Source organism: Malania oleifera, chromosome 2, assembly GCF_029873635.1.
Source record: "Malania oleifera isolate guangnan ecotype guangnan chromosome 2, ASM2987363v1, whole genome shotgun sequence".
NCBI lineage: Eukaryota > Viridiplantae > Streptophyta > Magnoliopsida > Santalales > Ximeniaceae > Malania > Malania oleifera.
The window spans coordinates 48,314,133-48,386,221 of NC_080418.1; the positions used below are offsets into that span (position 1 = coordinate 48,314,133).

General features: G+C 36.3%; 1 protein-coding gene and 1 long non-coding RNA gene across 2 annotated transcripts; one reads left to right on the top strand and one right to left on the bottom strand.

Annotated features, from left to right (window-relative positions):
* Positions 1-29,648: 29,648 nt before the first annotated feature.
* LOC131148519 (xyloglucan endotransglucosylase protein 6) lies at positions 29,649-31,794 on the top strand. Its single transcript, XM_058098265.1, has 4 exons — positions 29,649-29,909; positions 30,154-30,254; positions 30,856-31,049; positions 31,127-31,794. The coding sequence occupies exons 1-4, from the start codon at positions 29,726-29,728 to the stop codon at positions 31,587-31,589; spliced, it is 942 nt and encodes a 313-aa protein (XP_057954248.1). The 5' UTR covers positions 29,649-29,725; the 3' UTR covers positions 31,590-31,794.
* Positions 31,795-50,679: 18,885 nt separating this feature from the next.
* LOC131148520 (uncharacterized) lies at positions 50,680-57,526 on the bottom strand. The gene is made up of 2 exons (XR_009134997.1): positions 57,285-57,526; positions 50,680-51,616 (listed from the first exon to the last, which is right to left on the bottom strand). It is a non-coding gene; the product is annotated as an uncharacterized LOC131148520 (long non-coding RNA).
* Between the last annotated feature and the right edge of the window lie 14,563 nt (positions 57,527-72,089).

The window sequence follows — 72,089 nt, forward strand, 5'->3', positions numbered from 1 at the left end:
CTCCGATTCTGTAGTAGATAAAGCAACGAGTTACTGCATCATAGACCTCTAACAAATAGGTCCTCCCACAATGGATGTATCTTGTGGTAGACCTCCTGTCATCCAAGTCACCTACGTAGTCAACATCCACATAACCTGCCACTAAAGGATCACCATATTGTCTACTGAACATAATGTCATATCCGGTTGTACCCCTCAAGTATATGAGAATCCACATGACTGGAGTCCAATGTTGTCGACTCGAATTCGAAAAGAATTTGCTCATCACGCTGACAACTTGTGCCAGGTCCAGCCTTGTACATATCATAGTATACATCAGATACCCCAATACACAAGCATAGTGGACCTTTGACATGTCACAAACGTCATCATCCATCTTTGGGCACTAGGTGGTAGACAACCTAAAACGATTCACTAAATGTGTACTCACCGATTTAGCATTAGTCATGCTAAACCTCTCCAACACCTTCTCCACATAGCTACCCTAAGATAACCACAATCTACCTGTAGCTCTATCCTTGCGAATCTCTATCCCAAGAATCTTCTTGGTCACACCCAAGTTGTTAACTTTGGTGTAATCCCAAGAGGGAGGGGTGATTTGGAAATTTAAACATTTTCCTAGGTTTAACCTAAACAGCAGCAGTATATCCACAACTTAGGGTCAGTCTATGTAGTTCCAAATGCGTAGATGAAAATAATATGCGAAAAATAAATCTTGCGCGGCATTCACAATAAAACATACATGTGCAGTAAATAAATTTATGAAAAAGTAAATTGCACATACGATATGTTATCGAGGTTCGGCCAATACTGCCTACGTCCCCGCCTCTAACTCGCAAGCCCAAGGATTCAACTAATGCTCACTTAACGGGTGGAGCGGTACCGGTTAGAATCAAGTCAATTCGCAGGGTTGACCTCAACCTACACCTTACCAAGATGGTATACCTAACTTTCCTAACTGGATCTAAGCCAATCCGAGACTATTCAATAAGACTAATCTCCCTCTTTAGGCCCACATCTGGAATACAATAGATAAAAAAATATGTGTACAAACAAACGCTTCTTACATAAGAAGATATGTACCACTACGCACAATATAATTAATGCATATCAATGATGTAAGAACTATAAGCTCGGTGTTCTATGTGTGCAAACAACACTCAAGGTTATGTCTATAAACAATCAAGCACAAGAGTGTATTAATAAGCTAATCTTTGAAACTTTGTATAAAAAAATTTCTCAATAACAAACTAGAGTTTCAAAGATTTTTAGCAAGTATAATCAAACAATCTCAACTAATATTTTCTCAAAATGCTAGCACAAAAGATGTTTGAAAATAAACTTGTGAAAATATTTTTGCACACAAAAATATAAGCTCAATGAGTCTTACAATATCAATGTAAAGACTCACTTAACTATAAGATTTTTTCCACACCCAGATTTATTAAATGAAATCGGGGGAAAAATCTTTGTTTTACTCTCACTTTGAAAATCAAACAACAATGAATATGCTTAGAGAATCTAGCAATAACAAACAATAAATGAACACTTACAAAATAAGATTTCTCAAAGGAATGAAAGTATTTGAGTGTTATGGGGTTGGAATAAACAAATAGGGTTTAGGAAATTTGAGAGAATTTTTTGCTAATCCTATTTGCTAATCACCACTAATTTTTGCAAATGAGCTCCTATATATAGAGAGAATGGGTAAATTATAACCGTTGGGGACACATAGGGTATTATTAGATTTGTTTTAAAACCAATTAAGAAAATTAACTCAATTTACTTAATTTTAATCCCGATAAAAAATAAGCAATCCGAGAGGCTTCGAGTGGCTGAACCTTAGTTCGGTTGCTCGAATAAACTTAACTTAAAAAGTTATTTTTAAACGTTCGGTCGCACAAGTATAGGTTCGGTTGGCTGAACCAAGACAATTTACACACTGTCCACACTTCGGCCGCACAGTCTAAGATTCGGTTAACCGAACCTCAGTGTTCGGTCGCCCGAGGCCATTTAGAACGCAAAGGTTCGGTCGCCCGAGTTGGCGAAAAGTACCTTGACATAGGTTGCCCGAAACCTGGTCAACTTGCTGAATTCTCAGTGGTTCGGGTGCCCAAGGTGTTTTGAACACTTGGGATTCGGTCGCCCAACCTCTCACAATGTTTTTCATTTTAAGTCAAATCCTCAATTAATTCCCCTGATATGATAAGTGATGTTGGGGACTATGTACACTAAGTGTTGGGACCTAGGGTCTTTTCTAAGGTCTTTTCACCTTACCGAAAAGATTCGGCGTTGGTCGACCAAAGGGTGTTCCCTAAGGTCAAACTATGGTATTGAGCTTTAGTTCCTACATGCATACCATGCATTAATTATTACATACCGTTCTTATATTACTATTACAGACCCAATATTAAACTTATAAAATTATAACAATGAATCTTCTGGGTCTTCTTTTACTTCAAGCCATTGTATGCCGCATGCCATCAATATAATCCAGTTAGTATGATCCTGCACACAAACTTGAAAGTTATAAAATACAAAAAATATTTGTCATTATCAAAACCGGAAATGACCTATAAGGTCAACAATCTCCCCCTTTTTAATGATGACAAATACCTGCCTACTTCTCCCCCTTTTGGCAATAACAAAAAAAACCTAGATAAATCATTTAAGTATATAAGCAAATAAAAGATAATTATGAGTCAAATAAAAATATAGTTTTGGGAAATCTTTAAAAATTTCAGCAGCATGCCATTTGAAAATAGAACATTTCCCAAAAGAATATTTATATAAAAATGACCTGATTGAATTCAAATGTACAATTTATCCTTAACAATCAACTCCAATAGTTCATTATGATAAAAAATAATAAACAAGAGTATAACTATCAACATGCAAAAGATATGATAGTCATGCATTGCAAACCATAAACAAATTCACAAAACATGAAATATAGCAATGAAACACACAAACTATATAACTGGTCATTAAAAGGTTCAAATGACATAACAAACATGATTAGACCATAATTATCCACAAAACATAGAAATTTAAATCATATCATAAGACTCATAAAAGATTTGATTTTAAAACATACGGCATATGATACCAAATAAAACGTTTGAGTATAAAAACAATCTAACTAATTTACATGCATTTCTTGTAATGAACTAGTTATGCAATACAACACCCTTAGTAAATTTTTTTAAACAAAAAAAAAATTATAACTTCATGAGTTAAAATTTTAATACAAAGAAAGCACAAGTTATGAAGGCATTTAAGCACACAAGTAAGGCATAAAATATATTCTATATAAGTTCAATTCTTACTTTCATAAATGTATATATATAAATATATATAGATATCCCCTTAAAATTTTAAATAAATACTGGGGCATATGCTTGCTGAAAAAAAAACTTTAATTCAAAACAAGCAAGCATAAATTTTCTGGTTTGTCAATGAAGCACATGCTACAATATAACCAAAAAACCACAACCATAATGATCCTAAAAAAAATTTAACAATCACATGGAAGATCATATGGCAAATCAAATGACTATGGCAAATCAACATGTTTTAAATTACGATTTTCAATAAAACATTTCATTCAATCACATGTCACATATGATTTCAAAAAACAAATCTAAGCAAAACGTATTGGAGAACATAACAGAATGGGATTTAACTTTGGATGCTCCCCCTATTGATTTGAATTCATGCTTAGATACAATAAGCTGCTTATACTAGATAGAGAATTATTTTATTATGTCTAGTAGTATAAGCCATCATTTGGAAACTTCTAAACCAACCATATTGATTATTAATTAACTATATTTATCCCTATCAGTATAGTTGTCCCTATAAACCATAAATGCATCAAAGAATATATATTAAGACATGTTATGTAGTTCATGACCCAAGAACATTCCATATCAAATCATAGAACTTCAAGTGCAAGATATAATGTTCAAGGATTTTCAAAAAAGCCTCAATATTTCAAAAAGTGAATTGATGCATATAAGTCAAATTATTCACTTTCTATAGGGATGGAGGTGAACTCCCCTAATCATTGGATGATTATGTAAGGATGAAGTTTAATATTCAATTAGTTTTCACTCATCATTTCAAAAAATATTTGAACATTAATTTACACACTGTCTGCACTGCGGTCGCCCAGTCTAAAGATTCGGTTAACCGAACTTCAATGTTTGGTCACTCGAGGCCATTTAGAATGCAAAGTTTCGGTCACCCAGGTTGGTGAAAAATACCCTGACACAGGTTCGATTGCCCGAGGGCGATACATTCATTTTAGGTTTGGTCGTCCGAAACCTGGTCAACCCCCTGACTTCCCAACAGTTTGGGCACCCAAGGTGTTTTAAACACCTTGGGTTTGGTCGCCCGACCTCTTATAGTGTTTTTCCTTTTAAGTCCAATTTTGCCTCAATTAATTCCCCTGATATGATAAGTAATGTTGGGGACTATGTGCACTAAGTGTTGGGACCTAGGGTCTTTTCTAAGGTCTTTTTACCCTACTGAAAAAATCCGGCGTCAGTTGACCGAAGGGTGTTCACTAAGGTCAAACTACGTTATTGAGCTTTAGTTCCTACATGCTTGTCATGCATTAATTATTACATACCGTTCCTATATTACTATTATAGACTCAATATTAAACTTATAAAATTACAATAATGAATCTTCTGGGTCTTCTTTTGCTTTAAGCCACTGTGTGCCACATGCCATCAATATGATCCAATTAGTATGATCCTACACACAAACTTGAAAGCCAGCAAATACAAAGAGTATTTGTCATTATCAAAACCGGGAATGACCTATAAGGTCAACACAAGTCTTTCATGTCAAACTCTTTATTCAACAGGGTCTTTAACTAATTAACTCAGTTATATTCCTTGCAGCAATCAACATTTTTGTAACGCCCCAGCCCTTTATACGACTCCAGAGTGCTACTACACATGTATAAAACACCTTTCTCTGATAATCATACATATACAACCCGCCCTGAATAGGGACATACGGGTATTCCATACTGATTTGTAATCTCATGCATAGCAGAAAACATAAACATCCATATAGAAATCTAAAAGACATACTAGAGTTTCTAATTGTATCCTCAAATATATACAATCATGCTTAAAACATAACCTGTTTTTACAAATCCCAAAAAAGTTCTGAACTAAGTCTGTTACATATACAAAGCACTTACGTAAGCTAAACACAATATGACCCTCCAAGTCCCTCTATCAACTAGGACCGACGTCCTACAGGACCCGAAAGAAAGGTTGTATGTTGGGGTGAGACACTTCTCAGTAAGGTGGAAGATATTACATCAGTGTGTGATAGTGCATATTCAAACTAGTAGAAAGCAGTTACATATATAACATATTCTCAATACTGTAATATAGGAGATATATATGTGTGTGTGTGTGTGTATATATATATCCTGCAATAGATAATAGCATCGTTGCAAGTGAGAGTTCCCAAGGTTAGGGTAGGGTACAGGCTCATACACTATACAATCCCTCCGCCCGGTACTCAAACCTGTGACTTTACCTATTTTAGTTTTTAAATCATGTATATGCATATTTAGAACACCGTCTAGCTTAGAAACTTCATAACAAATGCCATCACTACCCCATGGCGCAGGTTATGCGATGATAAAGCACTGCTCAAGCCCTACCTTGCACAGGCACCTGTCAGCCTTCACCGTTAGTATAATTCGACTAAACCTCCTCCCCCTAGTCCATTAATTCACCAGTGGCCCTTCTTACCCAGCCGACTATCTTGATACCCACACTGAAAACATATGTGTTGTTGCACTGTATCTGAATATAGCAATGGAACCGCGCTTAAGCTTTTGTAAGGCTTCATATAACATTGAGCTTCTTTCAGCTCTTTTAGTAATAAGCTGCAGTCCCAATATCATATATACAATTTATAATAAAATGAATTAACTTGTTTCAAATTCACAAATCACCTGTACAATTCCAATATTTTCACAAACTCATTTATTCGTACTGTGGTATAAACTGGCACCCACACTCTCGGTTTAACCCTTTTCACATACAAAGCTCGATATATAACCAGCACCTTTTTTCCACATTTTCAGATAGAAATATGGAACTTTAGTTCCCATAGTTCATATACACGTATAACAGTTCAGTATATTCCCTTCCATATCATATGTCACACTCATTTGATCAGAAATCCGCTATATATAGTACATAACTCGAAAAGTAGCATTTAAACGGAAAACGAGGGGTTCAAGCATCTCCTACGTCAGGTTTAATGGAAATAAAGAGTTTTTGAAAAGTTTGGACATACGCCAAAACCCTCATTTTTACCAAAATCATAAAATCGTAAAACCGGCATTTTTACCAAGTGAAACTTCATAAATAAGCAGCTAATGCGTGCATATAAACATAAGCTAACTTTTTAGCGGTTTAGTTTTCTAAAAAGACTGATGTAAACAAATCCCCTTACCTTTTTCCTGAACTCCGAAATACAAACTATACGGCTCCTTAACAACGAACTGAGTTCTCAAAACCTAAAAACCAAAGAACAATACTTTAATACAATTCTATTTACTACAGATCTATCGAACCAAAAATGAACTTAGACCCTTACCTCGATTTCGGGATAAAATTCGAAAATCCTTAAAATGAAGATCCGATCTACCACAATCATAGAAGTTTTCCCCTTGATCTATGTAGTAACGTTGGATCATGGATTCGAGTGATGAACAGCAAAGGATCAAAGAGAGAGAGAGAGAGAGAGAGAGTTCTCTGGTCGGTTCCTTACAACCTCCCCTCCTTCTAATAATTTTGTCGTCGAAATTTGTTAATTGTTTCTAAGCACAACCTTACCTTATAACTCAGTTCTACAGAAGAGTCGGCGGCCACTAACATAGCGGCTCTAGCCTAATTTAGTACATACCCTCACATATGGCGGAGGAATACCGTGGTTATAACATAATGCTTCGGGAGATTACAATATACGTACAAAACTCTCCTGAAGACCATATCTAAAATAACCTGAACCACCTATTCTACTATACATACATACAATCTTACTTACCTGTCTAACTCTAACTATCTCTAAATAACTGAGGTTACTTCTGGCGTATCTCTGATTCTAATTCCCATTAAGCTTCCTCCACTACATGATTATGTCATAATACCTTTACTAACGGTATCTCCTTAGTTTGTAACTTCTGCACTTTCTGATCTAATATCTATACCAGAACCTCTTCGTATGCTAATGCATCACTGATCTCTAGAGGCTCATAATTTAGCATATGCAAAGGATCGGGCACGTACTTCCTCAACACTAATACGTGAAACACTTTGTGAACTCTGGATAGTGCTGGGGGTAATTCCACTCAATAAGCAAATGGACCTACCCTTTCCTGAATCTCGAAGGGTCCAATGTACCAAGGGCTTAGTTTCCTCTTCTTCCCAAACCTCATTACTCCCTTTTTATCGGCGAGTATCAGCATAAATCTTCTTCCAACTCTAAGTTGCCCTAATTCTCTCTCTAATCAACTCGATTTTTGCAGAGGCCTGGTGAATCAGTTTCGGTCCTAGTATCTGCCGCTCGCCTACTTGATCCTAGTACAATGGAGACCGACACCGACGACCATACAATGTCTCATATGGTGTCATCTCTATACTGGCTTGGTAGCTATTGTTATATGCAATTCCACAAGCGGTAGATACCGTATCCAACTATCCCAGAAATCTAGTACGCATGCCCACAACATATCCTCTAATGTCTTAATAGTCCTCTCAGACTGTCCATCTGTCTACAGGTGAAATGACGTACTGAATGTAAGCTGTGATCCCAAGGCATCCTGTAGACTCTTTCAGAATTAAGAAGTAAAACATGGGTCTCAATCTGAAACAATAGAAACTGGGCTACCATGGAGTCGTACAATCTCCTGCACATATAGCTATGCCAACCTATTAAGAGGATAGTTGACTCTAATTGGAATGAAATGTGCAGTCTTTGTCAGCCGATCAACCACAACCTATATAGCATTCTGCCTATACACCGACATAGGTAACCCCGATACAAAATCCATCGAGATATGCTCCCATTTCCACTTGGGAATTTCAAGTGGCTGAAGGGGTCCTACTAGCCTCTGATGCTCTACCTTGACCTACTAATATGTTAGACACTGCTCTACGAAACGGACAGTCTCTTTTTTCATGTTCAACCACCAGAAAGATTCTCTAAGATTTCTATACATCTTTGTACTTCCAGGATGTACAGTGTAGAGCGAATGATGTGCCTCCTCCAAAATGACCCGATTAATCTCGACGTCACTCGATACACAAACCCTGCTGTGGAATTTCAATATCCCATCATCAGAGATATTGAAATTTGGCTTTAAACCACTTTGTACACGTTCCATAACTTCTACCAGCTTTCATTCTCCTTCTGAGCAGTTCGGATCCTCTCCTATAAGGTCGGCTGTATCACCAAGCTAACAAGAAGAGCCTGGTGATTTCCTTCCACAACCTCTAAGCCCAACCTTTCCAAGTCCATACAGATCTGATGTTGAACTTCCACTATTGAGACTGACACATCAAGTGACTTCCGACTCAAAGTATTAGCTATCACATTTGTTTTTCCTAGATGATAGTTAATGGTATAGTCGTAGTCCTTTATCAACTCAAGTCATTTACTCACCCTCATATTCAGCTCCTTTTAGGTGAAAATGTACTTAAGGTTTTTATGGTTGGTAAAAATCTCGCACCTTTCACTATACAGGTAGTGCCTCCAGATTTTCAATGCAAACACTACCGCTACTAATTCCATATCATGTGTCGAGTAGTTCTTCTCGTACTCTTTGAGTTGACGAGAAACATAAGCAATCACCCTTCTCTGCTACATTAGAACATAGCCGAGACCTTTCTTAGAGGCATCACTGTAGATAACAAATCCACCATCCTCATATGGAATGGTCAGCACTGGAGCAGAAACCAACAGCTGTTTCGACTCTTGGAAACTCAATTTGCACTCATCCATCCAATTATACTTCACGTTCTTTCTCATGAGTTGAGTTAATGAACCAAATAAACGCGAGAACCCTTCTACAAACAGTCAATAGTATCCTACAAGATTCAGAAAACTTCTGACCTCCTGAACATTCTTTGGTCTCGCTCAGTCCACTACCACTTCTATTTTACTCGGATCCACTAATACCCCTTCTTTGGACACTACATGCCCTAGAAACGCAATCTGTTCTAACCAGGACTCGCATTTCTCCAGTTTAGCATATAACCTATTTTCCCTAAGCATTTGCAGTACCAATCTTAGATGAACTTGATGTTCTGCAGCACTTCTAGAATACACTAGGATGTCATCTATAAATACCACAACAAACTAGTCTAAGTATTCGTGAAAGACTCTATTCATTAGATCCATAAATGTCGTAGGTGCATTCGTCAAACCGAAAGGCATAACCATAAATTCGTAATGGCCATACCGGGTTTGGAAAGCTGTCTTCGAAACATCCTTGTTGACCTTATAGGTCACGCCTGATTTTGATAATGACAAATACCTATTGTATTTCATGGGTGTTTGAGGTTATGTGCAGGTATTCAAATTGACAAATCATAATGATAACACAAAAAGAGATTGAAGCTAAAGACCCAATACATATATGTTGTATTGTATTTCATTTCATTATTATTTAAAGGGTCTATAATAGTAAATAGGACTTGGTTTGTACTAATCACACACACATCACCTACATGATCTGATGAGTAAGCTCAAACCAAGAATAACTAAAAAGGACCTAGAAAGAACCCTAAGACACTCACTTATACATACACATGTGTCAGTCATTTGAATAGGGTGATTGTTGGATGAAACATTACCGAAATGCATAAAATGTGCACACTCGATCGACCGACACTTCATGTGCAAATTGCCCCCAGTCGACTGACCAAGGACCGGATCAACAAGTTGACCATAGCCTGGTCTACCGAACTATTACAGTTTATTTGGCCCCAATCGACCGAACTCCCCTGAAGTCAATTTTATTGACTTCTCGGTTGACCAAGAATAAATTACATTGCAACGCCCTGGTAGAACGAGTTCCCACATGCGGGAACTCAGCGGTTTAGTCAACTGACCGACTCAGTTCAAAAAGGTCTCGGTCCACCGAACCTCGCAAAAATGGGAAAATCACCTTTGGACATACAAGTTCGGTCAACCAAACTCACAATTCATTTAACGCCCGGTCGATCGAACCCCAAGAACTTCGGTCAACCGAACTTGTCCTAGTCAACCGGTGCTCTCCGTTTGGTCCAAATTTTTTACCACGATTAACTCGTTTAAACAGGGTTAATTTAATTAAATAATATTAAAATATTTCTAATAATTCTACTTGTGTCTTTAACGGTTATAATCCAGGGGAAGTCTATATATATCCCTTCATTTGGAATAATTAGTAATAAGATTAGCAAACCTAATTAAAAATTCTCTCTCAATTTCAAAATCCATACTACTCATTTCTAAGTTCCATACACTCATTCTTACCTTACTTTATTGCCGAAAATCCTTTGTAAGTTTGATTTGACTGTTGTTTGCTCTATAGGTTTGCTCTCCTAAGGTGTGTGATTGATTGATACGATTTTTGTTGAGATTAAAACCTTAAGTATTCTTAGGGGACTTTGTTAATAAGTCTCCCCTAAGAAGACTTCTATTGAACTTCTGAGTATTGCATATTTATTGCAACATCTTGAGAAGTTCGTATTTGATCTTGGTTGCAAAATCTTTTCAAAACATTTTCAAATATCTTGTGTGTTTAATCTTGACAAACTTTTGATGAGATATTTGTTTATGTGATAAAAATCTTTGTTGCAATATTCATTGATTTATATCATTTGTTGAATACAAAGATTAAACTCCTTTTGTAAACCAAACATATACTTTGCTTGAGCATCATATCATTGAGAAAACTTGTTGGTTGAAATATATGATATTTGATTGATATCTTTGTTTGAGCACTTTGATTGAATATATCTTGTGATACAAAGATTATACTGATTGCACTCTCACGCACTAATTACATCGATAGCAAATATTTATTTGAGAGCATATATTAAACCACATTGAACTTACTCATTATATCATATTGGTGGTGAATGTGATTGCACGTAACTGAGTATATATCTGCTTTACATAAAAGCATAATTACTGTACTAATATTCATTGTTGTAAAATCTGAGTGTTTTAGGCGTGACCTGAGGGGGCGGTAATCCAGGCCAGTAAGGATTGTTTGTAAAGGTTGAGGTCAGCACTATCCTAATTGACCTGATTTGTTTAGGTGCCGCTCCACCCGTTTAAGTGAGCAATTATAGTGGTAATCCTTGTGTTTGTTAGCCAAGGTGGGGACGTAGGCAATTGGCCGAATCTTGATAACATTTCTGCGTGTCACTCTTCCTTTACTGCTTCCTTGTACTCGTGTTGTTAATTAGACTACTTTATTTAATTACTGGTACATATTACAACTGAATTACATTACTTGCACTAGATTGACCATAAGGTTGTGAATATACAGTTGTTAAGAGATTTACCCAAGGTTTAAATTTTAAAAAGTACCTTATCACCCCCCCTCTTGGGATCACAGTCAAGCTAACAATCCTTTGCTTTCACCTTCAGCTGGTGATACCCAGATCGTAGATCGATCTTAGAGAAGATCTGCGTGCCCTAAAGCTGGTCAAACAAATCATCAATCCTGGGTAATGGGTATCTATTCTTTATCGTCACCTTGTTAAGCTCTCTATAGTCGATGCACATCCTCATCGACCCATCTTTCTTCTTTACAAATAACACTGGTACTCCCCAAGGAGAAACACTCGGTCAGATGTACCCCTTATCTAGTAGCTCCTGAAGCTACTCCTTCAACTCTCTCAATTCTGCTTGAGCCATACGATACAAAACTTTTGATATTGGCGTCGTACCTAGAACAACCTCTATAACAAACTCCACCTCTCGATATGGAGGTAATCCCAACAAGTCCTCTAGAAACACGTCTGGGAACTTGCACGTTACAGGAATCCCCTCCAGTTTGCGTTCTTCTTCCGGTGTGTCTTTCACAAACGCCAGGTACCCTTGGCATCCCTTTATGAGTAATCTCCTAACCTACATAGCTGAAAGGATTCATGGTGCTGAACACACACATGACCCTAAGACCTTGAATTCTTGCTCCCCTAGCGGCCTAAACACCACCTCTCTCATGTGGCAATCAATACTAGCAAAGCTGGGAGATAACCAGCCCATCCCTAGGATGATATCGAAGCCATGCATGTCAAATACAATAAGGTTGACTGGTAGTACCATCTCCTGAATTTCTACTGAAATGACATGGATCACTTTACTACATACGACTACCAACCCTAATGGCATAGCCACTACAAGTTCATAATCTAATTGTTGAACCTTTAACCCACATAGTTTAACGAATCCTCGGGAGACAAAGGAATGTGTTGCCTCTGAATCGAATAATATAACAGCTTTATGAGAAAGCATGTAAATGATACCTATGACTACATCACCAGCATCCTCTGCGTCGCCTGGAGTCAGGGAATACACCCCTACCTGCGCCTATGTACCTCCTTCGTATAGCTATTGTGGGGCTTTGCTGTTCTCCTGCATGTGACAATCTTTCACCTGATTTCCCTGCTTACCATACTACCAATAAGCCCCTGTAGTCCTCCGACATTGCCCAGAGTGCCTCTTACCACACGTAGGGCAATCACGATAGGATGTGGAGTTCTAAGATGTACCACTACTGTTCTTCTTCCAGTTGCCCTGCCTTGCATCAGAAGAAGAACTGGGAGGCTTTGGCCTCTTCTTTGGGACCTAGACCTTTGCGTCCTCCAGCAGACTCTCCTATACTACAGTGGCTTTGTCTACTAGAGTAGCAAAGTCCTACAACTGCAAAATCGTCGTCTATTTACGGATCTCCTTTCTCAGACCCCTCTGAAACTTCTAGGAATTTATTACCTCATTCGATATCATGAATGGAGCAAATCGGGATAGATCTTGGAATCTGGCAGCATATTGCTGAACTATCAGTTGCCCCTATGTCAAACTCATGAATTCCTCCATCTTTGCATTTTTTACCGTGGTCGGAAAGTACCATTCAAAAAATAATTCCCTGAAACGGGTCCACGTCATCGCTACTGGTATCAATCGGTGCTCCTTCATTATCTTTACCGACACCCACCATCTCTCTGCCTCCCCTAACAACTTGAATGTTTCAAAGGTTACTTTCTGCTTCTCAGTGCACTTCAGAACATCTAGGATCTTCTCGATCTCCTAGATCCAATTCTCAGCTCGAATTGAGTCTACACTTTATATGAAAAAATAAGGTTTCAGTCTAGTGATCTGGTCAATGGAGAATCCCATCTTAGCCGTGGAACGGTCCTGCCCCCTATTCATTCGCACCACCTCAACCATAAGCTGCCGTGCAAAATCCTGCAATACACTCGTGGTGTCACTGCCAGCCTCAAAGCCGACTCCCTCGCTACTATTCCCTCCAATGTTGGCAGTAATATCCCTTGACTCCATCCTGAAGAATCAATTAAGAAAATTAATTAGAAGCTTAATAACCTAAGTATCAACTAGTACTATAATACTATAGACTCATTTCCTTAAATTCACATTCCTAATATTAACGTACTCCAATGATTTAACATTCTCATTCTAACTTAAATTCTGCCCCTCCACTCAGAAACAAAACAGTTGATGGATTGCCATGATTTTCCAAACCTTTCGATTGATCTAGAAAAACACAAAAGTTTGTCAATGGATTTCTATCTCCAAGTCTACTAAGCCAAACTCAAATGTCTTATCCACATCTTAAACTCTGGTATAGTCTAATCTACAAAACCTAGCAACCAAAGTTCCGAGCATTTCCATAACCAGGCAATGTGAACCATATCGCACTTCTAGCTAGCTAAGGCTCTGATACCAACTATAACCCAACCCTTTATACGACCCTAGAGTGCTACTACACCTGTATAATACACTTGTCTCTGATAATCATACATATACAACCCGCCCTGAATAGGGACATACGAGTATTCCATACTAATCTATAATCTTATGCATAGCAGAAAACATAAACATCCATATGAAAATCTAAAAGACATACCAGAGTTTCTAACTGTATCCTCAAATACATACAATTGTACTTAAAACATAACATGTTCTTACAAATCCCAAAAACGTTCTGAACTAAGTCAGTTACATATACAAAACACTTACGTAAGCTAAACACAATATGACCCTCCAAGTCCCTCTATCAACTAGGACCGACGTCCTTTAGGACCTAAAAAAAAGGTTGTATGTTGGGGTGAGACACTTCTCTGTAAGGTGGAAGATATTACATCAGTGTGTGACAGTACATATTCAAACTAGTAGAAAGCAATTACATATATAGCATATTCTCAGTAAGGTGGAAGATATATATATATATATATATATATATATATTTCCTGTAATAGATAATTAAGCATCATTGTAAGTGAGAGTTCTCGAGGTTAGGTAGGGTACAGGCTCATACACTGTACAATCCCTCCGCCCGGTACTCAAACCTGTGACTTTGCCTATTTTAGTTTTTAAATCATGTATATGCATATTTAGAACACCGTCTAGCTTAGAAACTTCATAAAAAATGTCATCACTACCCCATGGCACGGGTTATGCGATGATAAAGCATTGCTCAAGCCCTACCTTGTGCAGGTACCTGTCAGCCTTCACCGTTATTATAGTCCGACTGAACCTCCTCCACCTAGTCCATTAATTTACCAGTGACCCTTCTTACTCAACCGACTATCTTGATACCCACACTGAAAACAGATGTATGGTTGCACTATATCTAAATATAGCAACGGAACCGCGCTTAAGCTTTTTTAAGGCTTCATATAACATTGACCTTCTTTCAGCTCTCTTAGTAACAAATTGTGGTCCCAATATCATATATACAATTTATAATAAAACGAATTAACTCTTTTCAAATTCACAAATCACCTGTATAGTTCCATTATCTTCACAAACTCATTCATTCATACTGTGGTATAAATTGGCACCCACACTCTCGGTTTAACCCTTTTCACATGCAAAGCTCGGTATATAACTGACACTTTTTTTCCACTTTTTCAAATAGTAAGATGGAACTCTAGTTCCCATAGTTTATATACGTGTATAACAGTTCAGTATATTTCATTCCATATCATATGCCACACTCATTTGATTAGAAATCTGCTATATTAGTATATAACTCAAAAAGTAACATTTAAATGGAAAACAAGGGGTTCAAGCATCTCCTACGTTAGGTTTAATGTAAATAAAGAGGTTTTGAAAAGTTTGGAGATCATACACCAAAACCCTTATTTTTACCAAAATCGTAAAATCGTAAAACCGATATTTTTACCCAATGAAACTTCGCAAATAAGCAATCAATACGTGCATATAAACCTAAACTAACTTTTTAGCGGTTTAGTTTTCTAAAAAGTCTGATGTAAACAAATCCCCTTGCCTTTTTCCTGAACTCCAAAATATGAACTATACGACTCCTAAACAGCGAACCGAGTTCTCAAAACCTAAAAACCAAAGAACAATACTTTAATACAATCCTATTTACTATAGATCTATCAAACCAAAAATGAACTTAGACCCTTACCTCGATTTCGGGATAAAACTCAGAAATCCTCAAAATCAACGACTTACTTAACTTACCAAATAATAAGCTTATTTAAATATATGATCAAACCAACCCATGGGCAATGGGGATAGACCAGTCATAAACAGCGGAAATCTAAACAGCAGTAAGTATAAAATTACAACCATCCAACCATAAAACATAATACCAGAGTCTACTTACACCAAAATAACATACATATATGTTTAGTCTCCTATAACATTCCAAATACAATTAGGATCTTACAACAAAATAATCCTGATCCTAGTACAAAATCTTACCCTCTTAGTAGGGTAACTTCACAAACTCAACGGCGGCCATGACCCGCTGGTCTTTCAGGGTCTCTTGAAAATTTAATTAACTTCGAGGGTGAGACACTTCTCAGTAAGGGAAAATAAACTAAATACAGTTGTGTAGCAACATAAACATTTAATGCAGTTATACATATACAATACATTTTATATATCTGTAAACATTCATCATATCGTACTAAATAATCATATACTATCATATTTGCTAATAAATCATATTGCTCATAAAACGTCTGTTATAACTGATAATACTAAAAATATACCCAGGATGAATAGTTAGTTGGTGTCATATATTATCCCCCATGACGAGTTGTGCAGCCCGAAGGCGGGACCCAACAATGGCTGGTTGACCACTACCGAGTCAAAAATGTCTGCAAGTACGATAAGCCCGCCACACCCTGATCCGGACTGTCAGGTGGACGTCTACACTCTACAATGAAAGTCACATCAACTATCCATCTCCTACCCCCTCGTGGGGTAGTTATCACCAATCTGATCATAGATATCCGATCTATAAGTTACGGTACCAAGCTCTTGAAACTGAACTAAACTAATATCCGGGTTCTGATAACATATAATACATGATATTGCAGCATTTTTCATAATTTCATAAATACGGCGTCGCGCTGAAAATCATTTCATAAATACGGCCTCGCGCCGAACATCATTTCATAAATACGGCCTCGCGCCGAACATCATTTCATAACTACGGTCTTGTGCCAAACATCATTTCATAAATACAGCCTGGCGTCGAACATTTCATAAATACGGCCTCATATCGAAATCATTTCGTATATATATACGGCCTCGTGCCGAAATCATTTCATGCATATCATTCTGAAAATAATCAATATCATGTACTTGTCAAAATCATCATATTACGTTGTATCTTTTCATAATTCCTGAAATCATGTTTTACTCGTTAAATTTATCATATCATTACCTTTCATGAAAACTAACGTTCATGCCACACAAAGTTAAGTAATTCCGTACATTTCATTCTATAATCACATTTTCCGTATAATAGCAGTATTTTCCCAATAACATACATTTTCTCAATAATATTCAAATATCATGCATGCTTCCCTGAAAATTAATTTGCTGATAAATAATAATAATACGCATGGAAAATAACTGTTTTAGTTTATTCCCTTACTTGGCAACTAAAAAGCCCTTATGTATTCCTGGACTCACACCCATAGGATTTCCTGATCAATACCCTGAAAATGAAAACTTTCAGTACTAAATTTCAGTATTTTCACGTGAATATCATTTCCTATAACTATGAAAAGACCTAATTCGGCATAAAAAGTCTTTGATTCGGGGACGAATTTCAACTTGCTCCCACCAACGATCCACTCCGGTAAAAATAGAGAGAACTTCTCCAAGAGCGTCGTGGTGGTTTCAGATCGTCAAACCGGCACAAATCCGACCCGAAAGTGAAGAGAGAAGGGGAGGGAGCCAAAGGGAGAGAAAAAGAGGGTTTCTGCGCTGATTTTCCATCAAAAATTCGAGTTTTATACTATTTATACTAGTGGCTTCGTCGATGAGCCACATCACCTCGTCGACGAGTTCAATAGTAATTCTGTCGATGAGCTCTTTCCTTCGTCAACAAAATTCAGAGTCACCCCAAAAACCTCTCAGTATTTTCTCGCTGATGAAACTTGTCTTCGTCGACGGGGCCCTCTTGTACCCTCGTTGACAAGTCCCCTACTTTCATCAACGAGGACCTGATAATTTTCTAGGTCCTTTATATCCCAAAATGCAACGTCGTCGACGAAAGTCGGCTGCCTCCTTTTGTTACTGTTTCTATTTTCCTTCATCTTTATTATTTAAATACCATAATTTCTCCGGGTCATTACATTCTCCCCTCCTTATAAAATTTCGTCCTCGAAATTTATTATTCATACAACTCATCGTCTCTTGAAGAAAAAATAGTCTACTTATTTTATTACTTACCCTCACTTATGATAGAGGAATACAGTGGTTGCATTTCAAGTCCTGGAAGATTACATATACAAAAATAAAATTTCCCCCAAAACTATATAACCACTTACTAACTAAAATATTACATGTACCTGCAAAAGAAATACTACATATTTATTTACATTTCCTAATTACATCCGAACTTCCTAGAATAGTTGTGGGTATTTTTGTCTGATCTGCTTCATGAGTTCCCAAGAAGCCTCTTCTATTGCATAATTCCTCCATAGAACTTTTACCAAATGAATCTTCTTATTACGCAGTTTGTTAACCTTATAGGTCAGACCCAATTTTGATAATGACAAATACTCCTGTATTTAATAAATATCTAGTTCATGTGCAGGTTTATATTAGCAGATACATTGATGACACGTGAAAGCTCAAAGCTTGAATACAAATTTATGTTCTCAATTGTAATATTCAGTAGTGAAATTTGTCTGTAATAGTAAATATGGTATTTGGTTTGTAATAAGCACACACATCACATGCATGGTTTATTTTGTAAGCTCAAACCAGATGCGAACTAAAAGTAACCGCAGAAAGATCTTAGGGTTTACCCTTCGGTCGACCAACACCGGACTTTGTCGGTGTCTTCAAATTGGACTCCAAGTGACCCTAGGACACATACATTTACACATATGTTTGTTAGACACTTGAATAGGGTTTGTATGTCTCAAAATGGGACCGAAATGCACACTTGGTGCACTTTCAGTCGACCGAACCAGGCAGTTCATTCTGCCCTGGTCGACCGAACCAGGCCTGCGTCAACAATTGACCAAAGCCCTGGTTGATCGAACCAGGCCTAGGTCAACAGTTGACTAAGGCCCTGGTCGACCGAGACAAAAAAGAACTCCAACTACCTGGTCGACTGAAGGTCCTCGGGAGAAATCCCAGCAGTCTGGTCGACCGAACCAGTTAGTTCAAAATGGCCTGATTGACCGAACCTCAGAAAATTGAGAAATCGCCATCTCTTGGTTGACCGAGCCCTCAGTTCAAAAGTCCTCTAGTCGACCGAACCATATGAAACTTGGTCGACCAAACTTGTTCTGGTTAACCAGACCTCTCGGGTTGCACCTAATTTTTTACCACAGTTAAAATTTTTAAACACGGTTAAAATGGGTTAAATGTCATTAAATTTTTCTAACAATCCCTAATAGGTCCCCAACAGTCAAAAATCCTGGTATGTCTATATATATTCTTTCATTTGGGAGAATTAAGCATCGATTAGCAAATAGATTCAAAAATTCTCTCTCAAGCTAAATACATCCTACTTCGCATACTCTTGCCAAATCCACTCAAACTTACTTTCTTCATCTCTCTGTATCATTTGTAAGTGTATTGAGTGTTATTGTTTAGAGGTTTGCTCTCATTGTTTGAAGCACTTTGAATCGATTTTTCTATGGAGAGCATAACCTAAGTATTCTTAGAAGGATCTTCTAATAAGCCTATCCTAAGAAGACTTGCTAAACTTCCGAGTGTTGCATTCTCATTGTAATATCTTAGGAAGTATGTATTTGTTTTTGACTTGCAAAAATATTTTCAAACGTACTCAAATATCTTGTGGTATTCATATTGATATATTTGTGAAAAGATATTTGTGTGTGTTATATTAATCTTTGTGGCAATATCCATTCAGGTCTATATCATTTGCTGAAATACAAAGAGTACATATATCTTGCAAACCAAGCATATACACTATTCACGTGTTTGACATATTCTGTTATTTGGGATATTTGAATCTTGCATGATATATTTGTTTGAGCACCTTGATTGAGAACATCTTGAAATACAAAGATTACTTGTTGACACTCTCACGTACGTACTACACTGATAGAAAAGACCTTTAAGAGTTAAACTATCTAATATCACACTGAACTTACATTTTAAATCATCTGTGGTGTTTGTGATTGTGCGCATTTGTGATACAAATTTGCTTTACGTGAAAGCACCCCTATATTGTACCTTTTGATTGTGTATCTGAGAGATTCCAAGCGTGGCTTGAGGGGACGGTAATCCAGCCCGATAAGGATTGGTATAAAGGTTGAGGTCAGTCTTGTGTTAATTTGACCTGGTTTGTATAGATGTCACTCCACTCGCTTAAGTGAGCAAGTTATTGTGATAATTCTTGTTCTTGTTAGTCAATGTGGGGACATAGGCAGTTGGCCAAACCTCGATAACATATCTGTGTGTCACTATTCTTTTTACTACTTTTTGGTGCTTGTGTAATTGATTAAACTGCTTTATTTAATTTCTAATATTACTTACACTAGATTGACCATAAGATTGTGAACACACTGCTGTTAAGAGGAATACCTAGGGGATAGATTTTAAAAAATACCAATTCACCCCCCTCTTGGGATCACCATGAAGCTAACACAATTCTTGTTCATTTCTGTCCAGAATCTGCACCGATACCTCCTCATAAACTAGTGAATCACTGAACTCTAATTCACCATAGCTGATAATATGAGAAGGGTCTTAGACGTATTTTCTCAACATAGATACGTGGAATACGTTGTGCATCCTGGATAGTGTAGGTGGTAATGCTAGTTTATAGGCCACCGGCCTCACTTTCTCTAAAATTTCAAACGAACCGATGAACCTGGGATTAAGTTTACCCTTTCTACCAAACCTCATAACCCCTTTCAGTGGAGCTATCTTCAAAAATACATGATCACCCACATCGAACTCCAGATTCTTGCGACGATTATCATCATAACTCTTCTATCGACTCTGAGTTGTATTGATTCGAACTTTATCGTACGTCTGCTGTACTAGCTCTGGTCCCACAACTCGCCGCTCATCCATCTCGTCCCAAAATAAAGGAGATCAACATTTCCTACCATATAAAACCTTAAACGATGTCATGCCAATGTTGGCCTGAAAACTATTATTATACGCGAATTCCACCAGTGGCATGAACTGAGTCCAACTACCCCCAAAATCTAATACACATGCTCAGAACATATCTTCTAGTATCTGTATCGTCCTCTCAATCTGCCCATCTGACTGAGAATGGAATATCGTGCTAAATGATAGCTAAAACCCTAAAACTTCTTGCAAACTTTTCCAGAACCGTGAAGTGAAACGCGGGTCTCAATCTGACACAATAGATACAAGCACTCCATGAGAATGAACTATCTCCTGAACGTAAATCTCCGCTAAACGGTTAAGGGAATAGCTTATCTTGATAGGGAGGAAATGGGCGGTCTTAGTCAACCGGTCTACTATCACCCAAATCGCATTTTGGCCATGCAATATCGATGGCAGCCCTGACACGAAATCCATGGATATATGATCTCACTTCCACTATGGGATAAATAACAGTTGTAATTGACCCGCTGGCCTCTAGTGCTCAGCTTTTACCTGCAGGCACATCAAGCACTAGGCTACATACTTGGCAATTTCTCTCTTCATGTCACTCCACCAATAAAACTCTCGCAGATCCCTGTACATTTTCGTACTGCCGAGAAGGACTGTATACAAAGATCTGTGAGTTTCCTCTAAAATAGTCTTCCTAATGTCAATATCGGCAGGAACACATAATCTGGGAGGGAACCACAATGCTCTGTCGTCTGTAATACTAAATTCCTCCCCCTTACCACTTTGCACTATATACATTACCTCTACTAATTCTAAGTCTTCTTTCTGGGTAGCTTTAATTCTTTCCTGCAAAGTAGGCTGTACCACTAGACTGACAATATATACATGCGGGTCACTCTTAACCAACTCGATGCTCAGTCTCTCCAGATCCATCATGATCGAATGCTGGATCTCCATAGCCCTCAACGCTGATTCCCCAGATTTCCTGCTCAATGCATCAGCTATCACATTTGCTTTCCCTGTGTGGTAGCTGATAGTACAGTCAAAATCCGTAATTAACTCTAACCACCTTCTCTACCTCATATTCAATTCCTTCTAGGTGAAAAAATAATTTAAGCTTTTGTGGTCGAAGAAAATCTCACACTACTCGTCGTATAGGTAATGCCTCCAAATCTTCAATGCATGTACCACTACCGCCAATTCAAGATCATGGGTAGGGTAGTTCTTCTTATATTTTTTTAACTTTTTAGACGCATACGCTACCACCCTGTCATGCTGCATCAATACACAGCCAAGTCCCTTCAAGGACGTGTCACTATAGATAGTATAACCCTCACCCCCTAACGGGATGATCAGTACTGGTGCTGTGACTAGCCTCTGCTTCAATTCCTGAAAACTCTGCTCACAGCTATCGTCCCATTCAAATCTGACATTCTTCCTAGTCAGTCGTGTTAGATGTCCTGATAAAGCTGAGAATCCCTCAACAAAACAACAATAATATCCAGCTAATCCCAAGAAACTCCTGATCTCCTGGATGTTCCTCGGTCTAGCCCAATTTACTACCACATCAATCTTACTAGGATCCACAAAAATTTCGTCTCCTGAGATAACATGCCCTGAAAATACAACTTTTTCGAGTTAGAAGTCACATTACTGAATTTTGCATACAACTTCTTCTCCCCGAGCATCTGCAAAACCTGCCTCAAATGTATCTCGTGCTCCTCAAAGCTCCTCGAATAGACCAGTACATCACCAATAAAAACAACCACAAACTGATCTAAAAATGGATGGAAGATCTGATTCATCAAGTCCATAAATATTGTAAGAGCATTCGTCAAACCAAATGGCATAACAAGAAACTCGTAATACTCATACCTGGTCCTAAAAGTCGTTTTCGATACATCTTCTACTCTCACCTTTACCTTATGGTAGCCTAATCTGAGGTCAATTTTACAATATACCCGTGTACCCTAGAGCTGATCGAATAAGTCATCGATACGGGGTAAAGGATACTTATTCTTGATGGTCACTTTATTAATCTTCCTGTAATCTATGCACATTCTCATGGACTCATATTTCTTCTTTATGAACAGTACTAGAGCTCCCTACGGAGATACACTAGGTCGTATAAAGTCTTTATCAAGCAAATCTTGTAACTGATCTTTCAGTTCTACCAACTCTGCTGGTCCTATTCGGTACGGTGCTTTAGAGATCGACGCTGTACCTGGAAGTAGATCAATGGGAAAATCTACCTCACGATCAGGTGGCAGACCTGGTAATTCATCTGGGAACGCATCTGTAAATTCTTTCACCACAGGCGTATTAATAAGTTTCAATTCATTTTCTAACATTTCCTTCACAAAAGCCACAAATCCCTGACAGCCACTCTGGAGCAGCCTCCTCGCCTGAACTGTTGAGACCATTTGAAGTAAAGATTGCACTCATGACCCTGTAAATCTGAATTTTGGTTTCCTTGGAGGTCTGAATATCATTTCTCTTACACGATGGTCTATAATAGTAGAATTAGCTACTAGCCAATCCAAGCTGAAGATGATGTCAAACTCGTGCATATCCAGCACCACCAAATCAGTAGATAAAATTCTCCTCTGAACATCAACTGGATAACCATGAAGCATCCTACTACATCTCACCGCTGACCCAGTCGGTGTAGCCACTAATAACCCGACATCTAGTGATTGTGTTTCAACCCCACACAATTTAACACACCCCAACGACACAAACGAGTGTGTGACACCAAAATCAAAAAGTGTAATAACTTTAAATGAAAACATATTAATCGTACCTGTCACCACATCACCGACCGCCTCAGCATCGTCCGGCGTCAAAGCAAAAACGCTGGCTGGGGACATATTTCTCTACTGGCCTCCACGTGGCACCTGATAGCCTCCCCGAGTAGATCTAGGAGCAAGAGTAGAAGCTGTACCAATTTGAGGCTGACAATCCCTCATCATATGCCCTAGCTCCCTACATCGATAACAAACACCTCGCCCGGCACAACACTCTCCTAGGTGCCTCTTCCCACAAGTCGGGCAAGCTGGAGGTGGCTGCATACCCTGAAAACCTCAAGTCCCAGACTCCTGCCTCCGGTCTCTATAGTAGCCACCTCTCTTTCACGAATCACGACCGACTCCCTATTAGGAGCTAGAAGGTGTGGATCTCTTCTTCTTCCTCTACTCCTCGGCCTCCAACCGCTCTCCAATCTCTGCTATAGTGGCCCTATCAACCAACTTAGCAAAATCCTGCAACTTCAAAATCGACATCTGCTTATATATTTTCCTTCTCAGACCTCTCTCAAACTGTTATACCTTCTTTACTTCATTTAGTATAAGGTACGGGGTGAAGCGAGATAATTCGATGAACCTCGCCACGTACTGCTGCACTGACGACTGTCCCTACTTCAGGTTCAGGAACTCCTCAATCTTAACTTCCCTAGACGAGGCTAGGAAATACCTATCGAAGAATATTTTCTTAAACTGCTCCCACGTCATCTCTACAGGTACTATTCTCTGCTGCTCTAATAATCTCATCGCCGACCATCATCTCTCAGTCTCTCCAGTCAGTCTGTAGGTAGCAAACGGCACCCTCTGCTCTTCAGAACACTACAGCACTGCAAATATTTTCTCTATCTCTTGCACCCTGTTTTTAGCAACTGCAGGATCTATTCCCCTAAGAAAGTCGGATGATTCATCTTAATAAATTTCTCTATCGAGCTACCGTAGCCTGTCGTCGGACCACCCTATTCACTCGAACTCCTAGCTATTTATGTCATAACTTGTTGTGCCACGCTGCGCAAAACTGCATCTGAATCACTAACTGCAACGCTTGACGGTCCAGCACCCTCATTCCCACTAGCGTGGGCACTACTGCCACCGGGGTCCATCTTGAAAAACAAATAACTTAACTCAGAACCCCCTTCACTATACATATCATCCAACTCATATAATATATTCTCCTAATTAATTCATCTCTTCTGATCTTAATTCAAGGTTCAATCCTATAACCTAGATACCCAACTTGACGATAGTTTACCATGACTTTCTTGAAATGGTCACCCTAGGAAAATTACACAAATTACCACAGAAGTCCTGCATCTAGACTACAAAACCAGACCTCAAATCTCCTTATCCTATGCTCTGGTATTATTATTACTGCATTCTAAAGTCTACAGAACCTAGTATCCTAGGCTCTAATATCAAACTGTAACGACCAGCTTAACTTACCAAATAATAAGCATATTTAAATATATAATCAACCAAACCCGTGGGCAATGGGGATAGACTAGTCATAAACAACGGAAATCTAAGCAGTAATAAGTATAAAATTACAACCATTCAACTATAAAACATAATACCAAAGTCTACTTACACCAAAATAACATACATATATGTTCAGTTTCCCATAACATTCCAAATACAATTAGGATCTCACGACAAAATAATCTTGATCCTAGTACAAAATCTTACCCTCCTAATAGGGTAACTTCACAAACTTAACGGCGGCTACGACCCATCGATCTTTCAGGATCTCCAGAAAATTTAATTAACTTCGGGGGTGAGACACTTTTCAGTAAGGAAAAATAAACTAAATACAGTTGTGTGGCAACATGAACATTTAATGCAATTATATATATATAGTACATTTTATATATCTGTAAACATTCATCATATCGTACTAAATAATCATATACTTTCATATTTGCTAATAAATCATATCGCTCATAAAACGTATGTTATAACTGATAATACTAAAAACATATCTAGGATGAATAGCTAGATGGTATCATGTATTACCCCCCATGACGGATTGTGCAGCCCAAAGGCAGGACCCGACAATGCCTGGCCGACTACTATCGAGTCAAAAATGTCTGTAAGTACGATGGGTCCTCCACATCCTAATCCGGACTGCTAGGTGGATGTCTACACTCTACACTGAAGTCACATCGACTATCCATCTCCCACCCCCTCGTGGGGTGGTTAGCACTAGTCTGATCATAGATATCCGATCTATAAGCTACGGTATCGAGCTCTTGAAACTGAACTAAACTAACATCTAGGTTCTGATAACATGTATTACATGATATTACAATATTTTTCATAATTTCATAAATACGGCCTCGTGCCGAAAATCATTTCATAAATACGGCCTCGCGCCGAACATCGTTTCATAAATACGGCCTTGCGCCAAACATCATTTCATAAATACGGCCTCGCACTGAACATTTCATTAATACGATCTCACGTCGAAATCATTTTATATATATATATATATATATATATATATATATATATACGGCCTCGCGCCGAAATCATTTCATTCATATGATTATGAAAATAATCAATTATCATGTACTTGTCAAAATCATCATAATACGTTGCATCTTTTCATAATTTCTGAAATCATGTTTTACTCGTAAAATTTGTCATATCATTACCTTTCATGAAAACTAACATTCATGTCACACAAAGTTAAGTAATTTCGTACATTTCATTCTAAAATCACATTTTCTGTATAATAACAATATTTTCCCAATAACATACATTTTCTCAATAATATTCAAATATCATACATGCTTCCCTGAAAATTAATTTGCTAATAAATAATAATAATACGCGTGAAAAATAACTACTTTAGTTTATTCCCTTACCTGATAACTAAAAAGCCATTATGTATTCCTAGACTCACACCCATAGGATTTCCTAATCAATACCCTGAAAATGAAAATTCACAGTACTAAATTTCAGTATTTTCACGTAAATATCATTTCCTATAACTATGAAAAGACCTAATTCGGCATAAAAAACCTTACCTTAATTCAGGGACGAATTTCAACTTGCTCCCACCAACAATCCACTTCGGTAAAAATGGAGAGAACTTCTCCAGAAGCGTCGTGGTGGCTTCAAATCGTCGAACCGGTGGAAATCCGACTCGAAATCTAAGAGAGAAGGGGAGGGAGCCGAAGGGAGAGAAAAAGAGGATTTCTGCGCTGATTTTCAATCAAAAATCCGAGTTTTACTTTATTTATACTAATGGCTTCGTCAACGAGCCATGTCACCTCGTCAACGAGTTCAATAGTAATTTCGTCAACAAGAATTTTCCTTCGTCAACAAAATTTAGAGTCGCCCCAAAACCTCTCGATATTTTCTCATTGACGAAATTTGTCTTCGTCGACAAGGCCCTCTTATACCCTCGTTGACGAGTCCCCTGCTTTTGTCGACGAGGACCTGATAATTTTCGGGGTTTTTTATATCCCAAAATGCAACGTTGTAGACGAACGCTTTACGTTCATCGACGAAGTCGGCTGCCTCCTTTTGTTATTGTTTCCATTTTCCCCCCTCTTTATTATTTAAATACCATAATTTTTCCGGGTCATTACAATTACAATATTGAGAATGTGCAATCTATGTAACTATTTTCCAACAAGAATATAACTGTACAGTCACATACTGATGTAATATTTCCCTCCTTACTGAGAAGTGTCTTACCCTCAATATACAACCTTTGTTTTAGATCCTACGTTAGCGTTAGTTGTAGGGCCTTTTGAGTGAAGTATTATTGTTAGTTACGTAAGTGTTTTGTTTATGTATTGGATTTTAGCTCAAAGTGACTTTTGAAAATGTAATACAATTTATGTATTACGTACATGTGAATGTATGTAAAGGATAGTTAGGTACTTCGGTATATCTATTAGAATCCATATGAATGTTTATGTGTTTCACACTGTATGAAAGTACATATCAGTATGATATACCCATATGTCCCAGTTTAGGGCTAGTATTTTATGTATGTTATCTGATTGTACAGATTTTATATGTATAGCAGTACTCTGGGACCATATAAAAGGTCGAGGCGTCACAAGAGAAGTCAAATTGGTTTCTTGTTGAGTGGTCACCAAAGGCTCATCCATAAGGAGAAAGGGATGAGCACTACTCTAGGCTAGTACCAACTTAAAATTGCTCCCAATATGAGAAAATATTAAGCATAGAGGGGATATTTGGCCTACTGAAATGATAGGATGAGGAATAATTTGACTGATAATACAGATAACACATAAGGAACCTTCAAATTGTCGTATAAATAAATGTACACTAGCTTGTTTGAATTGGTTTAGTCGCCTAACGAGTAGAACAATTCATAAAAAATTCATAGGGTTTCAAACCCAATGTATATGAACAAACTTGATGTTATGGTAAGTTAGTTTGCTCCGATCTTTATTTTGGTCTTGGGTTTTCTTGTCTCCAACTTTTCCCAACATATCATCATTATAGTCTAAATTTACTTATTTATTTATTTATTTATTACATGTAATTTTTAAGAAGTTGTAAATAAATTCCTATTATTAAAATGTGAACCCCCTTTACCTAGTGAAACATTTTGACGTGACTCAAGGCTTTAAGTGTAAAAAATATCAAACTTTATTTATAAGTATAAACTAGTTAAAGTTTTAGATTCTTCTCATGGGTTGGCTTATCTTAGAATGGATAATACTAGAGCTCTACTAGAAATTAGAGTTCCTGCAATAATGTAACTATTATTTAGGGTCGTTATTACCCTAAAGCCTTGAAGAATAGAATAAATTCCATTCGGAAAACATTCGCAAATAAAATTAAATAGCCATCATCAATAATTATTATTAATTAGTCATGTTTAATGCCGGTTATCATATAATTGAAGTTTAAATTTTGGAAGTTAAATTTCAAGTTTAAATCATGAGAGGGATTGAAAAAATAATAGGTTTTTTCTTATAAATAATTATTTGACATATGATTGATTCTCGATATCACAAGTTAAGGTTATCTTAACACTAGAACATTCGAAGGGTTTGTTGGTAAGGGAAGTTCTTACGTAATTAAATAAAAAAAAGAGAAAAAAAGTCCCTGCAAATGGACAAAAACCTAATTTTAATTATATAACATAATTTCTTTATATTTACATTTACTCTAATTTTTTTAATCACTAGCTTGTAATCAATACATAATCACTTTAAGTGGTTCAATACAAAACACATTTCCTTCGAACTTATTCATCCAAAATATCCAAGGATTCTAATCCCAATGTTTCATTCGTAAATTCTCATTTTTCATTTTTAAATTTAGTTTAAATTTTTTATTAAGTTTCAAAGAATAACAATATTTGGCACACCTCTCAAGGTTCCAAACACGACATATCCCCCAATTAAATTTCGCCTTTAAATTAGAGATGGCAGACTATAGTGCGCTTGTACTGGCCAGCTGGCACTGCCATCTCCAAAGCAAGATACCACATCAGACCACTTTCACGCGTACAAAATGTTGATACTCGCCCAGGCTTGTTCTAAATCACTCATGTGAAAACGTGTCGCTTTTAAAGAGCGAGTAGAATGAATTTACTTATGCTCGGGCGGGGTTTGCGTGCGACGCGAAAGAAGCGCCTTTTTAACTCCTACTGCCAGGGACAGCTGGACAAATGATAACCAGCTGTGATTGTCCACTTGGCGCGGCGCCATTGGTGGAAATCCGTGCTCATCCTTTTAAACAGCGACATGTAGTACGGTGTGCTCCCTCACGGGACCATGTATGGCCAGCTGTAGAGGTGTGGAGCAGTAACGGCTATAATTTTTGGATTTTTTATCCCCTTGCCCGATATTGGAGTGCCAGCGTGGCGAATGATGTGGCACGTGTAAGTTGCTGACGTGTCCGGTCGGATGTGTCGGGCCGTAGGCACTAGCGTGGATCGGGGCTTGTCACGCAAGCCAATTGAATCGACTATATATACTCTGCTTGGTCTCTCCATCCTCCGCAGAGCATTCCCAGAGCAGGGTAGAAGTTTCATCTCTCTCTCTCTCTCTCTCTCTCTCTCTCTCTCTCTCTCAATGGCTGTTTCTAGCTTTGTTTCAATGTCTATCCTGGTTGTGCTCTTGGGTTTCTGTATGGGTCTTGTACTGGTGAGTTCCATTGGCTCATCGAAGTTTGATGAACTATACCAGCCGGGCTGGGCTCTTGATCATTTCATATACGAAGGGGAGCTTCTCAAGCTCAAACTAGACAATTATTCGGGTACAATACTGCTTTTTCATCGGGAAAATTTTTAAAGTTTCTAGCTATCTGCTGTAATGGGTTATGTGGTTTCGGTTTCTTTTCCTTGCTGATTTTTGCTTCGCCGCTTTACATATTTCATTTAACTGAAGAATAATCGCTGGCATAGTCTCTGTATTTAACACTTTTTCTCTGCATCTCTGCCTCTTCCTTTTAAATGGTGTGTTTCTGACCATTAGGATATGATTGTTTTGTGCCATTTCAGGTGCTGGGTTTTCATCCAAAAGCAAATACATGTTTGGGAAAGTCACGATTCAGATCAAACTTGTAGAGGGTGACTCTGCTGGGACTGTTACTGCCTTCTATGTAAGCACTAGTTGAAGCTCATAATTTTAATTTTATTTCCCCAAATCCTCCCAGGAGAAAACGACAACTGGTTTTCTTTCTCCTCTGCCCACTTCCCTTTATTCCTCTTCAGCTATGCTCTTTTTCATGTTCATGGAAGTACGTGGCACAGCAGCTTAGCTATGGATATCATAACCTGTGTCCCCGTCCATAACTAAATCTTTCATGCAATGCAACCTATGCCTTTGTTCATCATTCCCGGATGCAGGCAATTTCAGAAAGAATCTGCTTTTATTTCAATTCATGAAAAGGGTGTAGTATTAGCATAACCGGCGGCTACGCACCTTTTTATCTCTCGTGATTTCATTCAAGTCCCCATTAATTTTGCATTGATTATAAGAGCTTCGCCCACTTGCCTCCATGAACAACGAATCTCTCTTGTTTCATTGGGTGGAAGTCAACATCCAAGCTTCAATCAAACCCTGCTTTCTTCAAGTGGCTTTTTCTGTATAAATTATTGGGTGGGTCTATGTCGACTTTCTTTACCAATTTCGTGGGGTGGGGACTGCTAATTGTTAAGCAATTCAATTCAATTAATAAATTAAATTATTTATTGTGGCAGATGTCATCGGAAGGTTCAAATCACAATGAGTTTGATTTCGAGTTCCTGGGCAATACCACTGGCGAACCCTATCTTGTCCAGACCAACTTGTATGTCAATGGGGTGGGCAACAGGGAACAGAGGCTAGGCCTCTGGTTCGACCCCACTCAGGACTTCCACTCCTACTCTCTCCTCTGGAACCAGCGCCAAGTTGTGTAAGTCCCTCTTCTCTCTCTCTCTCTCTCTCTCTCTCTCTCTCTCTCTCTCTCATTGCTTCTCTGATATTTGCCAGATTTCTTGTGGATGACACCCCGATTCGGGTTTTCACCAACATGGAGAACAAAGGGCTACCCTTCCCAAAGGACCAGCCCATGGGCGTGTACAGCTCAATCTGGAACGCGGACGACTGGGCGACACAGGGGGGAAGGGTGAAGACCGATTGGAGTCATGCCCCCTTTATAACCTCCTACAGAGGATTCTCCATCGACGCTTGCGAGTGCCCGGTCTCCATGGCCGCCGCCGATAATGCCAAGAAGTGCGGCAGCAGCGGAGAGAAGAGGTTCTGGTGGGACGAGCCCACTTTGGCCGAGCTGAGCCTGCACCAGAGTCACCAGCTCCTCTGGGTTAAAGCCAATCACATGGTCTACGATTACTGCACCGACACCGCCCGATTCCCGGTCATCCCTGCCGAGTGCCTCCACCACAGCCACAGTCACAGCCACAGCCACAGCCACATCCACAGCCACCGCCATTAGTGGCGGCGAGATGCAATTACGGACTTTGCAGGGCTTTTGTGTATACATTGTAGAAAAAGGGTTGGGGAGGGGGGTGTCGGGTGGGATCGAGAATTTCAGGTTCATAGACATGAGCTCCATGTTTGATGGTATTGGGATGCATATGGTGTTTGGTGCAGAATGTAAGATATTGGTGATGGGTTAATTGAAATTCCATTTTTAAAAATTTCTGTTGAATCACTGGTTAAATGGTGTAAATATACTGATAATCTTTGTGGGTTTGATTTAACTGAAGATACTTTGAAAGTGGAGGGTAGTGTACCATAGTGTTGATTGATTGGAAGGGGGGGACCAAGCGGTAAGAAAATCATGGTGTTGATGGTTGGTGCCGAATGCAGACCAAGGTTACATCAGCAAAAGCAGGGAAAGCATATTTTATATGTAACTAAAAAAATAAGTGAATTGAATATAGTCGACCTTTTGGCCGTACCTTTCTCACAAAGAGAGAAATAGGGTGCAGGTAGCAGTAGCAGGAGGCAAGAAGAGCATGGGTGAAAGTGTTAAATCATTTCGATGGGGCTGAAGCTGGGCAGCTCAACTCAAATCATGCGGGAGTCGGTGAAAATTTAAATGCAACGTTCCCTTGTATCATGACAAATTTTACCACTTCAATGCCAGAACAATTTAGCATAGCCAATTAGGAGCCTAAACATTTTTATGAAATGTTATATGCACGCATTGTCATTTTCGAGGTTTTTGGGTTTGGTGAATAAACAAATTTTGAGGTGACAAGAAGATAAATCTTTAGACAAGGGAAGAAAATGCCATTTTAAAAATAGCTAGAAGGAAAGATGCTTAGAATTTACCAAGGGGTTAATTGAAATAAGCACTTTCGGGGTGAAAATGAAGATAAATCTGTAGGGAATGGAAGAAAATGTCATTTTAAAAATAGCTAGAAGGAAAAATACTTAGAATTTACCAAGGGGTTAATTGAAAATTTTAAAATTTTTAGGGAAAGAAACACAACTACTTTTTAACTATATATCAAAGACTCTGGCTGATGTTATAAAAAATTATGCTGACATTTGTCAATACTTTCTTATTTAGAAGTATAATATTTGCTTTGTTTCAGGAGTAAATTCTAAAACATTGAGGAACTGAAAGTTTATAACTTCAATTTGTTGCGCATTGAATATACACACCAAAATTGGAGTTTTTTTTATGAAAATATTATATAAAAAAATTAAAAAACACATAGGAAAAATGAGAAAAAATTATAGAATTGTATCAAACCGTGGTTCGGGCTTTAAAAAGCCAAAAAAAAAAAAATATATTGCGGCCGAGTTTCATCATTGTTAGAAATTAAAAAAAATAAAATTGACTGCTCATTATAATGAGAGGAGAGACGGGAGGGGGACTTTCGTTCGCAGGGGGCTGAAATCAGGGGGGTGAGGAATTGGGTCCGGGAAACAAAGGGGAGAGAGAAGAGAGAAGGGCGGGGGGGGGGGGGGGGGGGGGTAATGACTTTAAGGGGATGGGACGGGAGAGAGGGGAGGGGGGGGGTCCGATCTACATGCATGGTCGTGCCATGCATGTTGCCAAATTGTTTTTAAAAAAAAAACTAAGCAAACCGACTTTTTAAAAGTCGATTTGGTAAATTTTTTTAAAGAACCGAATTTTAATAAGTCGATTTGATATTATTAAAAAATTAATTTCAGTGTCCAAACTAATTTTTGGAAAGTCGGTTTAGTATTAAAATAACTAAAAAAATCAAAATTGACTTTCCAAAAATCGATTTGGTTATACATGTCCCTATATATTCGTTCATTATCTCTCGACCATCACTCAAGCTTTCTCTTCTTTCATTTATTCCTTGATCCCCCAACCTCCTTCACCACCTCTTGCAAATAAATTTTTTTTTTTTAGAAGTCATAATGACGTCAAATTCATCAGCTAACAAAGTGACAATCTTATTATACAATGACGGTGAGATTATTCATGGATCGACCGGTATTGAGTACAACACTGGGCCAACGAAAGTCATTCGAGTTCAAAGGAGGATGAAGTTAGAAAGTTTGAAACACAAAATATATGAAGGCCTAGATATTGATTCAAATGAGTACATGTTAGAATTAACATCGAAATATCCGCAACGAGGGGGTGGTGGAAATTTTGTGTGCATTGACGTCCTAATAAAAATTAATGCAGACGTCCTAATTGCGTTGGACCCGTAGAGTTCTTGTCCGAACGTATATGTAGTTGAGATTTTTGTTAAACGCATTTCTCGTAGCAGCAGTATAGGCGAAACCCCAAGTTTGTAGGGTGAAGCATTCATCCATTCTCAACCATATACCAAATATGATACCGGTGAGTCGAGCAGACTAGTTGATAATCTTTCACAGGTGACTGTAGTATTATATTTGAATGACGTCCCTCGGTACATCATTTCAGCTAGAATTCTTGTCAACCGAGATCCGAGGTGAGCGGTCTACTTTATAAGGATTCAATGTGGGAAGCAAATCATCACGAACCACAACCATCAACAGAGTATAGGCATAGCCGAAGTTCAATTGGAGCTATCTCCATACCAAACTTCCAAATCGTTTCATCTATTGTCATGAATGAGAGGGGGGGCATACATGGTCTAGCCAATGCAACCGGATATGGACTGTGACCGTGAATTAGAGGAAGAAGAGGATTCAGAAGAGAATTTTGAAGAGGCAGACCGAGGGGTAGATGAAGGTGGTGTACAAACTACATATGAGGTTCACTATGAAGAAGTTGTCATGCCTCCTCAGAGCATACCTATCGGTCATAGGAGGGTACGTGACATGCTGTCGTTAGCATATATGGTTGATGTCAAAGCCAATCATATTAGAACTGAAGTTAAAAGTTCACTCGAGGGCAGACGATGGGATGGTGTCTCGGAATTTGGGAAATGTATGATTTTCGAAACGAAAAATGACCTCATGCACTCTGTGCACGTCCAACAAGCGCAAACACACCACAATTTTAAGGTGGTGCAATCCACCCCAACAATGTGGAAGGTTAGGTGCAGTGCAGGCAAAAGCTGTGTTTGGCGGTTGCGTGCAACTCAACGCAGAAAGCATGGAATTTTTGAAATTACACAATATAGAGGGCCATATACATGCATAAATGAGACTCTCTCGCAAGACCACTCGCAACTGAAGTCCAGTTTACTAACAAATGAAATCGTAGAAATTATCAAAAATGACGCTGGTGCTTCCATTGTAGCTTTGCAAGCACATATGAGGTCAAAGTACCAATAGCATGTATCGTACAGAAATGTATGGCTTGGGAAGCTAATGGCTGTTACAATCGGTGTCCAAGGTTGCTTAGGAGGTCATGACCATGCTGGACTATCATAATAACTTCCAAATATGTACTTAATGTGTATTGTACTTGAAATTTATAAGTTATCATTAAGCTTTTTAGCTTTTGAAAATAGTGAGTTGTACTCGAGTTCTATTCCGCAGTTTTATTTCGTTATTAATTTATAAGTTGTGCTCAATTTATAATTATAAAAATTTATTATTCATTGCTAAAAAAAAAAAAAAAACATTAAAGTATATACGCATAATGAAATAGCTTAAGTCACTAAGTCCCACATGGTTGTGGTCTCCTCTGTTTGGGCTGTTGTTGGCGTCATTCTTGCGGCTGTTGACGTTGCCTTCTGCAACGTCCAGATAGCCCTTCCGCACCATTGTTACCTTTAGTTGTTGGTGGGATATGTTCCTCTAGTCTAGCATCAACTGACCCCCCATCAACTAAAAGATCAAATGGGATCGACGATGAGCATGAGAATTGGTGGTATTGTTGTTGTTCCCAATACATTGGGGGTGGGTCGCTTTGTGTGGACTACAGAGCCTCCGGCTAGTATGGTGTACTAATGGATGCCCCGTACTGATGCTGATGACCCCCCCATATGGCATATGGGAAGAAGAAGCCTATGCGTGCGAGATGGAGTTCTGTGCCGGTGTGAACTGTGGTGTTGATGATCCCCAATCACCTTGCATCCACTAGGATGGTTGGGTGGGAACCCCCCTCAACTCGAACATGACCCCCTCCACGGCTCTGGCGAGATCCACCGCGACCTTTCCTCTGCGACGCCTGCTCAGCAGCTGCAACATCATCATTTGATTCGGGCCCCTCCGCGTCGGCGCGGGGAGGCCTATGAATTGACCAACGAGCTTCCTCAGCGACAAACTGCATACACACCTCCGCAATCGATCAAGCGGGACATGTTGGGACACAGTCTGACAAGTGGATGCTCGCCATCATGTGCTCCTACATCAAAATATGTTTTGAAATTACCAATAAGTTAATGATAAAGTCGGGGTCTATTCCTTACATGTGTTTAGTAATTTTTTCACTCACCACTGTCATGTTTAAATTGGCGGTTCAACTCACGCAGCGAATCGTGATGGATTGGTACTAGTCCTTATATCCGTCTTCCGTCCGTGGATGCCTAGGGAGTGGAAGCTCCCTATGTATGTAGACGACATTGTCCAATCTGTGTTGCCACATCTTGACAGTACGCTCGTACTTATTGTGCCAGTTGATTTGATGATTGCCGCACAGGTCACAATTGTGTAGATCTGAATTATGGTTGTCGGGATCGTAACCTGAGCTAGACGAGGGATCAGCTACCTCAGCCCAAACTGCCGCATTACACAGTCCGGCAAGTGCCACTCCATGATCTAAAAGAAAATCATAAAAGTACGAACTAGCCAAACTTTTACACCTATGAGGCATATAGGGGGTAAATTCACGTAGACATCTGCAGTGTACAACATCCATATAAACTACTAACAATGAATTTAGGTAAGAAAAATACTACGAATAGTAAACGTTCTGAACCCATATTGAACGATTCAAATGCAATCAATATCGTATTACGTGGTCCTCACGCATCATCTCAATGTCATATCAATATGACCGCAAAGTATGCTAAGGGACGTGTGCAGCATGAAATAAAGCTCGTCATCTGACCACAAGTGGGAACGGGCCATCATCGACATCAGTAGGAAGATGTGGCAGGCCAGCTCTAATTGGAGCAAGAAAGGGCATGCGCTCCCATGTCCAAACCTGCAGGAGGAATAGGGGACCTCCAACTGATTGCGCCTGCCCAACACCAACCTAGCACATCTCTCTATACAACCATGTAAGGGCAGCACTACCCCAGCTATACGTCGACGCCCTCTCCAAGTCATTTAGCAGTAGGAGGAACATCAGCGACACATAGTATTGCAACTTGTTCATGAACAACAAGCCGCATATTAGACATATTATGTACCCTCGAGCGTACTGTAATACAGCCTCCTCAGATGTTTCATCAGTAAGATTAGGTAAGTTCTCATACATCCATGTCATAGATAAGGATGCGTCATTTCGTCCACTTCGGCCAAAGGGGGGGATGCGTCCAAGTAGGCTTTGGCACAACATATCCCAATCTTGCTGCATTGTGTTCGTAATAGCGTCACCATTAATGAGTAATCCTGTGATGACTACAACATCCTGCAACGTTATCATTGTCTCGCCGCAAGGAAAATGAAATGTGTGCCTTTCAGGCCTCCAACGCCCCAACAATGCACTAATTAAATGATGGTATAAGCAAATGTACTGAATCTGGTACAGTGGATAGAACCCTACCTGTTGAATTCACGGAATGCTTCTAGAATGGGCATGCCACATAGTCTCTAATGAGCGCACACACTGACGCCCTTTAAAGGCATCAGAATGATCCTCATCTCATGCCCTCTAAGAAGGATGTATAATCCCAATGTCAATATAGATGAGTCAAGTGAACCAAACTCCATCTTTAGGTGTTAAATATAACAGGAAGTGTGCAGACAGAATAAATATTTATCAGTTGGAGGATGATATGAATTAAATCAAATGGACGTGATGCAAATTTATAGGGAAAAAAATTAACCAAACCGACTTTTGAAAAGTCGGTTTGGTCACTCTAAAAAAATTTTTTTTCAAAATTTTTCCAAACCGACCTTTCAAAAGTCGATTTGCTCAGTTTCTTTTAAAAAAAAAAAAAAAAATTGCACCGTGGCATGCATGCAAATCGGCCCCCCTCTTTACGTACACATGCCCCCCCTCCCTTTTTTCTTCTCTCTCTCTCTCTCCATCCCTTTAAAGTCGTTAGAACCCCCCCTCTTCTCTCTCCCCTCTCCCCTCTCTATTTTCCCACCTGCGCTAACAAGCCTAATTCCTCATCTCCCTCATTTCAGACCCCCTACCCCCTTGTGAACAAAAGTCCCTAAAAGAAGAAACGATTGAAAATATTTTATGCATTATTTTGTTCATACGTACAATCCAATATATAATAGATTCCCTATTCTAAACAAGGAAACAATTTCCTATTGAATGATATCAAATCCCCCATAATTACCTACTTCCCTGATTTGTATATTATTTACAAAGATAGTCGAGATTGAGATTTTAACACTCCCCCTCAAGTTGGATCATAAATATTAATCATCTCCAACTTGCTAATAAGATCATCAAAGCTTTGTCGTTCCAACCCTTTAGTGAGAATATCTGCAGTTTGTTCCTTGGTTGGTACATAAGTCATACATATAATTCCTTCTTCAATTTTTTCTTTGATGAAGTGTCTGTCTACCTCCATATGTTTAGTCATGTAATGTTGAACTAGATTAAGAGAGATGTTGATAGCTGCCTTATTGTCACTGTAGAGTTTGATTGGAAAGTTCACCGATACCCATAATTCCTCCAATAGTTTTCGTAACCACAATCTTTCACATATCCCTTGAGCGATTGCCCTGAATTCAGCTTCAGCACTACTACGAGCCACCACATTCTGTTTTTTGCTTCTCCAAGTTATGAGATTTCCCCAGACGAATGTATAATATCCTGTGGTGGACCTTCTATCCTCCACTGATCCTGCCCAATTTGCATCTATAAAGATCTCTACTTCCTTGTTTTCACATTTTTTAAAGAAGAGTTCTCTTCCTAGGGATCCCTTGAGATATCTAAGGATCTTGTATACAGCATCTAAGTGGACTTCTTTTGGTGAATGCATGTGTTGACTTACTACACTGACTGCAAATGCAATATCTGATCTAGTATGTGATAGGTAGATCAGCTTGCCAACTAATCTTAGATACCTCTCCTTTTCTACTGGTTTTCCACAATCTTCAACCCTCTTTACTGTTTCTATCGGGATTTCGCTGGGTTTGCATCCCAGCATGCCAGTTTCAACTAGGAGGTCGGTAACATACTTTCGTTGAGAGACACTAATTCCCTTTTTCGTTCTTGCCACTTCCATGCCCAAAAAATACCGCATCTGTCCCAAGTCTTTAATTTCAAATTCAGTAGCCAAAACCTTCTTCAATCTCTCTATTTCTACAATATCATCGTCTGTAAGGATTATATCATCAACATACACTATTAGAATTGTTCTCTTACCTCCTTCAGACTGTTGGAAGTATAGTGTATGGTCTGATTGCCCTTGTCGATACCCTTGATTCTTTAGTACCTTTGCGAATCTGTCGAACCATTCTCTAGGAGATCGTTTGAGGCCATATAACGATTTCTTTAATTTACACACTCTATTTTCTTCACCTGTTCTGCTAAATCTTGGTGGTATAGTCATGTAAACTTCATCTTCTAATTCTCTATTTAAGAAAGCATTTTTAATATCCAATTGTTGTAGTGGCCAATCTAAATTGGCTGCCAAGGACAAGAGAACCCAAACTGTATTTAAATTTGTCACTGGTGCAAATGTCTCAGTATAGTCAATGTCATAAGTTTGTGTAAAGCCTTTTGCAACAAGTCTGGCTTTATATTTTTCAACTGTTCCATCAGATTTATATTTCACTGTGAAGACCCATTTACAACCCACTGGCTTCTTCCCTTTCGGTATATCTGTCAACTTCCAAGTTCCATTTTTTTCTAGGGCTCGCATTTCTTCCATGACTGTCTCTCTCCATTCTGGTATTTCTAGAGCTTCCTAAATGTTTATTGGCATTTTCATCCCGTCAAGGTTAGAGACAACTGCACGATATCTTGTAGACCAACTTTTATAAGACATGTATTTCAACCAAGGGTATTAAGTACATGACCTGGTTTGTTTTCTGATTGCAATAGGTAAATTGATATCATCAGGTGCAGGATTATCAGATGAAGACTCAATTACCAGATCGGGATAAGGCAAGGGCTCATGGTTATTCGGAGCCATCACCAGTTCCAACGCTCTTGGTGCCTCAGGTATGAGATTCTCCCTCTCCTTTATTTTCGGCTTTCTTGAGTAAACCAGTATGTCTGTGTTGTTTTGCTCTCCTACGTCTCCCCTTAAGGGTAAGTATTCAGTTGTGTTTGGCAAGTCGGGAAGTAATGCAATGGAAGACTCGATAGATGGAGTAACTGGAGTAACCGGGGAGAATGACGCAGATTCAATAGTAAAAAGATCAAAGAACCGATCTTCACTCCATTTCTCCCCCTGAAGAGAGGGCTTTGGGAAATAAGGAATGGTTTCAAAGAAAGTGACATCAAGACTAACGAACAGTCATTTTGAGACCGGATCATAGCATTTGTAGCCTTTCTAGGTAAGTGAATAACCAAGGAAGACATATTTAATGGCACGAGGATCCAATTTATCGCGATGGTGTGCATGGACATGAACAAAAGCAGTACAACCAAAAATTTTCAGTGGGAGACTAGAAGGGAGTTAAGAGGTAGGAAAGTATTCCTGAAATTTCTGAAGAGGAGTGACAAAAGAAAGTGCTCGATTTGGCATTCGATTAATGAGATGTGTGGCTGTTAAGATGGCATCGCCCCAAAAATAATGTTTCATGTGGGTTGTAAACATTAACGCCCGGGCTACTTCAAGTATATGTCTATTTTTTCATTCAGCAACCCCATTTTGTTAAGGGGTATCCACACAAGAACTTTGTTGAACAATCTCATTATCTTGAAGATAAGTTCCCAAGATGGTATTAAAATATTCTGTACCATTATCATTATGTAGAATCTGAATATTAGTCTGGAACTGTGTATGAATCATGATATGAAAAGTGATGAAAATGGAGCGAACTTCGGTTTTGTCTTTCAGTAAGTAGACCCAATAAAGACGAGTATGGTCATCGATAAAAGTCACAAACCATTTTGTATTTGTGCGATTTAGGGAACGTGAGGGACCCCATACATCACTGTGAAACATAACAAATAGGCGAGATGGTTTGTACATGGACGATGGAAAAGAAGTACGACGATGTTTAGAAAGCTCACATACTTCACATTGAAACTCAGAAGCCATTTTATTTGAACAAAGAGAAGGAAACAAACGTTTTAAATATTGAAAATTGGGATGACCCATCCGTGAATGTCATAACAAAAGTTCACTATTTCTAAAAGTACATGCAGAATCACAAATTGCAGTATTACATAGTTCACTCAAACTTGCCTCCTCAAAGTAGTAGAGTCCCTTATACGCTTTAGCAGTGCTAATCGTCTTCCCCGTTGATAGGTCCTGAAAAACACAATGAGAGGAAACAAATTTAGCAGAACAATACGAGTCTTTTGTTAACTGACTGATAGATAACAGATTACAAGATAACTTGGGGACATGTAAGACCGATTGTAAAGTTAAGGAATCAGATATGTGAATACTTCCTTTTCCAACAACTGGTGAGAGAGAGCCATCTATAATTTTTACCCTCAAATTCCCGACATATGGTGAGTAAGATGAAAAATATTGATGAGACCCAGTCATATGATCGGATGCACCCGAATCAATTATCCATGGAGATTTGTAACAAGATGTGGTATTTAAAGCTGACAGATAAATACCTCGGTGAGCCAGGGAACCAGAGGAAGACTAACCCGATGTTTGCATTGATGAAATCATCTTATATAGCTGATCCAACTATTTAGGATTGAATGCACTGCTAGACGAGGTATTGCTGTTCTCTCCTTGTGATCTTTTAGTTGATCCGTCAGTACTGGCCTGGTACCCACGATTGTTTTGGTATTGTCTTAGTTTCCAATCTGCCAGTTTTCCATGAATCTCCCAGTAGATATTTTTTGAATGACCTATTTTTCGGCAATGTTCGCACCATAATTTTCCTCTTTGCGGTCGTTGACTAGGTCCCCCTGGGCCTTTTGATACAAGAGTCGAGGCATCTGGCCCAGCGTGTCCAGCGAGCCCATCTAATTTTTGGGTGGATACAGGTACAGGGAGGTCCAGCCCAGCGAGTTCATTTTGAGGCTACAGCATCACGCGCCTCCTGTTCTCTTCCCTCCTGACCTCTGTGAAGACTTCTCGGGTTGAAGGGAGAGGTCGTCGGCCAAGGATCCGACCCCTCACGTCGTCAAGCTCTCAATTCAAGCTGGCAAGAAACTCGAAGACCCTCTCGTTTTCGAGCCTCCTTTGGTATCACGTGCTGTCACCGGAGCACTCCCACTCCTCGTCGATGCTCAAATCAAGCTCCTGCTAGAGATGAGTCATCTCCATGAAATACTCGGTAACACCTCTCTCACCTTGCCTCATCTGCCAAAATCGAGTCTTGATGTCGAAGATTTGTGAGTAGCTTTACACATCGAAGTATGTCTCACATACGGCTTCCCAGACTTCTTTCGCCATTGGCAAGAACAGGTAGATCTTTACGATTGATGGTTGCATCGAGTTGATGAGCCAAGCTGTGACCATGGAGTTTTCGGACCTCCATCTTTGTAAGGATACAGCGTCGAAAGGGTCTGGTTTCCTCCGCTCACCTGTAAGGTAACCAAGCTTCCCTTTTCCCTTAATCACCAGTTTCATGAACTGAGCCCATTCACGGAAATTTTTTGTGTTTAGTTTTTCCAATGAGAGTGGAAAGACTGTGTTATCCAGGCCATTCAAACCCCTACCGAATGTAGCCTTTGAGTCACCGGTGATGTTTGCAGAGGAGGTAGAGCCTCTGCTGTTAGCCATCGTTTAACTAGGTTTAAGAAAACCTAGCTCTGATAACATGAAAGAAGAAACGATTGAAAATATTTTCTTCATTATTTTGTTCATACAAACAATCCAATATATAATAGATTACCTATTCTAAACAAAGAAACAATTTCCTACTGAAAAATATCAAATCCCCCATAATTACCTACTTCCCTAATTTGTATATTATTTACAAAGATACTCGGGATTAAGATTTTAACAATCCCCCTCCCCTCTCTCCCCTCTCTCCTCTCTCCCCTCATTAAATGAGCTGACAAGTCAATTTTTTTTTTTTTTTTTTTTTATTTCTGACAATAATGAGACCCAGCAACAACATACTTTTTTTTAAGCCCAAACCAATTTTTCAAAAGTCGGTTCGGTACAATTCTATAATGTTTTCCCATTTCCCCTATATATGTGTTTTTTTTTATTTTTTTATATAATATTTTTGTAAAAACTCTACAAAATTGTTTGTTTGTTTATTTATTTTTATTTTTTTGTTTATTAAGCATTCTAAGTAGTACACTTATGTTGGAGCAAAAAGTACGATGATATTAATCCATGACACATGAAAGATCAATTGCTAGAGATGAGAGCAACTCACCCCAATTTCATGTTAGTTTATTTTGTAAATATTATGATGAATCGTAGTTTAATCAATAGCAAACAATGGTATCTTATGCAATCTTGAAGGTTGTTTCTTGACTCTGAATCAATTTTAGTGTTTTGTGTTCAATTGTGAAGAATTATTGTCATGAAATTGCTAATAGATGTTAGGCCTTATGAAGCCTAGTTGTGTTTGATCTGACTGGTGATCCGACCCAAAATAATGTTGCATTGTTTTTTAATGGAAGATTTTTATTGAGACAGTCCATAAGCACTACGGCTTGGTGCCCTCAAGAAAAAAATTTTGACCTATTTTGTAGCACATTGTGAATTCTATGCGCATGATATATATAGAAATCGAATGTTTTAGTGATTGGGATTTTTGTTTTAGTTTTTTTGACATAGTTTTAGAAAGAGAAAAAATTGTACCTTCATAACTTTGTAAACATAGGCAAAATTACTGGACCATGTAAATATTATCTTGTGCATGTAATTATTTTTCTTTTAACGTGTATTTTTTTCTTTATTTTGTTTCTCAAAAATTTTGAAAATTTCATGATAGTTTTCCTACAATAGGTTCACAAATCATTCAAATTTTCAAAAGAATAATTTTCTTATTATTTTGGCCCATGAATGCTTACAACATTGGCAATGGGGAGGAAAAAAGGAAAACCAAATACGAGGAGGGCGGAACAACTCAATAATAAAAGAAAGTTCCTCAAATCCTAGTGAAACAAACTGGGCTAAATTTGAATCTCGCAGGTCACATCCGATTAGCTTGCCAACCATATGCACTTTCATGATCCTTGACCTAATCGAGGAACAAGAATCTAACCCCCAAATGATATCGGGAGAATGATTAGATTATGAAGAAAAAATCTCACTAATATTTGATTAGTGACGAATTTATTTTTACAACTTCCATCTATCTTTAAGTTTACTTAATTTCAACATCCTTTAATTTTCTTTAATCATTTAGATTTTCCTGCAACCAATTTTTAACATTATATTTTCATTGTATTAACTTAAATTGGCTGTGTTATCATCGTAATTCATGTGATGCTCGAGGAGCAAAAAGATTGGTTTGGCAATATTTTACTATTTAATCAAATGTACAATTTCTACAAGAGGTATTCTTTATTTTCTCTTGATTGGGTCAAAGATAAAACTTGAAAAATGAGTAACAAGATTGGAAGAGACTTCAAAAAAAATCATAAGTGGGAATAATTAATGTTTTAAGTGAGTTGTTAATATTTTATTTTATGTCATGAACAAATTAGTGCTCAAGGAAAAAGGGAACTGAGTACAAGATACAGAAGAACAAATACAGAACGAAATCAAAACTAGAAGGTAGCTTCAAGAAAGCCCACCTTTAATTATTTAACATCTTGCAGAATGCAGCTAACAACGAATTTTGGACATTATGTTTAAAAAAAAAAAAAAAAACCCAAATTTCTTGCTCTGCAGAGATGGTAAATTGTAGCAGCCCAGGCAACCTTGATTTTATTCTAGAGATGTGGTTTGTGTGTAGATGAAATCCATGGAAGATCAACCTCCCAATCATAAAAGGATCTACTCCCAATATTGAGAGAAGCCAAAACTTTCTGAAGAGTCCCTTTTTGAAAACTAACATCAGAAAAATATGTGATTTCAACACTTCTCTAAATCATTACAAAGAACACAGTGATAGTTTGATTCCATTTTGATATTCTGTCAAGTGTACCCTATCTATTAAGAATGCACAACCAACAGATGAAGGCATGCTTGGGTATATTCTGGTTAAAACCAGATGGCCTGGCACCTACTAACAGGATCAACTTTTCCCCTCATGCGATTATGAATAGTGTTAGATGAAAATTTGCCAAATTTATCTAATATTGAAATAATTGGATCAAAATCTATTTTTCTGATGAGGCTAGCCACCACAGCAGAATGTCTGAGAGGCCATCTCCAATTTCCTCCTATAATATCAGCCACCTAAACATTTGAAGAAACTCCCAAATCCATAGCTACACTATTTCCATAGCAAGGGCCTTAGAGGAGGGCAATTATCATATAGAAGACAAAGTATTCTTACCATCGCCAATAACGAGCTTGAAGAGAAACTATAAGCTTCATCTGAATCATCTCTACACTTTGGTATCTTCTTCCTAGTCCAAGAGCAGGCTGGAGGAGGCTTTATAGCCAAAATAGATTTATCTTTGAGCTTGCAAGTTTTGATCCATTAACATGAAGAAGAGGAGAAGAGCAGCAAAGCTCCATTTGAAACTCAAAAAATATTAAAGAACAAGAAAATATCAAGGAATCAACATTTTTATGTTGGGTTATCAACGAAAGTGAGAAAGAAAATAAAAAATATGTCAAATCTATGAACACAAATTATGACTTTATACATAATTAATGTTTAACTTTTTTAATTTTTAGTTATATTAAAAATAAATTTTTATTTTTGATAATATTTAATAGAAAAGAAAAATATAAGGAAAAATAATTTTCTTCCTTATTTTTCTTTCCTTTTCCTAAGTAAAATCATTAATCCAAACGGATCCCAAATGTACAATAAAAGTTCATGGGTTGTGGTTTCATTCCATTCTTAAGGAGTCTTAAACCCCCAGACCTTACTGAATAGGTTTACAAACTTGACGTCACTTTACCTTGCAGCCTTCAGAGTTTCAGTCATTCCCCTTCCAAAGAAAATCTCTGAACATGTTTTCAATGTCCTTTATAACTGAAGTTACCAAAAACAAAGCTGAATCCCAATAATTCGAAATGCTTGAATGAACAAATTTTTTAAGCTAAAGTCTTCCAACAAAAGACAGATGCTTAGGAATCCAGCAAAAAGATTCTTGCATCAATTTTATCAATGAGCAATAGGCAATCCAACTTACTAAGCTTTTTAGGAACAAGGGAAAGACCCAAGTACTTCATAGGAAGTGAGCCTTCCTTGACATTAAGCAAATTTAAGATAGTTTTTTTCTCAATATTTAGAACTCCAGAGAAAAAAAAACATGCTAGATTTTATACGATTACAATGGAGCCCAGAAAGAGTAAAGAAAAGAATCAAAGCATTCTTTATACTTATAACAGAGCCATATTCTCTACGAGCAAAAATCGAAGGATCAGTAGCAAAGCTAAGGCTAGCTAGTGATTCCTAGGTTATTGCAATCCTTGTGATAATTAAAATCATAAGTGTTTACTTTTGTTTTGTTAATTAAATTGATAAGAGTTGGATAGTAATAAGTAATTGAAGTAATATGTTTCTTTAATTTTATGTGAATAATATAAATTTGAATACCATTATGTTTAAGAGGAAATGCATTGATCACAAAATAAGTTGGAAATAGGTTAATTAAGCCCCTAAAGATTTAAATTTAAGGATTTTATAATTTTTTTATGGGACCCACTAGGTGGACTGGGGTAAAATACTCTGTAATGCAAATACTTGGAGTTTGGAAAAATATTAAACTCAATAGATGGTCAAGACTTACCTTACCTGGTAAATGAGGCCCATTCATAATTATTTTTCAAAAATTAATATTAATTGATTGAACATATATATTTTCATTTGTGCTTTCCAGTATGTGTAAATTTTTTGTTTTTTTTTTTGAAAAAGAGGGTGGCACCTCCTATCTTTATTAGAAAATTCATCACTTATGGTGGAGGAATACCGTGGTTCCAACTTTAAGACTTCGAAAAAATAAAATCAAAGCCCAAGAATCTAAAATCGACTTAATCAACTTATTCAAAGTCAATAAACCAATGACCAACAATCAAACAAGTAAATAAGAACTAAACAACTATAAGTAGAAAACAAACAAAACTTCGGAAGATCTTGAGGAATAAACCAACCACTCCAACCTTCACAAAACACCAGCACAAAGCATCACGAGCGCAAGGAAGGAAATCCAATCAAATCATTCCCCTGACTTGCTGTGGAAACTCATCCTGTCAACTATATGATTGAGATATACCAGATTCACCTGCTTGGCAAAGAAATTCGCACTTTGATTCATCTCCCTGTAAACATGTTCCACTTTGTAATGTATGTCTCACAATGCTAACACAAGCTCTTCCCACAATTCTCATAAGTTCCAAGCCGAACACTTTCCAGAATTAATCCCCTGAACCAACAAAGCAAAGTCACAGGCAATCTCCACTTGATCAAATCCGAGATCTTTGCACAGATTAATTCCTATAATAATCGCTTTCAATTCAGCCATATTATTGGTTTCATAACCCAATAATGAGGAAATAACTGCTTTAAATAATCCTCTTTCATCTCTTATCACGCCTCCACCACCACCACAATTACCTGGATTACCTCTACAACTTCCATCCACATTCAACTTAACCCAACCTATCCCAGGTTTACATCATCTGACTACACGAGGAAGACAAACCCTCACATTTTTTACTTGAATATCCAAAGCACGAAGGACTACAATATCCGTGTAAAAAGCATATGCACATTTAGTTAACTTGTCCGAAATGGGTCTCAGTCAATATTTAATATCAAGCCACACAATTCTCACCAAATCATGAATTGATTCCATCCTAACTCTACATCGACGAGTCCAAAGTCTCCAAATGATGAGACTAGGTATGAGATCTACCAAAATGCCTAACTGTGAGGCCTATATTGCACAACTAAACTAGAAATTAACTCTGGCTTTCTATGTATTCGTTGTCATACAACTAACATCCAACGCCACTGCTGTTTGTTTCCATACCTCCTAAACAAAAGATCCCATGCAAGACACATGGTCTAAAGATTCAATCTTGGCATTTGAACAATCACACTGAGAGGCCATCTGAACGCCTACTTCTTGAATACAAGTATCAATCGGAAGACAAGCGAACCAAGACTTCCGCATACAAATTGACACCCGTTTTGGTAACATAGGATGCCAGATCCATTTTGAAACTAAGAATTCCTTTTTACGCTCCCTTATAATTTCTCAAGCACTTGCCGTGGTAAATTTCCCATTTGTTGAAGGTTCCCAAATTACTGTATCTGGACCTCCTTGCAAGAAATAGCAAAGTTCATTACTTTCTCAGTCTGTTCTTCACCCAACAAATCCACTAATAAATCAACATTTCATCCATCTCTATCCCAACAATCTCGTGTTTGTAGCTTATGGTTTCTAATTTCTTAAACCTTAGCACAAAGGCAACCGGAGGCTAACCATCGATCAAACCAGAAAGAGGCCGACCCTTCTTTAACTTGAACACGAACATGCTCTAATACTTCAAGTATCACACGAGCAATCGATCTCCAAAATCAGGTTCCTTTATCTGGCTTTATTTCTCTCAAGTGGTGTCCATTATTCAAATACTTGGCTTTAAAGAATTGGGTCCACAAATTATCCATAGTTAACAATCTCCACACAAACTTCATATGCAATGACTATTTTACTTCCTCAAAATCCCTAATACCCAAATCACCCTCACAAACAGGCTTACATATATTAGGCCAGGAACACCGTTTCCTTTTCCTTTATCATTTACTCCACTTCAAAAAAAATTCGATAACATAGAATTTAAGACCAAGGGCCATAAGGTATCAGAGAATCTACTCTACGATACAGGAGTTAGTAAGAGAGCACCTACTCTAATACGGATTATTGGTTCAATTAAATGCACCTAAAGGGGTAGGGGATGAGTTGAATGATTAAGATTCTTCTAATCACAATTAAATGAATAGAGATAATGTGTGAAGCTAAACAAGAAGTTCATTGAAGCACACAATCAACCAAACAATCAAGAACACAAACTTTTAGTGGTTTGATTAATGTGACCTATATTCACAACTCAAGTAAAAACTCAAATTTTCACTATAACAATGGAATTACAACCATTTGTTCAAACCTGCACATAGATAAATTTGTCCAACTACAAATTGGGTAAACACCCACTTTAGCTAGAACGCCACACACTTCAAATAGAAGCCCAACTCAAGCTAGCAAGCCACCAACACTTGAACTTTCACAATATCAATGGTGTTACTGTTAGCACCGAATGAGCCCATGGATGGACTTGATACACATGGGTGAACACCAACTTGACCCAAAAGTTATTGGGTCTTGGCCCAACCATATATACAAGCACCCATCATCCACTCAATTTTTCAATGTGGGACAAACTCACAAGTAGAATTCTCCACAATTACAACCATTTGTGCAAACCTGGACACGAACAAATTTGTCCAGCTACAAATTGGCTAAACATCCACTTGGGCTAGAAAGCCACTAACACTTTTAGCAAAAACCCAATCGGGCTAACAAGTCACAAATACTTCAAACTAGAAAGTGTTTGAATCAAATGATCCAAACAGCTGCAAGCAAAAAAAATGGAAACTAATAGGAGTTCAACACAATGTATCACTATCTAACTTTTCTCTTAATCATCAAAAATCTATCCACAAGGGACTTGGTGGTTTAAGAGAAAGCTAAGAGCTTTTGGCCTATTAAAAAAATTAACAAGATATGAACATTAAAATTACAATCTTCTCAACATTCAACACTTTGTTGCAATAACATAACAAATGCACAAAGAGAGCTCTCAATTACACACACACACACACACAAACATATATATATATATATATATATTTATAGAGAGAGAGAGAGAGAGAGAGAGCTGCAAGATCAATTTGAAGTTATTGTGCAATATAATCAATTTCAAATTTGTGATTAAGCCAATCAAGAGATATAAGAAAGATATTATCTAAGATGATCAAGTCAACTCAAGTTCAATATATTTAATAGGAGATCATACATTAAATGATAGATTGACAAATTAATGTGTGATTAAGATAATTTTAAATTCAAATTGTGTGGCCAAATTGTCAGTTATTGTGGCCAAAGAATGAAAAATGGAGTGATAAAAATTCTTTCCATTTGCATACTCGATAATCATAAGATAATCAAGGTCAATTCATTTTGAATTACTGTAAAATCTTGTAAGTTAGTTTTAGAAAACAATATAGCAAAAAGTACCTGGACATATGAACTCAAAAAACCTTCCAACTGAGTTCATGAGAAAAGAAGCAACTTTTCAAAACATTTCTCATTTTGAGTAAATAGAATCCAATAAAATTTCCAAAAAATTAAAGTATAATTATTAAATAAGTTGAATAAATTCAAATTTCAATCTAATAAACAAAGCTCAATTTATTTAATAAAGTAGGTCATAACAAATTGAATTACAATGTGAAAGATATCATACACTCATTTCCAACCATTAGACTCACAATCAGATGTGTCTAAATGAACAAACTTGAATCATGCAAACAAAAGTTAAAGTATAGAATGTGTGCAACCATGCATTAGATACAAGATTAGATCATCTAAGCAAAGTCTAACAAAAAATCCATCCATTAGATTTAGAGTTAGATAGTCTAAGCAATAATAGAATATCATATTTAAATCCAGATTTGTCTAATGCAAATTTAACAAATCATTCATGCACCAAATTTAGGGACAGCCGAACAGATTGTCTAATGCAAAGTCTGATATAATAAACTACACAAGAAAATTTAAATCACATTTAAACAACACATCCACTAATGAAAATGTTATCAACATATTTGGAAATTATTGAAACAAACTTAGTTGAATAATTACAAGTAACACAAGTTATCCAACATTATCTTTTGTTTTTATTTTAATAATAAATATGTAGCAAGAGGAAGTTGGTCCCACCACATGAGCAAGAGACCAGCCAAGAACTAATACATCTGATACATCAGGTAAAATGTTACAGATGGCTCTTAACAAAGACATGCATCAGCATGTTTGCACATATGAGCTGATGCCTTGTGAATAGGATTGTTTCATTTCTACGTGATACTCAGTATTAAAGGTGACTTGGAGAAAGTTTTTTAAAAATAGAAGTCAAATTTATGGGCTTGCATGATTTTATTGAGAATTGAGGGCAAATTTTGTTAAAAAAGAATGTTGGTGATATAAATCTGCAACATATATATGCTTAAATTCAACAACATGGTGACAAACTATAGGAAAAAGGAATGCCATTTGGCACACTTTGGGCACAATTTCAAGATTTTCCACACCTTCCTCAAACGTGGTGGAAATGTATGCAAATTTATCATTGATGGAAGATGTCCTATGAACAAGGTTCTAGAAATGAAGTTACTCGAATGCAACTTCATCTAGAACCTCATCCAAAGCCTTAATAATTTGTCTTGGATTGATAACACTACCCTACATGTATGAAAGATATTTGGTTTCTATCCAAATGGGTAACTGTTTCGATAATGTTTGATGTGATATCATACCTATGAAGATTGGCCATGTCCTCCTTGGTTCTTCTAATTAAGATGATTTCATTGTGACTCGAATGCATGAGAACAGAAATGCCTTCCACTATAATGGTAAGAAGCTCATCTTGAAGTCTCCACTACCAATCAACCAAGACGAAGAATTTGCTAGAGTTACTTAACTTGAAGAATCTGCAAGGAAGAAAATGCATGTATTTGAAGACATTCAAATTCATTCAAAAATTTATATTGTTGAGTTTGTCATTCCCAATCCCAATACATTATTGACATTAACTCTCAATTCAAGTCTATGATGTCATCAAAGGATCGTGGTTTCTTGTCTCACTAAAGAGTTGACTTTCGAAGAATCCAAGTTTGCTTCTTAATTATGATCCTCCAACATTCAAAATTCAAGGCCAAATTTTCTCTAACTAGGGAGAATTGATGTAGGACAAGAAACAAAACCTTGAGAAGATCCTTGTTAGAGAATAATTAAGAAAAGTAGGGTCAAGGGATTGTTCGGTTTAGTTAGTCATTTATTATGTGTTTTAATTAGTAGAGTATTATGTGTATTTGGGGATTTGTTTGTAGTATTGTGTGTTCTAAGGTTACGTTTCTGATGCAACGTAGTTTTACGGGTATATATGTAATTTCATGTGTTTAGAGGCTTTTTTTTAAATAGTGTGTGAAAGTCATGTTGTAAGCAGTTATTGTTGAATTTGAATTTGAGTGAACGTGAGTTCCCCCATGTATCTCCTCTCTCCTCCCTTCCCCTTCCTTTAACGTGAGTTCCTGCGTTCTTCTCCTCCCTTCCCCTTCCCCTTCCCCTACCTTTCTCTTCAATTTCTTCTAATCTCTCCCATGGCTGTTGATCCTTGATGCAACCCTACATCACATATACTCGATAAAAGTATATAATTTATTTATTTCAAATTTTCTCTTTAATATTTCACTAAAAAAGAGTTAAAATTTTTTTTAAAGAAAAAACGTTATTTTTTTTCTCATTAATATTTTAACAATGAGTTAGAAAACTTAAAATTTAAAAATATACTTTAACAATATTAGTTAGAAAGCTTAAATTTGTTTTAAAAAACACCTATTTATTGTTCTTCTCATTAATATTTCAACAAATGTGTTTTGAAATTTAAAAACAACACCTATAACCTATTTATGAACTTTTTTTCTCATTAATATTTCAACAAATGTGGTTGTATGACTTGATCTTATTTACATTGCTTTTCTTTTTTAAGATAACAAAAACAAAATTAATGTAAGAAGGAAGAAAAAATTATAGGGAAAATAGGACAAGCCATCCTCCTTCACCACAAAAACAAAAGGGAAAGAGAAACAAAGTACTTGCATCAATGTTGCCTCCCAATCCCTTTGGGAATCAAACATCGAAATTCCCTTGAGAGCCCCAAAAGAGTGAACCAAATTGCAACAAAAAATGAAGGTTTCTCCCAAATCAATGTGCCTGAGTCTTTTGATATTTGAAAATCTTGGCATACATTTTAAGCCAAAGAGTCCACAATATAGCAAGAAAACACAACAAAAAACTTTTCTTTTTTCCCTTCCTTCCAAAGTCCCAAAACTATACCAACATGAAATCATAAGTAGTCCTCGGAGCCTCCCAATCCTCACTACTACAGTAAACCAAATTATTCCACAACACCCTTGCCACCTCATAATGTAGGAATAAATGACAATTAATATCACTTTCCTTGCCACACATCAAAATGACGTCAAGGCTGAGAGCCTTATAAGGCCTCCGAACCTAAAGAAGTAATTTCTATTAACCATGTTGAGAGCCAAAGTCCACATGAAAGCTCAAATCTTAAAAGGGACAACAACCTTCCACACTACTTTATCCATATTAAAAGGATTGGGAATAATATGTTTGGTCAGAAGGAAAAAAATAAAGACTTTGAGCTCAAAAAGTCCCTAATCCAAAGCATATTATCCCCCTTGGTTTTGGGAATGAAATTCACAACTACTGTGCCTTTTGGCTCTCACAGTGGCATCTAGTGAATGACATAAAGTCTAGGACATTATAACTTGTTTGTTATGGTGGAATGAAAAGGATTGACAGTGGAAGGGAATGAAAAATTATATAAAGACCAATTTCACTCCATTCAACATTCCATTCTTGCATACCAAACATTGAATTAGGGTTATAGTAAACCTTAAATCATTGCCTCATTGCATTGTTAGGGGCAAAATTAAGCACTTGGCACTCATTATCATCTAGCCATTGGCCCATTGTGGAATTTTATGATAGCAATTCAGTATCTTGGACTATAAGAAAGGGTCCTTTTTAACATTGTAAGTCCAAGGTTTCTTTTCTGGTCACCCTATATTAATATTTTCTCTTTACCACCTGATGCCTGTCCTTTTGTATGAGCTAAGTCTTTTGCCTAGCACATTTATGATCTGTGTAATGGTATATATTACGAAAAATATGGTTTTTAATATTGAACTTTATAAACATTTGTTTATGCCGTCAGAATCAAGCTTCATGACTTGATGCCCCTCACTGCTTCTCCTAGAAGGACCTAAGGGGCTCGTGCAATCTTGCTGTATATCCCTGATAATGTGGGTACATATATCATTATCACTATTCAAACAGCTAGAAGACCATAATAACAATTTGATTCAAGGGGAAAAAAACAATACACAGAATAGCTGGACGCAAAATGCTGCAGCTTATAGATTAGAAAGTCACTCTACCAGGAGGAAGAAATATCAAATTATCAATCCTCAGTTCTAGTATCAGTTAGTGCACTACATCGAGGTTGATAGATATTTCCAAACAATTTACAAAATAACAATTCCATTAAGAAAGTAAATCACATAGTGGGGAAAAAAAGACAAAAAAGAACAGGAAATGCAACATATAATTCAATGCAATGAAAACCACCAAACTAGTTCTAGGATGCCGAAATATTGATGGAGAATTCAACCATCCAACAGATATGTTTCAAAAGAAATTATTAAGGAAAAATAGAAACTTGGGAAATTCTTCACTTTCTCAATTGGTATATTTCTGGTATCCTGTTAGTTGATTATCATGTTCTAGTATTACCAGAATTGCTTATTATAGCTGCATTAGTCATTCAAAGATTTCCTTTTCTATTTTCATTATTATATTATTTTTCAGATGCCAACTCAGTTTTTTAATTATTTCAAAATAATGTTTGAAGATGCATGTTTTCTTAACTATGTACATATTTTGAGATCGTTATAATAGGCCCAGAAAATTTTCATAAAATAACACTGTACCCAGATTCCTACTAGACCTCTATGACTTCTTTGGTATGCTGAGATGGAATTGGCTAGGAATGAAATGGAACGAAAAATTATATAGCAAATATGTAAAAATATGAAGACTAATTCCATTCCATTCTTGCATATCAAGTATTTCGTAAGTGTAAAGCCAAGAAATTAAGTGGTGATGGTACCCAAGAAATCAATCAATCTAAACTGTCCATACATACACATGGATGGTCATCATTCAAATCACAGTACCTTGTAGTCATGAAATCATAGAATAACATATCATGTTAATGTGATTGTGGGGATATCGGCAATGTGACCTATGAGATATGTGCCTTAATGCAATCTTAACTTTATGCAAGAACGTTTGTTCATGGGCTGGTCTGTTGCCATCCTACATATTAAATGAAATATCTTAATTCAATTAAGCAGTTGTAAACACCATACATACAACCAAAGAGCTATGTAAGATCACTCAATGAAAAGAAAAAAATGGATGTCTTGAACAATAACACATGAAATTTATTGCAAATTCAACTACTTAGTTGTTCTTTAAGCATCAAACTTAAGAGTATAAAGCACAACATTATAATTTTTGTATGAGAGAAGTTCCACAATTCACCTTAATGTCGTGAGCAGGTTGGCCTCTTAATTAATACTGGTTATGGTCGCCGTGCATTTAATGTTGTAAGCAAATCAGCCTTAAAAAAAGTTATTTCAAGTTCCTTTGGGGGCTTCCCATTAAAGCTTAAGACTTCTATGTTAGAGATTTAAGGTTTGACTCTTGGGAGGAGTGAGAAGGAGTATGAGATGGGAGATGGAATATATTATTGTGTAGGTCAAGCCAATGTGAACTTCAAGTTGAGGGGGGGAAAAAGTCATTCCAGTTGTCAATGTATAAAGGGGCCCAACTAGTCTTATCAACAAAAATTGCAGTGGAAAGACACAAGGCGTGCGAGCTCCATCCACAACCTGTATCTTCTTGGAATACTCCCAGGTTTGACTTTTTGGAAGTTAATCATTTCTAATGTCTAAATAACTAAAACATATCTAGCTAAAAGCAGGGAAGACAAAAACCAGGAGCACGATAAATAAAGCATGATTTAGTGCTTCATGCAAATAATTAAAAAGTATATATATCATGAGAATTGAGCTTAAAATAAAGGTGGTATTGTAGCAATCACATGTTAATACAATTCTTTCCCTTGCCAAAAACACTGTGAATGCCAAAAGAGAAAAGAAATGTGCATTACTTCCCAAGCTGCTTGAGATATGACCAGCACATGGGAGAGCGCGCTGAGTTTATTTCTACAGTGAGACTCCCACTGTATTTTCCTTCAATGTTTTTTTTCTAATCAATTACTATTTTAGTTGTCTTCGACATTTTACCCCTTGGTAGCTCTTGCACTTCTTTGTTTCTCTTGTCTTTTCTTAATAATTTGCTCAAAGATGTATAGAAAGCACAGGAGAAGAACAAGGGAGGAGAAGAAGCTGTAGTCGGATAGAAAAAGTTTAAAATTTTGATAAAAAATATGAATTCACTTTTACTCATTTGACTGTTTTATGAGAATCGAATATGGAGGGGGGGAGGGAAGATGCATAGCAAGTGTAGGAGATTGCAAACTATTTGAGGATGAATTCTTGAGGCAGCGAGGCCTGAAAAGGTCAAAGGAAAAAAAAAATGGAAGAACTTAGCTATGGTGTGGGGATTCATCATTGTCTACAGAGTCCTTCGTTTTTTTATTCTGTGGCACAGATGTTACATGACCAAAAATTAGATTACATATTAGAAAATAGGCAGAAAATTCTGTTAGTTCTTTTCTATCTCCATTTTTCCACTTTTCTTGGGAAAATAGAGCTGATTTTGTGCTATTTTCTCTATACATAAGTTTATTATTTGGAACAAGCAAGCCTATGCCTCTATGGTCGTGGTTTATAAACAGCAGCAACCTGCAAGGATCAAAATTTTGTTTACGTTCTTCAATATTCATCTTTCTTTTGCCTACTTTCTCAAATAAATTTACTGGGTTTATATCCTGTTTACATCAGTTTTGTTGAAATAAAGCTTTTGCTTTGTGGACTGAGGGCTTGCTCATGCTACATCATCCCTTCCATAAAATTATTTGGAACCAAACATCACTATCATTAATCCAAATATTTATGTCAATTAGTCATCACATACTGCTCATTAAGCAAAGAACAATGGAAATGCCACGGTAAAAATGCTAAAAATAGAATAAACTCATTCCGATCAGAATTCAGTTCAGAGCCGCAAGCTCAAGATTAGGCAGTGGTTGGTATAACTTCCTAGCTTCCTAGGTGTATGCTTGCTTCGAAGTTTTGTGCGCTGAGTGCTATATATTCTGAGCATGTAAAAAAGTTATAAATAAAACATACTATGAGTTCCCATTCCTAGGTGTATGAAATAGGACTTGCTTCGAAGGCTTTGCTTTCAGTCGCTAGCCCAATGATTTCAATCACTACGAACAGAATGGGAATATTTTAAATGGAGAAGCAAAGAAAGCATAGATAAGACTAGGAGAAACCCATATCAGGATGGGGCGTCATTAGAGTTCCATTCACTCACCTCAGAGCTTCACAATCGAAATAACAAATCTGGAAGGGCCCTAGCAAAATCTGCAAATCCGGAAATGGCTGCAAGCAAATCCGCAAACTGGAGGTTCGCTGCAAATCTGCAAATCGGAAGGCGCTACATCCGTTGAAAATCCCAACCCAAATGGGAATACTCGATGACGAGGTCCTCAAGAACAATGAAGTCGGAGACGAGCATCGATGGGCGTTGAAATGCGTGAGACTTTTTGTGTGGGCGTGCTTTTGGGAGTTTTTTCCCAATTTATCCCTTTTTTTCCTTAATATATTAAATAATACCTTTTTCGAAAAAATAATTCCCGAAATAATCCTGACGTAATCTCGCTACTTAGAGTAACAAGATTTAAGCAAATCTCACGACTTCAAATAGCAAAATTTGTCATGTGTTATTTCGAAAATTATTTTTTCAAAAAAAATACTATTTAATATATATTTTTAAAAAAAATAATAAATTAAGAAATAAATTTTTCTGCGTAATAAATAAGAAAATAAATTATTTTAATATATTTTTTAAAAAAATGATAAATCAAAAAATAAATCTTCTGTGTAATAAATCGAAAAATAAATTCTTTCTATAAATTTTTATATTCTATAATATTATTATATATAATAAAAATATTAATAATGATATCATAATATTAAAAATTATAAAAATTTTAATTGATTTTTTAGTTTTTAAGAGTCATATTAAATAGTTAGAAAATAAAGATTTTGTTTAAAAAGTCAAAATAATTTTTTATTTGTAATTTTTAGATTTTTAAATAATTATTAAAGTAATTTTTTTTAAAAAAAATTAAATTATATAAGTTAATATTTTTAATCACTAATTTTGAATTTGAATTCACAAATCAAAATTTAATATATGAGTGCATGCTCTCAAGTCTTAATTACCAAAATAAGAGCTAGAAATCTAAAAAACAGTAAAAAATATTTGTTACATTTTCCATATAAATTTTAAAAAATAAAGAACGTCATTTTTAATTATTTAAAAAATAAAAAAATAAAAAAAATAGAACTATTTCTACAAGAAAATAGTGTCAAATTTTTTATACTATTAATTTATTTTAGAAAAAATTTCTAAAAAATGAAAAATTATCTATTTTTTAAACTAAAAATAAAAATTAAAAATATTTTCCATAACTAAATAGACCCTTAAATTTTTTTAAAGTTATCATGATATTTATTTTTACATTTAACTGGTGATTAGAAAGTCATATATAATGACAATTTTTATATTTTGAGGAATATAAAATTTAAAAAATGTGACATTCTTATCTTTATGCTCACATATGACAATGCTTACAAAATATGAAAATTTTAATTTCATGCAACTCATGAGAATCTTATGTAAAAATTTTATTTTTGTTATGAACCAAATAGAGAAATGAGTATCGTCAATACATTTTCTATATTGATATAAGATAGACTAAATAAAGAATTTGTAAATCTAGTGAACAAAACAATACTTTTAAGTAAAAAAAAATTAAAAAAATATTAAATAGAAAAAAATAGATATAATTAAATTGGAATTTTTTTTTTCAAAAATTTATTGTTTCAAAAGTAATAAGAGAAATAATTATATTTTATTTTATTTCCCCATTTATTACGCAGAAAAATTTATTACGCAGAAGATTTATTTCTCGATTTATCATTTTTAAAAAATATATATATTAAAAGAATTTACTTCCCTATTTATTACACAGAAAAATTTATTTCCTAATTTATCATTTTTTTTAAATATATATATATTAAATAATATCTTTTTTGGGAAAATAATTCCCAAAATGACATGTGGCAAATCTCGCTACTCCAAATAGCGAGATTACATCAGGGTTATTCCGAGAATTATTTTCCCGAGAAATGTATTATTTAATATATTTTAAAAAAAAAAGGATAAATTGGGAAAAAACTCATGCCTTTGGGGCGTGGCATTTTCAAAATTTCGTGAGATTTCTTCAAATCCCATTTTTATGTTTGTTTGAGCATGAAAAATTAACATGATTACTATATTTATATTTTTAAAAATATAAAAATTTTATAAAACATAAATATTCTATTTTCACCTCTTCCATAAATAAGTTTTATAAAATTTTACTTTTTTACGCTAAATTATCCTTGCTATTTTGAGTTTTCAACCATAATGCCGTTATAATATAATAATATAATCATACTCTATTATTATATTTAAAATAATAAATTACGAATAAATTAAAAGAAAAAATTTTAAATTAGCATAAATTTTAATTATTTTTATTAAAAATGAATTAAATTATAAATTTTTAATTCAAAAATTTTGAACTAGCGAATAAATCTATTAATTAACATAAAATTTATTTAATTTTTTAATTAGAAATCATAAAAATATTAATTATAAATATTAATCAGGAAATTTTAATTAATTTTAATTTGATAATATTTAAAATGTCTATTAAGAGTGTATTAATCGGGAAATTTTAATTAATTTTAGTTAGATAATATTTAAAATGTCTATTGAGAATGTTAACATTTATGTTAATTGACATTTTAATTGATATTTTAAATTTACTAAATAAAAGTAATATTATTATTTTATAATATAAATGTTAATATTTAGTCATTATATTGCCCTCGATTATTTCAATTAATCAATTTTTAAGTCTTAAATGTTTGAATTTATAATTATCAAAAATTTTAGAATATAGAATTAATTAAGTAAATATTCTTATTAGGTTTTTGTATTGAAAAATATAATTGTTCTTCAAATATTCATTACACACATGTCAAAAGTATAATGGTCATCTTAAAATATTTATTAGGATTTTCATGTTAAACCAGACATTGACATGGGAATTCTAAACAAACTTATAAGAATCTTACATTGAGCAAACAAAAATATTCTCATGAGGCAAACATCCTATTCCGAGGAAAGAGATTTCCAAGAATATTATTCCTTGAAAATATTTATAAATATGCAAACTAAACTACCCTTTTGAGTTTAGGAGAAAATTTTCAAATAACAATGGTCGGTGGCTAGGTGTGTCAGTCTACTCGTGAATTATTTGACTCAACTTAACTCAATTCTACTTAATTTCATGATGAGTTCGAACTATTCGAATATTTTATCAACTCGATTTCAAACTCGACAATAGTAATGGAGTTGAGTTTCGAGCCTAATTGAGGGTTTTTAAATTTTATTATTTTTATACTATATAAGACATGTAATCAATATTTTATAAATATAGTTAATATCAATTTACATTTTATATAATTATGCATGTATTTAATATTAGTTTATAATCGAGTCGAGCTTAAAATTTAAGAACTTGTAGCTAAAACGAATTCGAGTTTAACAATTTTGAAATCAATCAAGTTTAAGTCGAGTTTCAAGTTTAACGTTTCCAAGTTGAGCCGAGTTGGGTCCGAGTATTTTACTGTGTTGACTCAACTCAACTCGACTCAAATACACCTCTACTAATGATCACAAATCTTTGGAAAAGCTAGCTTGACCCCATGGTTATAATAGTTTTACTTTACTTACAACCATAAAAAGTAGTTGCCAAAGCTAAAAAATTTTGTATTGAACCACAAGAACAAATAGGATGCGCTTTGATCCTAGTGCAAGTTGTGTCATTTTGGGACGATTTTAAAAGACAGGTGATTTTAATGTACAATTTTTTTCTTTGTAACTAAAATTTAATTACATATTTTATAATAAATATGATGGTTATTTTTTAGTATTATATGGCTTATAAATATTATAAAAAATTGTTAATCAAATTTATTTGATTTAAAAGTATATTTACATCTTTATTTTTAGTATAATATGTTTTTCTTACAATAGCCGTCATATATGTTATTAGCTATAAATGAGAGATAGATAAATCAATTAACATAAAAGAGTGATCGCAGATTGAGAAATTGGTTATTTTCTTTATTTAATTTATTTACTTTAACTAAGATTGAACTTAGTTCAAAAATGATTGGTTTAGGTTTAGTGTGCAGCTTACCAAAGATTATATACGATGTTGAATCTTGAAGACTGAACGTTGAGTACCAACTATATTGAAGTTGCGGTGAATTTGGTTATAGGACAATAGATTACTATACTCACACCTACAATTTCTTTTACTGCAATTACTATTTTCAATTATTTTAGAATTTATATTTAATTTATGAACTCATTGTGCTCAATATAAAATAATTTCCAACAATTTAAAATCGATTTCATTTTTACACAATAACGTACTTACTTACCAATTTGCATCTAATCATCTTGATATCCTACTTTGATTTGATTGAGTTTTTGTTGACTTTTTGGTCAGCTCCCTGTTTTGATTATAACAAAACAACATTTGTGGGTATAATTAGGTGCAATCAGCAAATTGGCTTAACAGATCACTAAATCAGCCTTTCTCTAACACTTATAATTCAAGATGGAGGAATGATCAGCTTGGTCAATCCTCTTCGTAGTTTCAACAACTTCCCCAATCCTATGCATCACATTCTCAGCCAACATATCATCAGGCTGCACCTCAGCATCAGTATTAGTCACATCAGATTTCTCAGATCTATTCTTTAGCGGCACCTGCTCCACCGAAGAAGTCTCTTGAGAATAACATGACACAGATGGCTAATATACTTTAGCAATTTTTGCAAATTCAAGCCATAACCAACACTTAGACTTCTCAACCCATCAACGAGATAAGGACTAATTTGACTAGGCTGAACACAACATTGAGTGCATTAGAGAAAGATGAACCCCCATTTCAAGCCCAGATAGATACTCAAGTGCAGTTTGCAATCATGGAACCGTTATCCTTTATTGAAGTAAATGTCAAGGACTGCAATGCCAAAGCAAATCTTCGCAGTGGTAAGACAATTGATAGGGAGGCTGATCAGAACGGTAAGTGTTCAACTTTCAAAAAATTAGGTAAAAATTTTACTGTTGATGTTTTTGAAAAACCAAAGGTAGCTGTTGCAACACCTTTTCCTCATAGACTGGTTCTTAAAGAAGTGAATTTCTTAGAAAACATACTGAATAAGGATCATTTCTTATTAAAACAAGAAAGCTAATCTACACATGTTTTGTCTGACACTTTGGAGAGAATTGATTCATTTGAAGCTAATTTATGTGCTGGTAACAAAACAGATTCGTTGTGTCGACACAAATTTGGAGACCTGCCAGTTCAATTTATAAACATGCACCCACCAGATGAAATTCCTCCCAAGCCTCCTCCAGACATACTGTGATGTTTTTCTTTCCATTATTTTCATTTTATTTTATTTTTAGTTTATTTGCAGGTACATTTTCCTTTAGTTTCAGTTTTTTCTTTTCCCTTACTTCTCTACCCAGATACTCTTCTACTTCCCTCATTATCATTCTTTTGCTTCTCTTTTCAATCATTGAGGACAATGTTTATTTTAGTTGAGGGGAGAGAATTTGTATGTGCAATTGTGTGTTGCCATCTGATGAGTTTTAATGTGATAATTGCATATGATGTTTGCATGTCAGTTTGGTCCACCTTTGGGAAATGCTGATATTGAGCTCAGAGCATGCTGAATTCCTTATTTATGAATGTTACATGCTAAGTTTTTTTCTTTTGAGGACATGGAATATGTTAGATGTAGTGCAAATTAATCAAAGTTTAAATCAAAACGGAAATTTATCCATTTCACTTAATTTCGACCAAGGGAAGGATGTTAAAAGTGTAGTGATCTTGAAAAAAAAAAATAATTAAAATAAATAAAAATTAATTATATAAACAAATAAAAGGAATAGTATGAAAAAAAAAAAGCATTGGAATAAATATATATATATATATATATATATATATATATATATATATATATTAGTATAAGTTAGCTTCTTCAGGAAGCATTTCAATCCAATTTCAAATGGGATTCTGTGCCTCCTCCAGCTTCTCACGCCCTCTCTCTCTCCTCTAGTCCTCTCGTCATTCGCTCTCCTTTGTCTTCTTCCTCTCTCTCCTCATTTTCTCGGCCAATATTCGGTTGATCGTAAAATCAAAGATATCGCTGGATTCCTATCTCTGCCACTGACATTTTTATTGGAGTAAATTTGTCGTGAGGGCGGCGTAGGCACCACTCCTGGGGAAAGACATACCCTCTCTTTTTCTTTAATTTCTCCTTAGATTTTCAGTTAAATCGACGATCAGGCACCACCACGGGGTCCTAGTCTCGATCGTCGTCATTTTGATCGAAGTAAATTTTTAATTTAGGTATCCTAGACACCACTCGAAAATGAGAGTGAGATTTGGGGAATTAAGTAAATTGGTTATATTTGAGAGTTTAATTATTTATTTGAAATTTATGGGCTTAGAAAATGTTAAAATAGTATTTAATTTAGAGTTGATTTAATAGAACTAGGACTTTTGATTCAAGGTTCAGGTGAATGTCGTAGGTATCTTTTCGGGGACCTTGTTGGCGTAGTTCAAGAACACAGGAAATGAGGAATATATATTAAACCAGATTTTATGGATTAAACGGATAATTGGATTATGTTATGTATATATGTATATGTTTCCGTATGAGTTTAAAATGTCAGCCGTTTAAATTATAATTTCTGAACTCGGAGTTGTTTTACTAGATATGTATTTGTGAAAATGGACTAATGAAAGTGAAAGATTTTTCAAGATAATTGTGTAGGAAATTAAAGGTAGACTTTTAGTATATGGATGATAAATGAGGGTTGACTTATTTTACATAAAATGTTTGAAATATATTTATAAATTGTATGACATGAGTAAAATGGAAATTTTATGTTGAATTATGTTATATGTATGAAATGCAGGTTATATAGGGAATGCAATAAGAATGAAAATGTGTTATGAATTATATTGCATGTGATTGTTAATTCAACCATGAATAAATGATGAACAGCTGAAAGGAGTTGTAAACTAACTGGCAGATTAGCGCATATCATCTAACATATTAGAGAAAATACTCATCATGCAGCGTTGGAAAGTAGCAGGTGCATTGCATAGACCGAATGACATTCTACGGAAGGCAAAGGAACCGAAGAGACAAGTGAAGGTAGTCTTCCCTTGATCCTCAGTTGCTACAGCAATTTGATAATAACCAAAAAATTCATCCAAGAAACAGTAAAAGGAATTACTAACTACTTTTTCGAGTATCTGATCTCGGAAAGGTAATGGGAAATGATCTTTTCGGCTAACCAAATTCAATTTATGATAATCAATGCACATTCTCCAATTCGTTACTTTCTTATATGAGATCAATTCTCCAGTAACATTTTCAATGACAGTTAAACCAGATTTTTTTGGAACTACCTGTGTCGGGCTTACCCATTTGCTGTTGGAGATTGGGTAGATGATATCGACAGCTAATAATTTTCACACTCGTTAGAGTGATCCGCACTTTTGTGTAGATCAACCTCTATGTGTGATCTACCCACATGAAAGCATTTTTAGAAAAACTCTAACCCTGATTGTAATGATATTTGCTCAACTTCATTTCCTACCCAAAAAGTAGCTCACAAGAGTATGAGTCTTGAATGAACAAAATTTATCTAATACACATGATGTCTGATTAAGACTCCAAGCATTGCCCGCAGAAACTAACGTTCCACTGTTGGCAGCAATAAAGAAGTTGGTGGGCATGAAGAAGAGAGTGTACCTAAGTGGTATGGAAGACCCTACCATGGCTTCCTTGTTGGTTAAGAAGTTCAATTATTTTATGGATAATTGCCCAACATCGTCAGCTGCAACTGTGCTGTCATGCCTCGTGCTTGTGCTCTCTCCATAGCCAGCATAATTTAATGCACAACATTTATTATAGAGAGTGCGATTGGTCCCATTTTAAGTTTAATTTTCTTACATTTGTGTTGCAGATAAATAATAATGTCATCATATTATTATTATTAAAAAAAAATATCGACCGACTGGTCTTATTTCATAACATATTATTTAAGGTATAAAGTGTCTTTAGGAATGAACTATACTAATAATTGAAAGTCATTTATCTTTTATTTTATTTTATTTTCCATCTTGAGTACAATTTGAAATCAAAACTTCTAACATGAAAATCCCAAATAAAAAATTCCCCTGAAACAATTCATGTTATATTTAGTTCATAACCTCAATTCTTAAAAATGAAATAGAATAATATAAATTTTTTTAAAAAATTGTATAGACAGTAATACCACGTGTCAGTGCTAACTTAATCGTATATTTAAGGATTCATATATAGTATAAATATGATAAAATAGATATTTTCATATTAAAATTTAAGAATAATTATTTATTATTTATTTTATTATAAATTCATAAAATCAAAATGTTAGCATTATTATTTACTTTTTTCTTATTACATAAAAACTCCAGCCAGCAATGAACCCTTTGGACTCCCTGGTGCTGCACCAAACCTACGGATCAACATCCTCCGCCCCCAGATCTCGCTGATCAGAGTAAAGTCTGAATGCGGACACGACTTTCATGCATCAGTTGGACATTCGGCCAACCCGACCCCCGGGACACATTTTCATTACCATTCACGGTCCCTGTTAGATTATTACTTTACCTAAAAACTTAAATTATTAGGTTGTGGGCCAACAATGTATATTAAGCTTTAACACTCCCCCGCACGTGCAACCCGACAACACGTGGAGATATAAACACATGATAAATAGCACCCATCATAATAGGGAATGCAATAATTTTTTTTTAAAATTGTAGGCAACAAGATTAGAATCCAAGACCTCTTGGTAACCTGCTCTGATACAATGTTAGATTACCACTTTACCTAAAAGTTTAAGTTATTAGGTTGTGAGCCAACAATGTATATTAAGTTTTAACCGTCCCTGCTGGTTTACAGAGAATTCTCACCATCCACGGTTCCCGTTGGCTCAAAGAGCGAACTCTCACCATCCACGATCCCTATTAGCTCACAGAATAAACTCTCAATATCCACAGGTACTGCTAGATCCATGAGTATATCTACCTGGAAATAAAATTTAGATACTCCTTCTTACGTGCTGATATTTTTCTACCGCGTCATGCCCGTGGAGGCAACATTATTATTTACTTTGTAGTTACAATAAACCTTTACACCTTTAATTATTATGGTAAATTTTAAAATTTTTATAGTCGTGTAGTTGATCCCTAAAGGCGATTGGATGGCTATGTTCTGCAAACAAAACACAACTGCTATATACATATATGGCTTGCAAAAAGAGAAGCTCGATTGGATGGCCATGCATGTTGAGATGAGGACAAGGCTGGTGACGGCCACGTTGGTAGTAATTGTAATTAGGTGGTGATGACTGCAATGAAAGTGCTTGTAAATTCACCATCCATCACATCAAATCTCTATATATAGCCCCGGCAACCATACACTGCTCTGCCAAATCAAGGGTTCTTTGTGTGGCCAACTGGTGAGTGTTTTTGAATGTCTTAATGCGTGATTAGAGATAACTTTAATTTAGCGTCACCTGGTTCAGGGACTAATGGAGTGCTCAGACTCTTCCTAAAATATTTTAAGACCAAATTAATTTTCTCATTTGCACTTAGATCTCGGTTGAGATTAAAAGTACATATATTATGAGTGGAAAAAAAATACGCGAAGGAATCTTGTTTTTTTTTTACATGTCGAGAAAAGTGATAAAAAATTAAATATATAGTAAATTAATATACAAATAGTTGATTTTGTAAATCATTCATAGTTTCTTAATTTTGATTAAATTAGAAAAAAATTTCATGTTTAATACTTAATGGATATTCCAAGTGGTAACCTAGCGGCTAATTCTAAAACGATTCCTATATGGTTAATAACCCTTGAAGTTAGTGCTTTGTAACATCCGTCAATTTAAAGGCATATGGAGCCAAGAGCACGGTGATACTTGGCTCTGAAAGGATGGTTTTGGGGAGAGGTATGAGATGTAAGTCCTTTCTTACACTCTGGCCTTTATATTGTGTCTTTTTCCATTCCTAAGTTGAACATTGGACAAGATTCCCAAACTCCGAACTCTACTCATTAATTGATAGATAAATTTTGCTCCTAAAATAACATATAAGTTCCGCTAAAAAATTGGCAGATGGGTTCTACTTGTAATCAATAGCCAAGTAGAACTATTTGACTCTGTATGCTTTGCTAGAATGGCCAAAGGGCTACTTGATCAAAGTCATCTTTATTCAAATCTTTGCCTTGAACTTTTGTTGATCTAATATATGGTACCCAAGAGAATGGTGAAATGGATGTTCAAAAATTTTAATCCAATTTTAAGAATCAAAATTATATTGTAATAGAATAGTTTAAATAGACAACCATAATGGCGAGAGTTACAACCAATTTATATAGTGGTTCAATAAACCTTGACCTAGATCGACTGCCCAACCAACTGCCTTAGATTTCAATTAATCAATCAATTTATTAATAATAATGTGCTAAAAAGCACTTCAAACTACCCATTTTTACTAACTTACATGTTGACTCCGGACTCAAATGACCCATTTTGGTTGTCAATATTTTGATCATCATTTACAAATCAAGTAAATGTAGACAACCAAACCATTAGTTCCCTAACTTTTCTTTTTATTTTAGAAAACAAAGTTGCCATTTTGTTTTTGTTGCGCAAAGTATATATCAATGCACATAAAAAACACAAATGGAATCAGAATGTTCAATACGACAATCAACGATGAACAATATGAAACTAATCAATCACAAAAAGAATAAACGAAAGCAATAAAAACACACGACATAAGAATTTACATGGTTCAGCAATGTGCTTACATCCACGAGAGCAAGTGGCTGATTTTCACCATCAATCTTAAACAAAGGTTACAAAACAATGTTTATATGATAACCCTACATGTACAAAAGGCTTATAAATTATCTAAAATACTCCTGTACTAAGCCCCAGAGGAAAATCCTCTGAAATCCCGAATCTATTGAACTTATCTATTCAAATTCCATAATCAGCGCCAAAATAATACCGTCGACAGTTTGCTGAGCAGACTAAAACCGTCAATGGTTCCTTCCTGCAGCTCAACTTCCTTGTTCTTGCTTCACCTTTCTTTCCGTGAGCATATATTCCACTCAATATGAGCTACGTACTCCAACAATCTCTACCTTGGCAAATATGAACCCCTTAGGAGAAATAAGAAAGCATAACCCGTAGCTTCACCTGAGACAGTAGATTGAGATGTCTCCCATCTAGCACCCTGGAGATGTTAATCAAGTCCAAGCAAAGCTTGAACTTGTCCGTTGTAACAGACTTCGTCAACATATTAACTGCATTCTGAGACGTGTGAACTTTCTCAAGTAGTAGTTCACAAGAAGCAACCAGCTCCATGATCCTATGAAACTGCACACCTATGTGCTTTTTCTTCGCATGATAAGCCTAGTTCTTCATCAAATAGATGACACTCTAACTATCACAACGCAGTTAAACTCCATCTTGCTACATACCCAACTCCTTGACCAATCTTGTAAGCCACAACGCTTCCTTGGCAGCCTCAGTTAATGCTATGTACTCCAATTTAGTAGTAAATTGTTGGGGATGTGACTCATATTCTGAGCGGATCACATGTACCGGAGAAAGTTATGTGACACGAGGGACAAAGGGAAAGAAGCAAGGTGCAGCCATGGAGGGCAAACTGTCAACGGTTTTGGGGCCAAAATGTTGACGATTTTAGGTAGTAACTGCAAGGTTTATTCTACTCCAAATTGTGGACGGTTTCGTCGGTGAAGATCGTGTAAATTCAAATAGGGGGATTGTAGATTTGGCTTATTAGAGGGGTTTCCTTCGAGGGATTGCTATAGAAGTGTTTTATATCAACTATAGGTCTTTGATATGCATTAGATTGTTATATAAACATCATTATGTAACCCTATTGTAAGGTAAGACATTGATCATAGTGAAAACCCAAGTGCTGCTCCCGTGGACATAGGCTATTTCCAAATCACGTAAATCTTATGCGTTCTAGTTATGTTTTTTATTCTTATTTCTATTGATTGCTTGCTTCTTGAGTATATTTCATCATCGATCGATTTCATTAGTTGTTGTTAATTGATTCATGTGTGATTGTGTGCTTCCGCTGCGTGTGTCCAAGTTGAACGAACGTCAGCAAGTGGTGTTAGAGCCATTAGTTCAACAATAGCTAGGGTCTTTTCGATTAAGTTCGATGTGAACAAGTTCGGTGCAGCTGGTAATTTTGGGCTTTGGCAACGAAGGGTGAAGGACTTGCTAGTGTAGCAAGGGATGGTGAAGGCTTTGTACGGAAAGAAGTTGGACGACATGAATGACACAAGTTGGAAGGAGCTTGAAGCAAAGGCAGTTTCCAAGATCAAGTTATGTCTGACCGATGACGTGTTATATCACATTATGGATGAGGACTCATCTGTGGCGGTTTAGCTAAAACTGGAGCACCGATACATATCCAAGTTGGTTATAAACAAGTTATATCTTAAGAAAAAAGCTTTATTTGCTTAAGATGAAGGAGGGTTCAGACTTAACTTAGCACATCAACACATTTAATCAAATCATTAGTGATCTTAGGCGAGTTGATGTGAAGTTTGAGGAGGAGGACAAGGTTTTGATGCTGCTAAATTCCCTACATATGCCGCCTACATACAAGAATCTGGTTATGATGCTGACTTGGAGGAATGAAACCCTAGAGTTGGAGGACATCACAAATGCGTTGTTGGGGTTCCATTAAAGGAAGAAGGCCAGCGATAAGGGTTCACATGGTGAAGGGCTCATGGCAAATGGTAATTAGGATTGTGGGAGAGGTAAATCCTGGAGTGGACTGAGTGGTAATAAAATTCAGTGCAAAAAGAAGAAGGATGTTCGTTTTTTTAAGTGCTAAAAACTAGGGCACATAAAACTAGAATGTTCGGAGTGGGAGAAGGGGAAGGCAAAAGATCAAGGGGGTTCGTCAAAATCAATGAATGTAGTTGAAGAAGGGGGCTCGAAGAGCAGTGATTGTGAGATGCTTACTATTTCATCAGGTTTTGAACACGTCACGGGTTCTTGGATCCTAGACTCAAGATGTTATTTTCATATAATGGGTATAGTTACAAGTTCAAAGGTGGGACATTGATGGTGCGTGATGGCATATTGATTGTGATGAAGGGATAGAGGATAGTAGGGAATCTCTATACACTACAGGGTAATACCGTTGTTGGTGGAGCTGCAGCTGGGAGTTCTAGGTCAGGAAATACCGTTTTGTGTAATGTAATCACACACAAAACGGTGTGGATGTTTGAGAACCAGTGAAGGCAGCATCACGGGTTGGACATGTGTATTTTATGAGATTATTGTTTGAGATTTATACTGAAAGACATGCTTTATATAATTAGTTTTATTGTTAATAACTTAAGTTATTCCATTTTAATGAGAATCTTTGTGAGCAATGTTTGCCTGACATTATCTATTTAATGATTATGCATGTGTGTCTTTTATTCTATATAGTATGTGATCTAGTGTGTAGAGTACGACTTACACACAAAAGATAAGATCATCAGTTCTTATAGAATATAGGTTTATTATTCACATTCTTAAATGGAATTGGACACACCATTGATAGGACTGTAGCACAAGGTTTTAATAGATCTATCTTGACTATGGGGAATGGTATAATTCCAACTCCTTGTGCTAGTACACTTTGTATGTATTGAACGGGCCCATATTGGGGTAATTATTTTATATTTATTATATAAAACAATTAATATCTCATGATTATTATAAGTGCTTATGTTCTTAATCCTGATATGATTATTGGACATGTGCATGTAGTGTTTATTACTTTGATTCATAGAAGAGTGAGATTCTTTATGGGTCAATAAACTCAGTGAGTTGGGTAGTGATATTATGTGTATGGTGAACATTAATTATTGATGGAATCCATGTCCCGGTATCGGGATTGATGATACCCCTTTGAGGAAGCTTATAAGTTTTGATTGTGTCAAACACTGCAGGTGGATTTTGAATCTGACACATCAAATAAGTTAAGTGGAAGGTCTCAAGAAATTAATATGTTAATTAATTAAATTGTCAGTAATTTAATGTAATTGATGGGTATCTGTAATATTTACGTAGGGAGATAAATAAGCATTTAATAATAGGAGCTCAAAATTTAATTTCGAATATGACAGGGAGTGCAATTATAATTCTTTAGTGGTATGAATTGTAATTAACATAATTAATGATTAATCCGGGTCGGATTAGGATTTCTTAATTACGTTGGAAGCCCTAGTCATATTTGCCTAAAGGTCCCTGTTGTAGCCTATATACACACGCTTCATTCAGCGGTGAGGGTTAGATGAAAACACACACACACAGAGGCAGATGTCTTCGTGAGAAGCAAACCCTAGCCACTGCTAACAAGCCCACTCTGAGGAGCAAGGCATGTTCGAGGAATACAGTAGAAGATCCCTAGTCATCGTCAAGAGTTCTTCTTCGATCTCATAGATCTGGGAGTTCCTCTTGGTGCTTGCATATTTAGGAGTTATTCTTCGTGCTTGCAGATTTGAGATCCAACTAGAGAGATCTCGCAGGTATAATCCTAATCACGTAATAAAGATTTACAAGATCGAATTTTAATTGTGATTCGAGTTTGAAATATCAAATTTTTGTTTAACTAGGGTATGCAAAATTATTATTTTTTTGGTTATCTGTATGCACTACAACCAGATCTTAGGGCTATTCCGTAGCAACACCCTCCTTCAATTTGTATCAAAGCCTTGGCTGATACAATATACAGATAATAATAGCATGTTATTTATTTTTCGAACTAGTGTATACGTAGGGTAGAACGTGTGG

Bases quoted from the DNA above. Each gene is read 5' to 3' on its own strand.
- LOC131148519 (XM_058098265.1), top strand. From the start codon at position 29,726: ATGGCTGTTTCTAGCTTTGTTTCAATGTCTATCCTGGTTGTGCTCTTG. The intron at 29,910-30,153 runs GTACAATACTGC...GTGCCATTTCAG, and splicing joins CAAACTAGACAATTATTCGG to GTGCTGGGTTTTCATCCAAA. The intron at 31,050-31,126 runs GTAAGTCCCTCT...GATATTTGCCAG, and splicing joins TGGAACCAGCGCCAAGTTGT to ATTTCTTGTGGATGACACCC.